Source organism: Melanotaenia boesemani, chromosome 21 (genome assembly GCF_017639745.1).
Source record: "Melanotaenia boesemani isolate fMelBoe1 chromosome 21, fMelBoe1.pri, whole genome shotgun sequence".
NCBI classification, from domain to species: Eukaryota; Metazoa; Chordata; class Actinopteri; order Atheriniformes; family Melanotaeniidae; genus Melanotaenia; species Melanotaenia boesemani.
This window is the reverse complement of record NC_055702.1, coordinates 10,098,220-10,158,992: the sequence shown is the minus strand read 5'-3', so window position 1 is coordinate 10,158,992 and position 60,773 is coordinate 10,098,220. Positions and strand designations below refer to the sequence as shown.

At 40.5% G+C, this 60,773-nt stretch overlaps 1 protein-coding gene across 17 annotated transcripts; it reads left to right on the top strand.

The window, feature by feature from the left end:
* The first annotated feature begins 1,277 nt into the window (after positions 1 to 1,277).
* nrxn1a (neurexin 1a) lies at positions 1,278 to 59,012 on the top strand. 17 transcript variants are annotated; one of them, XM_041973767.1, is made up of 26 exons: positions 1,280 to 1,570; positions 2,700 to 4,089; positions 9,038 to 9,055; positions 9,919 to 9,948; positions 10,948 to 10,959; positions 22,338 to 22,639; positions 23,780 to 23,803; positions 25,670 to 25,831; positions 27,571 to 27,642; positions 27,971 to 28,195; positions 30,101 to 30,248; positions 31,347 to 31,477; positions 32,206 to 32,458; positions 37,498 to 37,701; positions 38,740 to 38,766; positions 41,971 to 42,093; positions 42,454 to 42,835; positions 43,240 to 43,430; positions 44,125 to 44,298; positions 45,463 to 45,582; positions 46,350 to 46,531; positions 47,830 to 48,001; positions 48,921 to 49,010; positions 50,040 to 50,350; positions 55,599 to 55,677; positions 56,360 to 59,012. In XM_041973767.1, the coding sequence occupies exons 2-26, from the start codon at positions 3,357 to 3,359 to the stop codon at positions 56,659 to 56,661; spliced, it is 4,467 nt and encodes a 1,488-aa protein (XP_041829701.1). In that variant the 5' UTR covers positions 1,280 to 1,570; positions 2,700 to 3,356; the 3' UTR covers positions 56,662 to 59,012. The 17 variants fall into 17 exon arrangements, with proteins under 17 accessions (XP_041829710.1, XP_041829711.1, XP_041829712.1 ...); XM_041973776.1 differs by lacking the exon at positions 48,921 to 49,010 and having other exon boundaries at positions 1,278 to 1,570; XM_041973771.1 differs by lacking the exon at positions 38,740 to 38,766 and having other exon boundaries at positions 1,279 to 1,570.
* Positions 59,013 to 60,773: the final 1,761 nt, after the last annotated feature.

Genomic DNA, 60,773 nt, shown 5'->3' with positions numbered 1-60,773 from the left:
AAATGACTGTACTGCTGCAACACCTAAATTTCCCAACTTGGGATGAATAAAGTACTTCTATCTATCTATCTATCTATCTATCTATGTTGTGAAACCTGAAACTCCTGATGAACCCATGACACATCACTGAAGCTGCATCCATAGGGACTATCTTTAATCTTTCCCTACTGTAAATCTAAGACATAAATAAACATAAATAAATCAGTGATGACAATGCACAAAAATTAAATTTGATTTCAAAATCTTAAATGTGCTTTTAAATTTTCTGTTTTCTTTGTGCTTTCTGAAATTTAAATTTTTCTGAAATGTTGAAATTGTCTTTTAGTGAAGTATTTATTGTTGTTGTCTCTGAATTTCATGTCTCTGTTGCTGGTTGTTGTATTGTTATTCATAAAATGAAATACAATTTGTTTTGTTATTTTGTTTTTGTAAAATATGATTCAGTTTGTTTTCTTATTGTGTGTTTTCTGTTTTGTATTGTTTCCCGAAGTTATTATTTTTTTCTGAAATGCTATTGAAGCATATTAATCAAATGTTATAGTTTCACAATTAAATGTTTTAGAGTTAGAGTTTTCTGTTTGTTTTAAACTTTATGTAATTTTCAGTTTTCTGTTTCTTGTGTTTTCTACAATGTCAAGTGTGGATAACTGAAAGGATGTTATGTTTTGAGTTCCTACTTCCTTAAAATGTTGTCATTTATGTGCCATTGCTTTGTTTTCTGAAGTTGTATTTTTGTTTTCTTGTATGTTTGGTTTAGCTTTTCAAAGCTTGTTGATTTTTGGAACTGCTTTGTGTGTTGCTAATTTCATTTAAATACTCTTGCTGTTATTCTCAGGGATGTCTCAGGGAAAATGTTGGGTTGGGGGTCCACACAGGAGCTGTAGTCTGTTTTGTTGTTTTCTTAAGAGCAATAATTGGGTTAATTGATATGTTTACTACTCGGAACCTCCTTTATTCAGCCCAAAGCGCTCTAAATCACTGGCTTCCTAACAAATAGAGCGCGAGAACCAACGGCAGCAATCATTGTACCACGGGTATTCTTGCTTTAATTTGAGAAATGGTTCTGTTTCCTGCCTGCCGTGAGTGAGCGCTGTCCAAGGTGCTGCAGTAGCGCGCGGCCCCGCCCATCCTTCGGAGTTCACCCTCTCCGTCTCTCTCTCTCTCTCTCTCTCACACACACACACACACACACACTTTCTCTCTCGCAACCACGTGACTCCTGCCGAGTCTGCCGCGAGAGCTTCAGACTGCACCTTTTCCTCCTCAGGAGAACGGGGGAGAGAGAGAGAGGGAGGACAGAGAGACATTGAGCAAGACAGACACAGTCAGCGCGAGAGGGGGAATCAGAGCTAGGGAGAGCGTGCTCGCAGGCAGAGAGCAATAGCACCTTGTCGCCTCGAGGCGAGTCTGTGATAGTTGTGTCCCTGTCCGGTGGACCGACTTTATCTGCCACCAGGCGCGCGGCTGATCTGTCGTCTCTCACGGATTCAAGATTCTCTTCAAATGGGAAGGGAAATCGATGTGTCGCGCGCGGCACTGTCGCCACGGAACCACAGAGGATGTGCGTGAGGTAGGTCGGTTTTTCCGGCTTACCATGTGTTTGCTTGGAGGGACGGTGGGGTTGTTATATGGTGGGGCAGGCTGTCATATTATCTTTACAGGTGTAGACTAATGTCAATTTGAATAACTGACTGTGCGCTGAAAAGTAGGGCTGAGTTGTAGTTAACGGTGCAGGTGATGAGACCGAACCCCGCTGCTTCTCCAAGTAGCGGATGCCAGGGAGAGAAAAAAATGCAGAGGAGGCATGGCCGCAAATCGAGAATCGATAATTCAACCGCATCCATTCACCCTGTCTATCAATAACCGTGTTGTAGCCGCTCTTCAAATACTCGAAAAAGAGACTATGTGCACTATGTCCACGGTGCGTGTACTACATTGTCAGTCAGTGTCGGCGGCGCTGTGTGTCAGTGTGTTCCGCTGTTAAAATGGGCTCTGTAGCCGTTAATTCGATAGAAGCAAGGCGGTTTGAGTCATCCGCCGCAGCGCGCGGTGCTGCTCCAGTTCTTTGTGATGTAGCTAACAGAAACCTTGACGGTGGCGCGAGGTACTCTAATCAGTTCATTAGCATATACATACATACACACACACACACACACACACACATATATATATAGATATATATATATCTATATATATATATATATATATATAGATATATATATATACTCCTTGAATAAACTATTTCGCGAAGTACACGGTGAGCGTCAGAGAGATTAAGAATATACTTCATAACATGCGGGCAATAGCACATATGCCACCTAAAATTCTCCTGCGGCATTATGGGAGCTCTACTGAGGAGGTGCTGTTTGTGTAGCCGTTTGCGATTGTGTGCGCGCGTGCCTACATTGTGTGTTTGGCTTTAGTCATCACTGTTGTGTGGGATGTGTGGAAGTTAAAAATCTCCGTTTTATTACGTATGTTCAGTCTGTGTTTAACTATAGATTATGTTGGCTTGTTAATTGTGTATTGTGTCAATGAGATGTCTGTGTGTGTGTGTGAGTGTGTGTGTGTGTGTGTGCACAAAATGCTTAATAAAGAGTTTGAGAACAACAGCAGGTTCGACTTGTGTGTTTGTGTGTGTGTTTATGTGTGATGTGTGTTGACCCTGGTTGATGGTGCCGTCTCTGTTCTCTCTGTAGGTCGCTGGAGAGAGTGATGACGCGGCAGTGAGAGACGCACATACCTCACCCGTGTGCACACACATATTTGCCCACACACACTTTTAGGTCTTGCTCTACTAAGAAAGGGAGGAGGGGGAGAAAATACTGCTATGACGGTGTCATTTCTCTCCATTAGCCGTATGTGAGCTGCACACACAAAAACACACACACACATATACTCAAGCTCTGTGGGGAGTTGCCTTCATGGGGGATACGGCCCTATCTAGGGCACAAAGATGGAGTTCATATTCTATTTGTCCCATATCTAACACAGACACGCACACAAATACAATCATCTGGAAGCTCATGTCTTAAGTGAAGAAAAATAGACTGAATGGAGAGGAGTTACTAAACATCTTAGACACCAATCCAAGACGAAAGGAGATGTGCAAAGTGTGGTGAGAGGACAGAGGGAGCTGCTGTCTGAACCCCTCGCTCACTGGAGCTCAAACATATTGGAGGCCCCCCTTTTAAAAGACACTAACTAGACAGTAGGGTGCACTCGAGACACCTAAAAAGTGTTCCACTAAGTGCCCTACAGTTGTCACCATGAGCCATAGGCTGGAGGGAATACTCCAGCTCTAGCCTCTATCTCCTCCCGTGTGTGTGTGTGTGTGAGTGTGAGAGTGAGTGTGTATGAGTGTAATGGCGGTTTGTGTTTGGGCAGCAGCCCCTCTGCTCTTCCTGGGGCTATGCCTTTGCAGTGTAGGGGGCCAGGCCCAAGGGGAGGTCCTGGAGTTTGGGGGCGTATCCAGTCAGTGGGGACGGTTTCCAGTGTGGAATGCCTGCTGTGAGAGTGTGCTGAGTTTCAGCCTGCGGACTCACAGCCAGGAGGGCCTGCTGCTCTACCTGGATGATGAGGGGTTTTGTGACTTCCTGGAGCTACTGCTTCTCCATGGCCACCTTCGCCTGCGCTTCTCCATCTTCTGCGCTGAGCCTGCCGAGTTGCAGTCAGGTGTGGCTGTAAGTGATGGACGATGGCACGCAGTGCGTGTCAAGCGGAACTGGAGGAACACCTCATTGGAAGTGGATGGGCGACTTGAGGGATGGGCGGAAGTGAAGAGTAAGAGAAGAGACATGACAGTGTTTAGTCACACATACATGGGCGGGGTGACACCAGACCTCCACTCCTCGCCCCTGCGCCTCACCTCTCCTACAGTGCGGGAACACTCCACCTTCCGTGGCTGGATCACGGCAGTGAGCATCAATGGCTCCCTTGTGACGCTGGAAGGCTCAGAGGGCGTCACAGTAACAGCTGGCTGTGGGCCAGATCACCAGTGCCAGAATGGAGGGGTGTGCAGTTTGGTTAACGACCAGGCCGTCTGCGACTGCTCTGACACCGGTTACCAAGGCAATGACTGCAGCGAAGGTAAGGCCTGAAACCACGCTGACCCATCATATGCATCCCATCCTTTACATATACATACACCATTTATACTGGCAGGCAAAGATACGTATTTCTCTTGATGCATATCACCAAATTTATCTCTTTGAATCTTAACACCAGCTTCTTTAACAGAGACATTTTCATTCACACCTCTACAACTGCCTTTAGTTGGCGAGTATGGACCTGCAGCCTTCACAAACAGTGCAAGACATGCATACTGATTATGTCTGATATTGATTTTTTTGCCTGCAAATGACTACCACTCCACTATGTTCTCCCAGAACCTAGAAATAAGCCCCCACCGAAGAAGTGCAGTTAGTTTAGCAAAGCTGAAGCTGAGATCTTGAGAACAGCCGATCAGTGTTGCATTCGGGCTATAAAGCTTGAGATTCTGCAGATCTGGAACAAATTCCTGGAACTCATTGAAAGGCCTGAACTGGTTGACAAGCAGTGAAGGGCTCATTTGGTGTATTTGGCAAAAGACAGCAAACATATAGATCTGCTGTGGATGTGGTTGTTACCTTGTGTTGAGAAACTAATTGGAAGTGGGTTAAAAGGCTGGAAATCAGTGGTTGTTACATGGCTGACACCTGGATGTCTGTTAATGGATTTGCATTGATTCTAGGTGGCCTTCAAAGCTACTATACATAGGGTGCTGAAATGATGTGTGTAGAATCACTTTTAACAGCTTGCAGCTTGTTAAGATGCTCTGTTTGTGTCTTTGTGATTCCGTTTAGTATGAATTATTGTTTCAGTGCTTTTATGCATTTTAAAAAAATACTGTGCTTTCAGTAACTGTTTATAAATATAACAAAGTGTGACTGCAAACAGTTTTCAAAATGTTGATGCAAAGTTTAAAAATATGTTTTAATATTGAAACTCCATAATAACACCATTCTTTAATACTTGCCAAACAAGCTTTTGGTCAATGTAAGTGCCAATACACAGGGCAGTGTAATGACAGCCATTACAAAAGCAAAACAGCTGCTTAATGAACTGAGCTACCTTGTTATGGCCAACACTGCAAATGCTTTCTTTTCCCCAGCTAGCTTGTGTGTGTCGTCAGTTTTGCTTGAGTACATTCAGAGCAAATCTGCATTCTTAATCAATAGCTCTCTAAACTGCTGCACACAAAAGACGCCTTTCAGCTTTGCCTTAGGGATTGATTTTTATAATGACACAAATGCATCTTCCAAAACAGCAGAGTGGCCTTGCTGCAGCCACTGTTCGGCACCAATTTGACCTTATACCCCACCCCCCCAGAACCACTGTCAGCATTGCACATCCCTTTAGCCACCCACCGTATCACACCCTAGCATTTACTGGACAGTGGGATGGCCTGGGTTGCCATGGAGACAAGGCTAATAGGGAGACCTCATGCTAGGAGCGTCTCTTCATCCTCATTCTCCAATCCAACCCCCACCTCAGCGCCAGCCTCTTACTTTTCTTGTTACCTGCAGCTCTTCCTCAGTGCTTGGTGACTTCAGAAGTCACGTCTGCCTCACAGAGCCACTGTTTTTCACACCTGTGGTGGTGGGTGTGATTGTAGTGTGCATGTTTAATATAAAATGTATCAAGCTTTACCAAGCAGTTTGGAAAGGTGTGCTTTCTGGTGCATTCACATGGGCTGAGATAATTAATCCAGTGAGAGATAATTAATAATTCAAGCTGCAACAATTTGTCAATTAGTTTTTTTTTTTGTTTTTTTTTTACAGAAAATAAGTCTGCAACAAGCTTAAATATGAACAGTGCTTTTTACATGAAAAAAAGCTAATTAAATACCACTAGCAGCATTTTCAAATATAAAAATCTGATGTATTTCAACCATATATGACAGAACAATGAGTATACTTCTGTTTTGGGTGACAACTGATCATATAACAAGCTATCCAAAGATCCCACCAGGGGTCCTATTTCACTTCTTAAAATATTGAAATTGTGTCTTTTAAACACAAATCTGCAAATCATCTGCAAATTAATGGTTTATGTAAATTATTGTTTAAGCAAGTTGTAAAGCAAAAATGTCAAACATTTGCTTCTTTCAGCTTCTGAAATTTAAGGGTTTGTTATGCTTTAATACATTTTTTCTTTCATTATTTGTGACAATTTATGAGCAGTAAAATAGATGATAGATAGATCTATTTTAAACTTATTGTCACTGTCTGCAGTCACAGCAGTTGCTGCTGCATGTTGGGCAGAAACACTAGTTAAGTTCTTTGTGGAGACTTAGCGCTGCTCTGAGAATTACTGTACGTGTGATTCAAGCCTGACCAATACAGTGTGCTGTGTTGCTGCTGTTAAGAGCACAGTGGGAGACACAAACCACAGTGACACACAAACATATGTAACACAAAAGTAGAAACACTTTCATGAGGTGAATGGACTCTAGCACCACCACTAGTCACCACCGCTTAGGTACCAGACAGCAGTGTGGCCCTACAGGCTAAATGGATGATGCGTTTCAACTGGGAGTTTTGTGGAAAATGTGATTCAGATAGTTTTACCTCTTGGCAATGGTGTCTCATAAAATGGGTACTGCTAAGTCTTCCTGGAAGGATGTGCACAGGATGAACGAAACTTTATTTGGAAGTGTGGAAATTCCTATAGCTTTACTAGGATAAAATGATGCTTGGTGTGATATTTTCTTCTTTAAAACGACAGTCTTGATTCAGTACAACAGTACTTTTTGTTGGTTGAGTAACAGCATTAAGACAGGCTCCCTTTTTAAATGTTGTTTAAGTATGTCAGACTAGTATTCCTTAGTATCATTTCATTATCTCACATTCAAATTTCTGGGTTTAGCCCCAAAAGAAAACAGACATTTGCTTTCTGGTTGCAAAACTGCATCCAGTCATGAGCATTAGCTCAGGAAACAGAATTAGTGTGCTTTTCTGCTGAACCAGCAGTTTTTTACAGCCATTTAACAAAAAGATAAACCTTACACAAAGGAGTACAACATCTTCAGAGTATTTCCAGTTCTTCTGTCAGACCTCTCTAATTCATGTAACTCATTTTCTTTAAATAGAGATACGGAGAGCTCTGAGAGGAGAACTAAGTAGATTATGTATTTTTTGTGGATGGCTTTTAATTGTTTGGAGAGCTGTTCTCTGGTCTGATACTTTTTCCCAACTTTATTTATTTATTTGATTATTTAAATCTGGCTTTGTGTACTGTTTTTTTTAGATGTGGGATACCTTTAACAGGATGCTTTAACAATAGGATCCAAGGCTGATTTAATAACCATAGCTCTACCAGCAAGTAGCAATAACTGACTCACAGTATGCCAAAAGAATTCCTCAAAGGTTATATTTGAGTGAGATAAAGTAGCTAGCAAGGAAAGGGAAGATTAAACACTTTGGGTGAAGTACAATATTATGTTAACAGTATTTAGTGTACGCTTATGTAAAGTTTTAATTGTGTTGTGTTGTAAGACCATGACTGGCTATTTGGAAATCAGAATAGTCATCATTTGCAAGCATATGAATCCAGGCTGTCAGTCGGATTTGAGGGTTTATTTCTCTCTTGCTACCTTGAAATTACTGTTATTTTGAGCCCAGCATCCTTAGTGAAGCTACACAATAAAGCTGTGAGATCAAATTATAACCCTCTAAAAAACAGGGGGGGAAAATCAGTTATAAATCTTTAATCCTGAATGAATTTGCTCTGCTAGAGGAAAAAAAGAACAGCTCCTAAAGTCCAGATTTGAGACCAGAAATAAGCATTTTCTCTATGGCAGTTCTTGTTTCCACACACGTTTACAATTGCATAATATCTTCAAGGCTCTGTAATGATCCACTTTTATTTGTGGTCATATTTTTGCTGATTTGTGACCTTTTTGAAGCAACATAATGCTGTTATTTACAGCTTTTACCCCAGAAATAATGCAGTATATTACAGATTTTCTACCTAATGTGCGAACAGAGCTGTTTATGAGGTTGTTGTTCCAAAGTACATCAATATGTCAGTTTTGGATAAAGCTAATAATTTAGGATATTTAAAATGTAGTTCTAGTAAGTGTAGCTAGTCCAAGCAGGTTTGTGCATAATTATAATTACTGTTTGAGGCATTTTGCCCTGCAGTGAGGGCAGAGTGAACCTGGCTTGTTAGGCCTGGCCTGGCTTGCATTGTCCTTGAGGGCAAATCACTGTTAGCATGCTAATGACTCCACCTGTTTCTGCCATGCCACTAGCACAAGGGCAGAGGCAATGAAACACTCAGATGTGCACACAGATCAAAATACATACACTACCACACACACTTCTCTAAGTACACGAACATACACAAACACATTCAGACTCAGTACTGAATCATGCATGTCCCTCGTCCTCCTGCACTGCTAATCCATCCCTACATGTTTACCCTGCTATTTCACATCATTATTACTGCCATCAATGTTACCGTGTGTGTGGAAGGCAGAGAGAGTGTGTGAGAGATTGTGAGAGGGAATGTGTATTTGTGTGTGTGTGTGTGTGTGTGTGTGTTTTGCATGCTATCTGTCGGGGTGCTCTGGGGAGAAGAAGCAGCTACAAGGTAAGTTCTGGGGTAAACGGCTCTTGAATCCAAATCTACAGGTAGGAATGTATATCAACGGCAACAACCCTCCCCCTTCCCTTCCTTCCACCTTCTGTACCTACGAGTGTGGATGTTTGTGCGCTTAGATATGTGTATTGTACTCACGTGGAGTAGAGAGAGATTGTGCAACTCTTTAATGCGGCTGTGTGCATATACGTCTAGACAAACCTCAGTTTTGGCTACCAGACCAGCATGGTATCCATTGTGACGTTTGTGTTGACTTGCATGTACGCTACCACGGTAACCCGGATGGGTGTGCATGTACAGTAAGTAGCCATGGTGACCCTTGAGGGCTGAGCATGCATGTTAATGAATGTCTGTCTCTCTCTCTCTTCGCCCGGCTGCAACACCTTTCCAGAGCACAGCTACACTCCAGGTAGGTTGTACTATCTATCTATCTATCTATCTATCTATCTATCTATCTATCTATCTATCTATCTATCTATCTATCTATCTATCTATCTATCTATCTATCTATCTATCTATCTATCTATCTATCTATCTATCTATCCGTCTATCTATCTATCTATCTATCTATCTATCTATCTATCTATCTATCTATCTATCTATCTATCTATCTATGTCCATCTGTATTTGACTTTCTCCTCATCTTCTATGGTGAAACAAGACTTTCTTCATCTTGCTTCCCTTCTTCCTGTCATTCTTGAAGGCATTTCAGATTCGAAATACTTTTTTGATTTCCCTTTTCCATCTTTCCATGTCAGTCGTGTCCTGCATACTCCTCTCTCTGGTCTTTAACACTCATTACATATTCTTCTATGAGAATACAGTAGCAATAAATAACCAGGGTGCAAGTTAGCCAGGTTAAGTATATGTTGGTCTGTGTGGGTATATAAAGGTTGTTTGCTGACATCTGGTAAGTACCACATCCTTTGTGCAGTCATCTGAAGTGGCTCTTGCCTCAAGGTTACATAGATATAGACACGTAAATACTCTACTATATGACCTACTTCATGACTGTGTGCAAAGTTCTGTGTGCATACCTGTTTGTGCGTAGGATCGATGCTTGGCTAAGTAAGTGCCTTTAAAGAGAGTTTTGTATAATTTAGATGACTCACATACACACAGAGAATCCCTCGCCAACACAGAGGACTTTAGCCTTCACCAGCATGTCACTAACAAACTCCTGCATCACAGAAATGCATTGGCGCACAGACACACACACTTCACACCCCATGATACTTTGCTGTGCTGACTGTGCTCTTGTCTTCCTTTAAGGTCTGGCACACCTGATGATTGGCGACCAAGGTATGGCCTCTTCTTACCTCACTTCCTGTTGTCCTCTGCTATACCATCATTCCTTACCTCCTCTTCACACCCCCACACTCAAAACTCCTTGTATCCCTACCCCACCTCATCAACACCTGGTGCGGAAGGAAGTTGTCTCTCTAGGCACAGAACTAAGGTCAGTTTTTTTTATTTCTGAAAATAAAATGTTAAAAAGTCTCTTTGGTGGAATTAAAATTAAAGTCAAGATTTAAATGACCAAATTTGAGATGAAACATGTCTATAAAGGCCATTTTAAGTTTGATTTTAGAAGACAGTGATTAACCTGAGAGCAACTTCTGCTGGGGTAGCTGTCATGGCTACTGATGTAGGAGGGTTGAATAGGGCGGGTGTTGATGGCTGCTGCTTGCCGCCTGCTTGACTGGAATCGACTCGGTGGGGTTCCAGGTCATGGTAATGGAAGTAAGGGCCCATGTGATCAGCTGACTATTAAATGGTTTGGTTTGGTTTTTATTCTTTCACTCCATTCCATTGTTCTCTCATCTGTATGTTAGAGTTGATTATGGAAATGTGGGTATTGAGTGCGAGTGTGTCTGAGTGTATTGTGTAGAAACATTTGCATGTTTGCTTTTACATCAGGGTTGAATCAACGCAGTCTTCACTGCAGCACTCATCCCCACACCTCCACAGGCTTTTCATCAGCTTCAAGCATGTCTTTCGTTACTGGTGCTCACATGGGCTGCTGATCATACGTTGGCGAGCGCATGTGACTCTGAATAAGTGTTCCTGCAGCGTATGAAAAGAATGCTGATATACCCCCAAGTAGTCCACAGTTTTTTTTTTTGTTTTTTTTTAAGCCCAAAAACCAAGTGGTGCCACTGGCCTGCTTTTGTAAAGAATTATTTGATAACCAAACCTCACAGTACCACCTCTCTCCTCTTGCCCTCTTTCCACCCTTTCCCCTCTCTGTCCCCGTCCCCTCTTTCTTATTGTTTTGGACACCACCCTCTGTGATTTTAGGAAAGCTCAGAGGTACCCACCTTGATTTACTTATGTGTTTGGCTTTTGGGCTGTTCTGGTAATAAGTTGAATGAGTTGACAGGCAAGTGTTTTTATAGTCATGTTGACCTGTAGAACTGTTCAATATCAAATTCTTATTTGCAAAGAATTGGAAAAAAAAAATTGGTAAGGTAAGGTGTTGCTGCATGTGTGTGCAAGTGTGTGAGTGTGAGTGCCTGCATGCATGCAAGTGAATGGAAGCTCGAGCCTGACGTACTTTTGAAAGTCTGAAGGTAGGTGCTGCCTGATTGGTCAGCTCTGCATGACGGTGATGAATACACTGATTGGCGCACAGGAATACAGGCTTGACTGTGAGGGGCCATTGTGCTCTTTGATTGGGTGATGGAAGACATGATGACGGCCATTTCCCGTTGGGACCAAGCTGCCATGTATTTGGTAAAATGTGCTGTTTAATTGAATGTACAAATAAGCTGATGGATGGAAATATCTTGCAGTGATATTTCTGCTTTTAAAATGTTTGCCATGATTCATCCAGGTGGCATTATTACACATAGCATTCAGTGTATTTGTGTGTGTGTAATGCCCTTACTAAAGGATGTTTGGAAAGTGATAGGCTAAAAGAATAACTGCTTTGTTTTTGTTTTTTTTTGTTTTTTTTTGAAGCCTCTTTCAGTAACTGTACACATGAAAAAGCTGTGTGTGTTTTCTGTGAGTGTGTTTTTGCTCTGCATACTGAGATGTAAAGACTGTCAAATGGTACAGATGAAGCCTAGCTTAGGTTAGCTCAGCATAAAGAGGCTTTTTGAGGAGCCCGCAAAGCTGAAATGAGTTTCTTTGAGGGGGTGGATTGGGTGTGGGGAGGGGTGTCTTGCAAAGATATATAGTGTGTGTGTGTGTGTGTGTGTGTGTGTGTGTGTGTGTGTGTGTGTGTGTGTGTGTGTGTGGGCTGGAAAAAATTGAGAAAAAGAGACAGTGGCTGTGAGAGAAAAGCTAAAGAAATGAATGATACAGGGTGGAGTGAGGGAAAGAGGAAGCGAGGGAGAGATAAAGAGAGTCGTCTTCTCTCCTGTGATGTAGAGCAACTGCTTGTATCTGCAAAGCGACAGCAGTGCTCCTGTCTGCCCTCCCAGTCCAGTCTTTCTCCAAGGGACATCAGCCCTGATGGGGTGCTGTGGACCTTTCCCCTCCTCCATAAAGCATAGTTATCATTCTCCCTGGAAATGATACCCACAGATCACTAATCACTTTGAGTGGGTGAAAATGCAAGAATTGTGGAAGGAAGAAAGAAAAGAGGGAGCCAAATTGGATTTTCATAAGTATCGAGCAGCAAAAGGAAGAGGGGGAAATGGATTTTTTTTTTTCTTTTTGAGAAAGTATTGAGCTGCAATAATCTGGATGGAAAATGTGCTTAAAGCCAAGTAGCAGATTTTGCCCTTTTCTTTTCTCTCTACTTGGCCAAGAAAATGCCGTGAAGGGTTCTGAGTGAATGAGTGATTGCAGATTCTGAATGGGCTTGAGCAACGGTTTTTGGTATTGGTAGCCATGCTTGTTTATGATATTTATAGGTTCTTTCAGCTTTGAGGGAAGATTTCCACTTGCAGTAAGGCTAAAAGGGTCCAAAGTAATTGTTTGTCTGCATGTCAAAGTGTTCTTTCTATCAATCCAACAATCTATGCACAACTTGGACAAGTGGTCAGTCTCGGTTGAAGTGACCTTTAAAGACTTGTGTACGTGAACGGACGGACAAACAGACAAACACACTCACACACAATAACCTTTAGAAAGTGCCCGCTGAGTAGGTGAGTTAGTGTGTGTTCCATGTAAATATGCATGAGTAAGGCTGCCTGCACATATTCTTCACGGTCAGTGGATGAAGGCAGGAGAGGGAGCGAGGTGCCTGCACGTTGGTGTGTGCATTTCGTGTGCAAGTGCACGAGTGTGTGTTCAGGGGAGGTGGATTGTGAGTCATCATTTGTGACTCATAAAGAGTCGGCAATCAAAAGCGGCTCACTTTAACACATTGTCTTATGGCAAAAACACACAAAGTGGACACACACTCCACTCAGTAACACGCTACCAACACACACACACATGTTCAGGGTCTCAGTCTTTAGATTTCTCTTGGAATTCTCGTTTTAAGTTTTTGTCCCTCCACCTCCCATTGCTCTCTGCTGGACATATGTATGATGGCGGTTTTCTCACAAAGACACAAAAGAGCACACACAAACACAGCAGACGAGCTCCATGCTGACTCCACCATATGTGGGGATGGGAGTGGTAGCAGATGCCAAGACAAGAGGAACCAGTCAGTACCAGCAAAGTACAGCATGTCTTCTACCTCCTTCTTACCACCATGTAACAGTCCTAATAATACATTGTAAAGGGGCTGATTGCAAAAGTGATTAACTTACTTTTGTCATTTTAATTATACTTTTAGGATTTTATCCACCACCAGCCACCACAACCACAACCACATCAGTCTGTATGTTCACTCAACTGTTGCTCATCAGAAAATCAACCAGGAACTGGAGCTGAATGGTTAATAAACATGCAAGTTAATGTGATCATAAGTCAACAGTCCAAAATGTTCCGTTTACGGTCTCGTATGGCAAAGAAAAGCATTAAGTCTTTATATTTGGAAAGCTTGAACTTGCAAAAGCTTTTAATGTTAAATTAATGTTATTTTCTGCCTTGATAGTGCGATAAATGTCAGAGTGAGGTTATCATGTCACTTTCTCACTTATATTATTATATTATATATTATAATATAATATATATTATAAGATACATTCTTTTTACCACACAGCCATCATATTTATGGCTGCCGTTTTCCGAATTCACCACCACTCAAGGCCAGGAAAAGGTAAAGAAAGCAAGGAGTTGCATCAAATTACATTTTGATTTCACTCATGGAATAAAAAAATACTTTGTTAATCCCAGATAGAAATTGCAAAGCTGTGCCTTTGCAAATGAAATGGCAAATACTTATACTGTGTATTGGATGTTTAAACCTTTCTATAACAACAGAAGCTAAGAAGGCTGCTTCCCTCCCCCCTCCAAAAAAACAGCTCTGGCTGGTTAGCTCTAATGGACCACCATTTCATATCAGCTCTGATAAAACAAAGTCTTAAATTGTATAGAAACAAGAAAAAATTCCTAGGAAATGAAAACTTTTGGATACTATTAATGGTAACTAAAGAAAACTGCATTCCCTTCCCTTGTGTCAAATTGAGTTTTTAGGTAAGTGTTTGAGTACCATATTATGCATATTATATTTAATCATCTAAAACCACATACAAAATTTCTTATTTATATGCATTTATAAATCAATCTACTAATCATTGCAGCAAGTTCTATCTGTGTAAATACAGCATATTAGGGTTTGGTTCTGTTTGTCTAGTACTGATAACTTGATAAGATGCTGTGAACATTTTTAATAAAATAATTAAGCACTTAATTAAAACCAATATGTGCATATTGTCCTGGTGTGGCCTGAATTTTGTGTTAGTATTTAAATCCAAACTGTCACTGGGCCGTTTCCGAGAGAAATAAAGCATTATAGAAACATTAACTATATATTACACCTGCATAAAGTCTTCATTGCACATGTTTCTGTGCCTAGGAGTAAAATCCGCTAAGTCATATTGAAGTTAATAGTATTATATATTGTCTAATTGTCAGTGGAAAATATCTATCAAATCTTAGCAGCTGTTGTTGTAATGCTTGCATAATTTCACAAGACGGGCAAATGAGCAATGGCTAACTTGAGAAAAGAGAAACGCTTGGTGTGAAGAGGCAAGTGTCCAGTGATTGGCTGCCTGCCTCACTGACTGGCATGAATTTGGTTCCTGATGGCCACATCTTGAGCTGCTGAAAAGAAAGTGCCCCCTTTAGCCATCAGCAGTTAAAAAGCAATTGCAGCAAAGTTTTTACTGCAAAATGTACAATTTTCCTGCATATACTCACAGATCCAATGGGACTAATTCTGCCTCCTCTCTCCTCTACTAACACCCATTACAGTACAACACTCATTAATGCTTAACACCCATGCAGTTCTTGTAATGAAAGTCACAACGCCACATACAGATCTCTACACCCACATTATCGGTGAGATGCACAGCAACTGAATTCAATATGGGAGATGTATTGCATTCCAACTAGTAAATGTATACTTTTACTGGTAATTGTATGCAATTACCATCCTGTTAGCAAGTGTAGACATTAATTCTTTTAACGATCGCGGCAGTGCTAATAGGGAACATGCAAAGCTGATGCACTTGGTAATCGCCTAAAAATAAAGACATCAAAAAGACTCCCCATTTTCAGAGGATGAAGGAAAAAGATAGAGCAGAGACTAGCTGTGAGTGTGCGAGAAAGGGAAGGTGGGAGGGGGATAGGGTACACAAGAGTAGGAAAGTGATGGTGAGAAAAGATAGGAACGCATTTAGAAAGTGGGAAAAGAGAGGTGGAAAGAGAAGGTCGGAGATGCACAGGGAGACAGGGAGGAAGATAAGACTGCAGTGTTTCTCAGCAGGAGCGCAGCATGTCTCCTTGGGCTCCCCTACGCAACACAGTCTCGCCTCAGCCAGGACTGTATTCATCAGTGTTGCAAATGCCTCATCCAACACCAGCACATGCACACGTGTACACGCAAGCACACTTGCACTGCTTTTTTGGAACGAATAAGGAAGTCTGGTTGGTGCTCCAATTGTCTCTTACCTGCTCTAGCAATTTCCATTGTGTCTGGGCGGGTGCTGAGTGAAGCGGCCCAATTGGCGATTCACTTCAGTACCCCATCTGGCATTTGAGATTCATTTCTTTGCTGTTTGCCAAAACAAGAACAAACACATGAGCAAGGAGACACACACTCACAGGAATTACACACACTCATTTACTTGGGATTGTTGTTTGGCATTTCTAACTGAAATAGCCACTGCACTCATTATAGACCCATTACTCTACCTTTATGAAAAGAGATTTTTATGTTCTTGTTATTTGTTAACAAGCCGCTGTTTGAGGGCTTTATTAGTTGTGTGCATGTGTGTGTGTGTGACGTCATTGCATGCCTGTGGGTCTATCTGTATTTGTCTGTGAGGGCATAAATAACTTGCCCAAATGTATTTATTTCCTGTGTGCATACTTTTTCTTCCTCAATGATCTTTGCTGTGTTTTTGTGACATTATATATGCACATTTATTTGTGTTTTCATCTGTGTGTGTCTAAAAGGGATGAAACTGACTCTGATCTTATCCAGCTTAAGACAAATACACTGTTCCGCCTGAAGACATTGTCATGGAAACAAGCTAGTTTCCCTGGGTACCAGAGAGGAGGCCAAATTTAAGCTATGCAGACACAGACAAGAGGGAAAGAAAGAGATGAGCATGGATAAAAGGACTAAAAAGGGACAAGAAATAAAAGATTTAACATAGTAGAACGAAGTGTGTTTCTCAATGTTTTTTTTTTTTTTTTTTTTTTTTGGTTCATTTTGTTTTTTCTTATTAAAACGAAAATTCAAAGGCAATGATAATATCCGGTTTTATAAAGTTACACTCTGCTCATGTCTCAAGAAAACTCACTTGAAAGATCATTCTTTCTTGATTAATCTTAACCTTAATACGACTTATTTATCCAGCATAAATCATGATTTAGTTGGCATTTTTTTAAAAAACACATGATAGAACTGGTATTAGCCATTTTTTTCTTCTATTTGTATCACCTTAAAAGATAAATCATTCTTTGACTACAAGGCTACAAATAATGATTCTGTTCAGCACTGATTAATGCATTTATAATTTTTCAGATAGTTGATTAAAGCTGATTGTTGCGGTTGTTTTTCAACAGAAAAACAAACCAACCTTGGAGTCAAAAGAACTGATTTCCTTTTTTACATTTTATAGAAAATCAATCATGAAAATAATTGTTAGTTCCAGCCAATTTGTCAATAAATCACCTGAGCTATTCTCTAATATAGTATAAGATAGTGTCATCAACTCCTCCAAGAGTCCAATCCTGATTATGTATTTACACCAACAAAAAACTAAGGAGTATTGATGCTCCAATAAATGGTTGAAAGAAGTAAACAAGCATCAAGAGTACTTGTGTTTCTAATAAATCTCTATTTATGCACAGCCTCTAGGTCAGTATCCCTGAACTGGTATTTCTAAACCTTCTATCTCACATTGGCATATGAATTTCTTCATTTTAACAACAACAAAAAAAAAAAAAACAAGAGATCAACATTTCAGGCAGCCAATCTGTCACGAGTGTCCTGACAGTAATATCCTCCTCTACAGTATTGCTCCCCTGGCTGTGATGTGATTACCCCATGGGTTCGAAAGCCAGACGCTGTATATCTCTGAATAGAGATGGAAACGTCAGTCGTTTAGTAAACTTGACTTTTAGTAAATGAATTTTCTCCCTTGAACATAATATAGAAGCTATGCATATGTTGGAATACATTTACATACATTTCCGACTCTAGTCATCTACATCTGTATACTGTACGAGTGTTTAGTTAATCCACCTGTCTGTTATTAAGAAGGGATGCCTTCACGATGGATATTTGCTGTGTGTGTGTATTTGTGCACGGCCTGAGAGGAGCTGATAGCAGAACTGCATGGTGGGCTAAAAATGAGGTGCAGGGGAATTGCAGTGTGCTATCTCCAGAATGACAGGGCTGCTATGATTGAGGCTTGCTACACTAGGATTTAGATACACCAGCATTTTTCTCTTTTTCATTCTCTCCAGCCATCCATCCCAACTTCTCTACCACTCCTTTTCCTTGTCTCGTCTTTCTGCCCCTCTATTTCGTTTCTCTTCCTTTTTGTGCTCCACATCTCAATGAGTATCTCCATCTTTTTTTTTTTATTTCTTCTCCTTTCAGATTCTCTGTGTGTTTTCTCCCTTCCCTCTATCCTGCTTCTGTCCACCATTCTCCCACTATCAGGTGCTGTATAATGAAGGCTCCCCTGATGTGCTCCCAGCCTCCATCCGCCATTTTGATTCAGTACAGCTGTCCATGATAATGTACTGTTCACTCAATCACTCTTTCTCTTGCCCTCCTTTTCCGTCTCTCTTCCTGTCTCTCCCCCTGAAAGACACATGCACACATTTGCACTTGTTGGAGCCCCTGTAACACAGCGTTGCCATGGAAATGACAAATTAGCATGTGAAATGTTGAGGAGACCCACGATATGAGACAAAGCCATAAATGATAGACACACAAACATCATATGAGCACAGACACCAAAAAATCCGTGTGACATGTATTTGATCATTGGAGGGGTGTCACAGTTGTAGCTGGTCCCTAAAGTAGCACATCAGTTATTCTGTCTCTCCCTCCTGCCTCTCTACAGATTGCTTTATTTATTAGAGGTCTAATGCTAATCATCTTTATCTTCATCTCTTCCCATTTCTACTCCTCTTAAGGAGGAGTTATCTTCCTACCGTCCTCTCATCTCCAACTTATTTTTTGTTTCCTTTCTTGTCTCTCTCTTTAAAACTGCCCCCCTTTAAAAATTACACCATAATTCCTTTGTGCAAGCTGTTACTATGACCTGAAGTTACGATTTAAAGATTGGCAACCTCTTAAAGCAAAACTGCAGCTGGACCCATCGCTCAGGAAACCAAAAAAGTGAAGGTTTTACAATTCTGTAACAGCCATAACCTTTTCTTAATTTAAACTAAATATTAGTGACCCTTTATCAAAGCAACATTAGGGAACTTTGTTATGCCACTGCTGTTTATTTTAACTCATTCCCTCTGACCAAAATGGGAATGGAGACACTAATATCACTTAGTGTTGCAACATCAGACAGTAGAATCAGTGGGGAGTGTGCAGCTATCTCATACACCAACTGCGAAGGCTATGCAGGGTCAAAAGTGCACCGAGCTCTCACTCCATCTCCATACTTTCAAAACAGAACAGCAAGATGCATCAAAGGCACTTCTGGTGCCTAAACCTAAACTAGCAGATTAAAATGAAAGAGCAGAGATAATAGAAACCAAATAAATGGGTCTTGAACTTAAAATTTCTTTAAAAGACTTGCATGGTTTGCACCTGATTATGGTAACCTGTAACCTATATGGCCATTTAGTATGGAGGCCATGAATATTCCATGAGAAGAAAATAAATCAAAAATCAACAAGCGTATCAGAGACAACTACAATCAAAGAAACATTTGGTACTCCTGGATGCTGTCTTACTTGCTTCTGAAATCTAATATTCACTGTCCCAGTCTATCCAGTTGTTATCAGAGATATTTTATACCAGATGGAGGTTAAACATGAATTAATCTCATATAGGCTGAAACACTTTTTAAGATTCAAGAGTCCTCCTTCGTGTAATAAGAAACTGGGGACAAAAGAAAGAATACATTTTGGTTAAACACAACTGCAATGGAAACTAGTTAATTTGTAATTTAATTATTCTTTCTAGTACTTACTTATTCACTTAGTCTGTAAAGTGCCAAATTAAACATTAAAAATATCCCAGTTCAAATTAGCAAGAAGCCGAAAACATCTTCGGATTGCTTGCTTTGTTTCTAACATGTTCAATTCCAGCTGGCTTGAAAGAAAAAAGAGGGGAAACTCTTAATTCTGGAAGCTTAAACCAACTGTTGACATATTTGGGATGAATTATTCAAACAGAGAGATTATTTGAGTTGGTGTCAGTAAAATCAGCTGATCAAGCAATGACTAATGAAATAAAACTGCTTTACCTCCTAGAGATACAATAACCCAGTTTGAAGGACTGCTTTCTCCTTTCCTTTATTAGTTTAACTTAATCTAATCAAGTGGTATTGTTAAGATCAATGTCTGCTTTCTAGGAGACAGCACAAAGAAATTTTTTTTGCAGTCGGACCTTAGATCCAAACACACACCACTAGAAACCATAAATGCAAATTCTGTTTTTATTTCATTCAGTAGTTTCTCTCTCTTTTCCGCACTATTCCTTCGTTCTCCTTTGATCGACAGCGTTTTCCACAGGATGAAGTGTGACATGTGGTGTGTATGTCATTGTCTGCCTCAGTGTTTACTCTGAGCTAATACTGACTCACTCCATTAATCTGAGCTACAACAGATCCACTCCAACCTGCCCACTCCAGACCCAACGTCTTCCTGTGTGTTTTAAGTGCGTCTCTGCCATGTGTCGAGCATGCCTGCTCCACCCTTGTCCTTCCTTGTGTATGTGTCACCCCATATGCATTTTCCTGTCTGGAATTCGTTTGTGCAGTTGTGCGAGAGTGTGTGTGATGTAATAGAACGAGGAGTGAGTGTTTGCCGGCCAGAGCGTCAAGATCGATACGGAGATGCTTTATGTGCTCCTGTCTGCTCTAATGACGTGTCTGTAAATTAGCAACAGAATGGTGGAGCACCACACTGAAACCTAATGGCACCTCTGTAAATTACCGCTTGAATACTGCTGGACGGCTGTGTGTGTTCTCATTGTGAACAGCTTGCCCCCCTTCTCCTCACCCTCCCCTCTTCTCTCCGGCATCTCATCTACATTTGTCTGCGTGTGTGTCGGTAAATATGTGTGATTGTGTTAACATTTGTGGCTGCTCTTTCTATCCGTGTGTGTGTGTGTGTGTGCTGTTGCATGCCCCTCCCTCTTCCTCGCTCTCTTGCTACTCTCAGTAAAGACTAGCCCGAGGCCGCGAGTTGGTAATAGCTTTTCTGACAGCAATACACCAATATTTACAGAGACCAGCACCCACACACGTCTCATTCACACATAAAAAAGCATACAGTTGCCTGTGCACGCATGCATTTGCAAATACTTGAATGCAGAGTTGCACACACTGTTTTCTTTTTGATGCACACACACACACACACTCTTAATTAACATGCTGGGAGGGAAGGAATCACACACTAGGGGGAACTCGCACATGCTGGCAAACAACGTGTTGTTTCTCACTCGTATATTGGCATTCACACTTTTGCTTTTTTTTATGCAACAGAAGCAAAGAAAGGCAATTTGCCACAATTGGCCTTTGAATTCTGATATATTCTCACTTTTTCCTTCTCATTATTTCTCTGTGTTATATTCACTCAAGTGCAGCCGATTCCATTTCAACACTCCTCTCTCTGCCTCTCACTACCTTAATAACCTATTACACTTCAGTCTATTCATTATGTGGCAATCTTTTCTCCCCTCTGCTCTCCAGCAGTTCCTCACCAAGTGTCTTTCTCCAGCTTCACCTATGTGTTAAACGCTCCTATGTTCTCCTCGTTAATGCGAGCTACAAGATGGTGGTTATGCCGGAGGCTCAACAGAGCAAAGAAAAAGAGGCCAGCAAGATGTGCGGAGAGGAATGGTGGCGTGAGGCCAGTGGGGAAGTGTGAGAGATGTAGGGATTGCTGTGAGGAGAACGCAACAGCGGATGTAGAGGAAGGGTGATGTTTCGGTGGGGAGGGGGTGGGTGTGAAGGAGACAGATAATGTCGCCCTTGCTTGTTTACGCCAGCGCAATAGTATGATGTTTTTTTCCATGAAGATGTGTGTAGGTGTGCATTCCTCTGCCTGTTTGCATATACGAATGGGCACTGATGTGTGAGTAGGTGTTAGAGAGCAGATAAGTAAATGTGAGCTTAAAGATGATGGATTGCAAAACCTTGGTATAGTGTCCTTGGGGGTCAAAAAGGGTGTGCAAGGTAAGTTTCTATTGGCCGACTGCCTGTTACTCTGAATTCTAATTGGCTATTCCTGCCCGCTTTGGCTGCTGTGATGCTTACAGGCTGCTGTTTTCCATCTTCATTGTCAGTTTTTGCCTTCCTTATCAAATTCCTCCTAACCCCCCACTGCTACTGCACATACTTACACCAACACACACATTCTGGCTTTAAATGAACATTGTGAAATAAGCCATGTTGTCAAACAAGACCACATCACTTTAGACTGCCAGCACAGCTGTTCTCTCAAAAGAGAGGATGGCAGGTTTCATAACAAGTTTGGAATGCAACACACTCGCGGCTGTCTCTCTCACATCCACACGGTTTAATCTCTAACCCACATGACTGATCAAAGCTTGTTTACACACCACTCTATGGTACGATTAGAGGTATATAAGGAAGTGTTTCTTCCAAGTGCTGGCATCAGTGAGGCTTTGGTTGACAATAACATTTTCAGCATCTTAAAAAAAAATGTGTTTTTGTACTGCACATCAGAATCAAATTTAACCAGGACCGGCTGAGATTTGTTTTACTCGGCTGGCTCTGATGAACACCCACCATTTTCATCTTTGAGCATTTTGTGAAGAGCAGTGTGGGAAGAAGTATTAAAGCTTGGATATTGTGTTAATCATTAAATAATGTTCAACAATGTTGTAACAGTTACACATCTCTTTGTTTTCTTCCCTCTGTTCTTCCTCCTTTCTCTTTCCTTCTCAGCTCGTGAGGAGTATGTTGCTACCTTCAAGGGCTCTGAGTTCTTCTGCTATGACTTATCGCCCAACCCCATCCAATCTAGCAGCGACGAAATCACACTCTCCTTCAAGACACTGCAGCGCAATGGTCTGATGCTACACACTGGCAAGTCAGCTGACTACGTGAATCTGGCACTAAAGAACGGTGCTGTGTCACTTGTCATTAACCTCGGCTCCGGGGCTTTCGAGGCCTTGGTGGAGCCTGTCAACGGCAAGTTCAACGACAACGCCTGGCACGACGTCAAGGTCACCCGCAACCTGAGACAGGTAACCAGACAACAGGACAAAGAGGAGTGAGCGGCCAAATAGAGAGGAGGAGAGATGATAAAAAGAAAAGCTTTAAAGTGACAGAGGGAGGTACAAAAAGACAGCAAATAGTAGATGTATGAATGGATGAAACTTTCAACTGGCATAAATTTATTGATAGTTTTAAATCATTTGAAGTGTGCTGTCAAGTTAAGAATGAATTGCCAAAAGCTTGGTTTAGTTTCTTAACCAAGATTTGTTACTTTTGTCTGTTCTTTATCAATTAAAATAAAATATTTTGCCCTTTCAATTACTAAAAATCGACATTGCAAATTATCCCCTTTGCCAGTAATGTAAAATCTTGCTGTATTTTTCCACCACGGATCTATATTTTCTTAATTTTAATGCTACTGGCTCTCTAGTTTAAAAAAGAAAAGAATAAACAGTGCTGAGGAAAGATTGACTATATGATCAAACTGAAAGATTAATTAGTTTATTTTAGAAGTGAATAAGAGTGTCAACAAATGAATATGTCTGTTAGGTGAGGCATTCATTTTGTCTAATAGTTTAAGTGTGTTTTTGACTTTGGTGAACCGCGGTCTGCTGCAGATGTTCCAGAGGCAGTGGGCAGCTGAAAAGACTGTAGTCTGCTGCAAGAAACTAATCAATGTAGAAGCTACCATCAGTGGTCTGTCGTTCAACTGCAGTGATGCTGTGGTAGTAAGAAAATACCTGAGGTTTCGGTCTTAGTTTACAGTTGGTTAACCGCCAAACCAGCTCTGCTTTCAGCTCTAGGTGAGTGCTTCTTCAGTCGACTGTGTGCATATGACTGAGTGTGTGAATGACTCAGAAAGAGAGTGAAATAGAGAACACTGAGGATCACTAGAGCTCAGGTGCTTGTAACCTACCTGTGCCCTGCCTTTACCGTTTGCCTGTCTGTACTACTAACTTGACTACTAACTTTACTAACCTGCTAGTGAAACTAACCACCATCCATGGAATGATTCATTCTACTAACCTAACCTGTGCCCTTCTCCTAGAGAATCCACTCCAACCAACCTACTAACCTCACCAGAGGCCTTCTAGCTTTCCTTTTTTTTCTTCCCGAAGTTGTTCTGTTCACAGTTTTTTTGCTTTCCTTTCTCCCCCTCTCCTACAAAGCACTCAGGCATTGGACACGCTATGGTAAACAAACTCCATTGTTCGGTAGATATCATTCTAACTGTTTCTTAGTTTGGGTTTTCCCCGTGTCTATTTCCTTTTGAACCATAGACATGAAAACTAAACCAATAAAAGGATAAATGCGGTTGGTAATCTTTTACGCTTAAAGAGTCCCCCCCCCCCCCCCCCCCCCCCCCTTCTTTGCCAACCACTTTTTTTTCTGTAAATCCTTCCCCCACTCCTTATCTCTACAGTTTTTTCACCCCATCACTCTGTGACTGATATGTAGGCGTGCACAGATTGGCTCATCCCTCACCTGCACGCAGATGACGAGCCCCACCTTCCCTGCATGGCGTGACTCAGAAAACCTTTCCCTCTCTGATTGTTCCATAAAGTGGATAGAGAGGTTCCTCCCCTTCTTTTTAATCTTCTTTTGATTTTTCGTCCTACACTCTGCCACTGCATGTTCTCCATGGTACCTCTGAGTCATCCTGTCCTTTTGTCGTGTTTTTTCTTTTTCTTTTTATCTGCTGCATCCTCTTTGCCAGTGGTTGCATGCAGAAAGAAGAACAGGCTGCATGTTTATATATTTATGTGTGTGTTTTGGAATGAGCTGTAGCCCATCTAACACCTGTGCGTGTGTTTGTGCATCAAAATCAGTATGCCTGTCTATGCAGCATCTCATTCAGACTCGCTGATCCAACAAACCCCCCAAGACCACAAACTAACTAACACCATCATCAAAACTCACCCTAACAACACAGTAACATAACATCATCACAACTACTAACAACATTGAAATCATTAACCCTAACCTCAGTAACCCAACACAGCTTGGCCTGACACAAGTGACACCATGTTGGCTGCCAGCAGTGCAACAACTAACAACTACTAACAACTTAATAGTACTAACACTATATAGCATGAAGATGCCTGTGGAAACTTACTAACATCGGCTGGGCAAGTGTGCCTGGTGATACTAAGCACTGTCAGTGAGAGGGAAACGTATTGTAGTGGGAAAGTAATCTGCTCAAAACCTTTATGGGCAGTTGAACATGGTCAGCAATGTACTGGAGAATTTTGCAGTGATAACGTACTATTAATTGCAGCATACATGTGACGTCACAGGTTCTCAGTGACAGCTAAAAGCCTCTGCACAGACCATTACACAGCAGAAAGGGCTGATTAAATTATAAGTACACCAGTGTCACTGTAGGTAAAGCATTTAGGAACATAGTTGTTTGTATACTAAGAAGTTAATCAAATAACATTTTCTACTTCAGCTATGAGGCATAGAAATAATGTGGAGAACTTAAAATGGTAAGGACCTTAATCAGGTAACAGACTATTTTTTTTTTACTGCAAGCCTGCACGAACCAGGATGTTTAATGGAGTTAGACTATGCTGTCAGAGTATGACAAAATGAAGACTCACAAGCATATTTTTATTGGTGGCCCTGAAGCCTCAGGTTTGAGCTAATCCAAATTAATATCACACAGAATCTAATTTCCATTCTGTACTATAGAATTACACTTATTTATAGACTAAAGATAGTATACTACATAGATTGGATTACTGAGTGTCTTACAAAATGCTGGGAGAATGAGTGATACTGAGTGGCATTCATCAGTGTGCAGCAACATAAAGTCAAAAACCAGCAGATACACTTCATAGTCAGCACTGATCCAACTACACCAAATCCAATTCCCAACAGCAGCACAACTATCCAATTCCCAAAAATAATCGGGCCATTTCCCAAACAGAATGCAAATACATTTGTTACCAGAGTTAACGGGGGCTAATTTGGCTGGTCAGCGCCTAGCTAGTGCTTAGCGCGCTGCCTTTTCTGTGAGTATATAGCGTGTCCTTTCCCTGTGCTTTGTTGTGTAGGTGACGATCTCTGTGGATGGCATCCTGACCACAACAGGCTACACACAGGAGGACTACACCATGCTGGGCTCTGATGACTTTTTCTACGTGGGAGGAAGTCCCAGCACGGCTGACCTGCCTGGTTCTCCTGTCAGCAATAACTTCATGGGCTGTCTAAAAGAGGTATGAGGCCTGCTTAGTAATGTGAATACGCCTGCACATGGAAAACTAACTGAGTTGGACGATATGGCAGAAAAAGCACAATGATCCAGATTCATTTTATAACCCTTTACAAAAATATCAACAAGAGAAAAGATTCTTGAGAAGATAAATGATAATATCTGATTAATGCCGAGTGTTGTTCAAACAAATACTGCACATATTTCTTTTCTCATGAATGCCAACCTTCATCTTTTTCCTCTCTCTATTGCTTTCCTCACTTCTTTTTCTTTGAGGCATAACACATTGCATTTTACACACATTTTCTTTTAATGCACTCCCATACACAGAAATGTTTCCATTTGGCAGACTCACACAAACAACCCCAGACACACACATCCTCCCCAGCATCAGACAGAATCAGTGATGAGTGTCGTTGAGGGAGTAGATACAGCACTAAGCACTAACATGCTAATTAGCTATGCCACAGAGATGCTCCATCCATCCGCTCTGCTTGAAATGGGCCACAACACTGCAGCAGCAAAAATTCACATGACACACTGGTGAGAACACACTAATACACATGCTAGCGCTTCATCTTAGCCTGTATACACGCCATGTGTGCATGTGCATTCCAAAAGCAAATTTGCACAATATTCCTGCTGAAACACAAATAAACATCCATATAAATACACAGCTCTTGAATACATAAACTATACATTCTTATATTCATCAAATACACACTCTGCCTGAGTTGTTCTTTCACTTGCAGAAATTCACACAGAGGCATAAACAAACAACCAAACAAGCTGACAGATGATGTGCCAAACAGAGAGCTGTCTGTATCAGTGGTGAATGCACTCTGTGTTGCTTCAATAAGAGTCATGGTGTTTAAACAAGGCAGCCACAGTCAAATTGAACCCTCCATTTACACATTTACATATTTAATACGATGATATGATAATCCATGTGAGCAAATTAAGATATACTCTGTGCACTGCATGCATGAGCAATCATGGTTATAACAATTTTGTGTATTTGATGTGGTGTGGGCACACTCCTCCACACATATTTGGACTCACATGCTAACACCACTTCACAGGATTTATTATTTCCGAAAGTCACCTTCCTTGCTGTACAAACAGACATGAATGCCTCTGACTTTAATAAAAAGTGAAAACAGAGGTGAAAAGCAAAATGTGAAGAACCAGTTCTGCTGCTCACAGGTCATACGAGAAGGTCTGGATTAATAAAGCCGAGACTGTGTGAGCTTGTCTCTTTCAGCATCAAAATGCTCGGCACAAGCACGCTCTTTACACTCAAGCTGCTCAGTTATAAGGCAGACTGTGTCAAGGAAAAGAGGAGCAAGACAGTAACGCAAAGAGGATAAAGAGTGTGAAAATGATCATACAGGAGACAGGGTCAACTAGGATGTTTCAAAAGATGATGTTTGAGTGCCTCGCTGCTCTTAAGGTTGCTGCTTTAGCATAAAAAGGACATGTTTCCTTGGTAGAAAGAATATTGCTTGTCTGATCTACACACCATTACTATTTTACTCCCTTTTTTGTCTTGTGTGAAGCCTCTTTCTTTTTGCTGCTTTTGTTTTCTTTTTCTGGTGAAACAGAGTTATTGTGAGCAACAATAATGGAAATTGAAGAGAGAATATCTGTTAGCAAAAAAAAAAAAAAGGAAATGGGGCCCTTTTTTATAAATTCAAAATGTAATTCAGGTTTCTTTTTCCCCCGTCATTCCCTCCCCTAAAGGTGGTGTACAAGAACAATGATGTACGGTTGGAGCTATCTAGGTTGGCAAAACAGGGAGACCCAAAAATGAAGGTATGCACTTTCAACAGCATGTAAATCTTTATTAAACAATGCAATTATACTCTTACACACAAAACACAGACATCCCCTTTTGAATTGCCACTTCCTGTCGGGTCCTGTGAGACTTAAATTGTAAGGATTCTAACTAAATGGGATTATATTTTGAGAGGTAGGCACACACTTTTGCCTTTTACTCAATTCACAACTGGAAGCTGGCTTTAGGTCAGTCTCAGACTAAAAAGGAATAATTTTGATTTTAACTTTGCCTACTGTGATTTAACAACCAAAACATTTCAGTGACAGATCCTCCTAACATTTTGTTTTCCTTCATCTGCCCCAGGTGAGTGGTGTGGTGTCCTTTAAGTGTGAGAGTGTGGAAACGCTGGACCCAGTGACCTTTGACACCCCAGAGTCCTATGTGGCACTAAGCAAGTGGACAGCAAAGAGGGCAGGATCCATCTCTTTTGACTTCAGGACCACAGAGCCGAATGGGTTGATACTTTTCAGCCATGGCAAACCTCGACAACAGCAACGCAAGGACCCACGCACCCCTCCTACTGTTAAGGTGAAAAGATTTTTTTATTAAAGCAAAGGCAAAATACAGGTTTTTATCTACAGCTGTGTACTAACAACGATTCCACCTGGGCCTGTTCATGGGAGGTTTAACAGCGAATCACTCTATTGTGCAGTAGTTAGTACAGTAATATGATTTGATGCACTGTACCAGATTATAACTAGAAGCTAATTCACATCTCTAGTCCCTTGGCAGGTCAGAGCACACAATGCAACCATACGTACAAACAAACAAACAAACACATCTCATAAAAAATAAATAATTAAAAGAAATTTAGAGAGGAAAGACAAAAGAGAGAAAGCAAACAGAACAGTGTTGTGTAAATTAACATATCCAAAAGGCATACTTGTCAAAGCAATCCATGGATGAAGCAATCCATGAGGATAATAAGTCAGTGAGTGGAAAAATGTGCACCCTCCGGCAATCTTTTTAACTTGGTTTTATAAATACTAATTAAGATACAAACCCTCACATTGACGGGTAAGCCATTCCATTGATTAGCAGCGGTTACAAAAAAACACAGATTTACCAAAAACCAGTATGAAATGCTACCGTCTCATGTAGAGGATGTTCTGCGGAATCTAACTGAGAAGAGAATCTAACACTATGGAATGGTGGAGGAGCCATTAAAATCCTATTAAGCAACCATATAAATGCATAACTAGTCTAAAATATGAGACAGAGGGTTAAGATATGTCTGCATCGCAGTAGGACATATGTAAAAGGATTATAGTGTGGATGAAGATTATGGCTGCATGCAATGAAAGATGGTGTCTGATATGCCTGATAACCATATCCAAATTGTTTCGTATATTTAAACATTTTTAACATGTTGCATGAAGTTATTTTTATGTAGTATAAGTATTTATAAAAATATTTAAAATCATCTTTATATAAGGTTTTTTTTAACCCCTGAGGTTCTGAGGTCTGTTCAGAGCTATTTCTTTCAAAAGTCCATTTATATTCCAGAAAGTTAATCTAGAAGCATCTTAAAGGTTCCGAAAACAGCCTTCTTATAAGGCTTTACATATATTGTTCCACAATATTCTTCTCCACTGTTAAGAGAGAAAAGAAAAATAAAATGAACATCATATATTGTCATAATTCAAACAGGTTCAAGAAAAAAATCCAAACGAACAACTAACAAAACAAAGAGCAGGATTTAACCCCAGCTCCAGCATTCCTTCACCACTATGGGTCTGGAGAGTCCTTGGATAAAAAAAGAGGTGCTTATGGAAACATTATTCTTACTAATAACCCTTGAGGAGCCTTTTCTTCAAAAAATGAGTTCTTCTGAAGCAAGAAGTCTTTCATAGAGCCACAATACTCCTTTATTTCTATAAATTACGTCTTATACATTTCTATATAAATGCTACTCTGAATTAAATATGAATGAAGTGTACAGTTTTATTTGAAGTCATGTTTCACATCTGGTATCTGTTTAAATTTCTTATAATTGTTCATTTTTCTTAAATATTGATAATAACAGCAGCAGCTTTATTGCCCCTGGGAAATAAATAAAGTTTTCTACCCACTTTCCTACCTGTTACCCTAAACATTGGCTTGAAACAATGGTGTGACGTAAATTAAATCAAACTATTCATTTAAATAGTTTAAAGGTACTTTTCTGTTTCCATTTTTAAGTTACTCTGTATTCCTATGTCACTACATTTCAGTGGGAAATAAAGAATATTTGCTGAATCAGTTAGGGTTGAATAACTTATTAATAACTGCAGTGATTCTGCAATATGAGTGTCTTACCTGTTTCCTGACATTTCTTTAGCCAGGTTTGTTTATGTTAATTTAAACTGAGTTCTATACCACCAACCATACTTATTTAGAGGTGTTGCCCCTGTATTTGTCAGAATACTGAGGCTATGTCTGTTGAACATACAGGTGGATTTTTTTGCCATTGAGATGCTGGACGGGCACCTGTACCTGCTGCTGGACATGGGCTCAGGAACCACCAAGACAAAGGCCATCGACAGAAAAGTCAATGATGGAGAATGGTATCACGTTGACTTCCAGAGAGATGGGCGCTCAGGTATGCTCACTGCTGTCTTTACTAAAATGGAGGATGACGAACTGGTGCATATAAATCTGATTTGAAGGTTTTCTTATTGATAATATCAATACAATTTATTTACAAGAATATTTTTTCTAATTTGTTTTTTTGCCTGATAATAATCTGTTACATTTTTATTAAACATTGTGATCACATTTGCCATAAACTCACGCCCATCAAAAATACTCCATAACATTCTTACACAATACTCCTTGTTGCAAACTGCAAAAGTATTTTCATCAGCTTGGTACAGCCTGGTGTAATTATTGTTCTAAGTCTGTGTTAATTATAGTCTAAACACCTTTAGTAGAGTCTGCCAGTGCTCTCAGTGGGGGTCTTGTTTGTTTACTGTAACTGTACTAATGTCTAAAAATAAATGTATTAATGATTTATTGGTGACAGCGCATTGGATGTAGCACTTAAACCCGCTGGAGTCGGCAGAAATCTGGAAAAGCAAGAATAAAGTGGGAGAAAGAGAGAGAAAGTAACAAACGAACAGCAGAATTTAAAAGTACAGCTTTCCACCTGCAGCTCCCCCCTTAGCTTAGCTTGGGTATTTGCACTAAAAACACCATTAGCAGGAATCAAACTATGCTTTCCCAGCTTAGGGACCCACTCTTTTACCCATGTGTTTTATGTTTTAGTCTTGTCTTTGCTACTACCTTAGCTGACCTGGTCTAAAAATGCCCCTGATTGGCCAGAATATCCTATCATGGGCTACATTATCCAAAGCCAGAAAACAGACATAAAGAGGTGAAAAAGTTGAGTTTCCTCACAGATTTTGATTATCAATATGCTGAACAATTCAAAATTTTTCCCAGTAACACCAAAGAAATTACTGCCCACCCTACTACCTGATGACTATGGCCTGTGGAGTTTTGGATTTGAATTGCTTCTGATTATGAAAATGATTTGTGGTGGTGATGATGAGGAGTACAGAAAATGGGAGAAAGGATGATGGTGATGGTGATGGTGATGATGACGGTTATTATGCTGGTGGTGGTGACATTGAGAATTGTGATGAGGATGTTCATAATGAAGGTCAAATGATTACTGAGGTTGTTTTGATGTATTCAGGAACCATCTCCGTGAATAGTGTAAGAACAGCATACACAGCCCCTGGAGACAGCGAGATCCTGGACCTGGATGATACTTTGTACCTCGGAGGACTACCTGAGGATCGCGCTGGACTTATCTTTCCTACAGAAGTATGTGTGTTGAAAAAGGGTGTCTTAAGTATGTCAAATAATGACTGACTTAGGAGCTACAACAATTAAACAATTAGTTAATCAACATAGTCAATGAAGCAATTTACTTACGTTAACACATTATAGATTCAGTGTTTTTTGTAGTATCTCAAAGTAAAATATAAAAATGTAGTACTCTGTTCAAAGTAATATCATATTTAAGTAAATATCTTCAGATCTCAGATTTTTTTCCTACGGGTTTAACCTCTACGTTGAATGAGAAAAATATTCCCTCATATATTTATTTAACTTTTTATTATGTCATATTGGTCTGTTTTGAAATATCTAACATACAAGTTGATTATAAACTAAAATAAACATTTGCAACACTGTTCAGGAACAATGCATCTCTTATGAAAGGTAGTAATACAGGAAAATAAAAAATTATTAAACTGGCTTTAGATACATAATAAAACATGCATCATAAGGTTTGAGAACATGAGCACTAGAGCTTTTCTTAATACTTAAAAACGATTAAAAAGGTTTAAAGGTGTAATGTGTAGAATACAACCACAGAAGGGTTTGCTTTTGATTAGCTGGATCTAAGAAGGGCTGCATTTTTCCATTGTTTTCATTACTTATTTAGTTAAAACCAGTGTTGTGCCTGAATGAGTTCATTGAACAATTGTTCATGAACTTGTTTATATTTTGGGTGAACGTGAACTGAACGTACTGTATTTCTGCCTCAGGTTTGGACGGCTTTGCTGAACTATGGTTACGTGGGCTGCATCAGAGACCTGTTTTTGGATGGGCAAAGCAAAGACATCCGGCGGCTAGCTGAAGCCCAGAGAGCGGTGGGGGTGAAGCCCTCGTGTTCCAGAGAGTCACCCAAACAGTGCCTATCTAACCCCTGCCAGCACAACGGCATCTGCAGAGAGGGCTGGAACCGTTACGTCTGTGACTGCTCTGGGACGGGCTACCTGGGACGGTCCTGTGAGAGAGGTGAGGATGACATGGCAGGAGACTGAAGAGGAGGAGGACAGAAATAATTGTTTCACTCGACTTGTGGCAGACTTAATTGTAATGTGCAGAGATGATAAAGACTCATTCTCACAATAGAGATGAGTAAGTTAACAGTGACAAAAAAGGAGCAATTTGTGAAAATTCACAAAATGTCATGATGTAAAATGCTGTCATTATGACAGCTTTGTCCTTCGCATTTTTGTCTTGAGAACACTGAGTAATGCCAAAGGAATGAGTGACAGGAGACAGATGATGTGGGATGGAAAGTCTGAACACTTAAAGTCAAAAATAACCCCATCAACCTAAAACATATTATGATTATCAGTTATATTGGGTAGTAAAAGTTATATTCATTATACTTCTGAATTATGCTTTTCCTCCCTAAAAAGCCCCATCCTAACAGATTACATCAGCATGGCAGTACTTGCTCTGATGCACTAAAAAGGCTTCCTCATAAAAATTGATGGTAGATAAAAATGTAACTAAAGTCTTATTCGAAAAAGAAAAAAAAAGGTGAAATTGAGTTTAGGTGGGTATACCCTACACTACACCTCTTTTGCAGATATAAGGCTGAAAATGACAGAAGGCCAGCAGGTGGGCAACAGCTTTGGATAAGTGGAGATGGAAAATGAGGGCAAGAAAAGAAAAAAATGCTCAGCAACAGAAATAATAATAGTGCCGGTTTTCTATCTTTGGGTGCATCTTTTTTTTTTTTTTTTTTAATTTAAAATTACACATTTTCTGTGTCAAAGGCAGAGAAGTAACATGCAGGTAGGGAAAAAAGAAAAAGAACAAAGATGAAAAAGAAGAGGTGGGAGTAAGCAGAGCTGCAGACAGGACTACTGGACTGCTATAGATGTAGTGACTGGGAATCGATGAGAGAGGAAATGTGCAGAAAGCAGGGAGCAGAAGCTGTGACTGAGGAGGGTGGATTCACCGAGCTGGAACCACCATATGACAGCAGGTGAGGAGAAGAGGAGAAATGGGAGATGGGAATAGAAAATCTGACAGGGAGAGAGAGAGTTATGAGAAAAGGTATGAATTCAGATAGAAAGAGAAATGGCAAGTAGAAAAGATTGGCAGAGGGACCGATACAGGCCTGTTGAAAGGAGCGAGATTTAGTCAGACAAGAAGAAGAGTAGAAATGTTGTTTGTGTCACAACTGCTGATGCGTCTCAAGTGATGATTGTACTATCATCTAACAGCAGATATATAGCGCACAGACGCTCGCCACTTTTCTGAAAGGTGTTGATATGAAAATGTTTTATTTAAGGGGACAAACATCCGCAGTGCACCCTCTTCTTCTTTTTCTTAGCTCCGTCTTCCTGTCCACATCTTTCTTCATCCCTCTCTGTGTGCATTGAGGGGTCACTAACTGGTGGTTCGGTGGATTAAAGGAAGCACAGATGGAGAAGCAGATGGAGAGAATGATTGGCCATGTTTATGCCTTCTACCTGCGGTTTCTCCTCCCTTCTTCCCTCCCTCATTCTCTCGCTCTCGCCTTTGTTCCCCCTCTCTTCTCTTTAATGAACCAATGTGGTCGTCATGCTTTGGCACTGAGATGAATTCTTATTTTGTTGCAGCACTTTTTAAGTTCCATCCTGCCTTTTTTGATATGATGATTTAAGCCATAAGTATAAGAGAAGATTACACACATGTTTTGTAGACAATACATTATGTTTTGATGCGTTGGCAAGTGTTAACACATCTAAACATAACCCTATGGCTAATGTGCCAAATCAGATAAGCTTAGGTATAATTACTGATATCTTTCTGAATAACTGCATAATATAAAGATTTACATTCAAGTGTATATGCTTCCATGTTTATAGACACACCAATCTATCAAGAAAATTTGATTTCAAACCAAACAGACGATTATAACAATGCATTAGAAGTGGATGTAGTCAACCAGAAATGACCATATTTAGAAGAAAAAGAAAAGTGAAACTTAAAACCTGTCTGTTTTTCGTCACATACAAAAAGATATGCTTTTGACCAGCCAGCCAAATATGAAATATTGAAACAATCGTAAAGTAAATCAAATTAAATCTCAAAATCTCTGCTCTCAGACGTTGGGGATGACTCCATATGGCATACCGATTGACAGATCTCATATCAGCTCAAATGAAACACATGGAGCAAACAGAGAAGAGTTCATTTGAAGTGAAGCAAACTGCTTAAGTGTGAAATTCCAGACACAAACTACTGATTTCCAAACTAAGTACCCAACATGGTTAAATTATGAAACTTGCATTCTCATGGTAGACATGTGCTAGCTAAAGGTCTAGCAGATATACATTAGCACAACATGAGCTCGCTATCAAGGGAGCAAGGGACGCAGCCTGGTGATTGCAGCATTGAATTGTTGTGTTGTTAATCCTAGTTGTAAGAAGACTATAAAAGTACCAAGTAAATAAATAATAAGGCAGGTGATGGTGGTGATCCTAAACTCTTTATCACTGCAGCTCTGCACAAAATTATTCCACGCAGCATCCACTGACCATAGTTACTCCTGAAACCTCATTGTTTCAGTCAGTGTGCTGCCCTTGGGCCCCTGCAGTGCACTGCTGGGTCTGTTGGTGTGTTGCCAGGTCTGCGGTGGTGCTGCGTTTCAGTATTGCTCTTCACAAAATAACTTAGTTTTTCTGTATTCTTGTTGGGTTTCGTTGTGTAACCTCTGGCATCCAAAGAAGCTAGACCAGTGAGAAGGCAAAACCGTTAGCTAGCTAGTTGTTAGTAAGAGGCTAATACTTCTTAGAAGGCCTTTTAACAATGTTTTAGTCTTAGGGATGTCATCACTTTTGCTAGCCTTATACACAACCTTTCTATGTCATGGATTTGTTATTATAGAGCTGTCCTCAAAATCCTAAGCAGAAAACCTACAAAAACACAACTGAATCAAGCACACTTCTTTACCTTTTAAAATGTTTCAAGCAGCTACTGTTTAACACATACATGTCACTTCCATGCAAATCTCTGAAGTTGCTTTACTTATATATATTGGACTTTGTGAGGAAGCCAGAGTTCCTTAAAAAAACGTATAAAGGCAAAATAACAAAATACAAACACAAGGCAGTAACCAGAAGACTTATATCATCATATCATCATGAAATCAACATCATTCAGTAAATATGATAAGCTCTATTTTGCGTTGACTTACGGCTGTTAAATGTATCGTTACGTATCCTTAGTTGCCAGCAATTGTTTTATATGTTTCCTGTAAGAGTAAAAGAAAGGGCCACAGTATTTACCAGAGAGCCTTTTCTATGCCTTAGGGTGCTTTTCTGAGTACCTTTATTCAGATTCTACTGTGAGGACACAAAGTGAAAGGTATACTTCATCCTGCAGTTCCACTCTGAAAGCATGTGTGAGTTTAACTCTGATTATCAACACAGATGGTAATAAGTTGTTAAAGTAAATATTGATTAGCTGAATGTTTCTGTTTGCCATACTTTGTGTGATGTAACTTTATAGATAAAATATATTCTTATGTTATTCTTGAGGTTGCTTTCAGACTAACATATTTAGGTTACTGTTAGAGCAAAATTTAGTCACCTAAAAAAGGTCCCAAGGGTTGGATCTGAGGACCAGAAGCAGAAAAAGACAGAAGGCTTCTGGATCTTGATGTTTTTGTTAACACTTAGGGAAAAACTAAAATAAAATAAATAAGTAAAAAAAAGAAAGAAAAACAGAAAAAAATTGCTGGCTTCATCCTTTACTTGTTCTGCTGGTATGATCCATCTGGTACATGCTACAGGCATCTAACAGTTTGTGACACAGTCAGTGTGTATTCTGCTGTCGTTTTCATTTTCATTTCCTGACATAAATAGGCCTGCACGCTTCCTTCTCACCAACTCGCCATCCTCTGTTTGCCTGGTAGTGCGTCAGGTGCTGTGGTGGGGAAAATTTAGTCAGCTGTCTCCCTTATCAAAAATGCGTGCATGTGTGTACGCCGGGGCAGGTGTATGTGTGGCTGTTAGTTATGTTATCTGTGATATAACAGGCCAACCACCTCCATTTTTTCCTCAAGTTAATGAGGGTTCATTTGCATTTTAGCCAAGAGCTTTGCTGCCTCTACCTCCTCCTTTCTCTTTTTTTGTGCTCTGTCCTTATTTTCTCTCCCCCAGCTCTCACTTTACTAAACCCTCCTCTGTTCACACTTAAATTCACTCACTTATTCTGACATGCACACACACACACACACAAACACACACTATCTCTCTTTTCCCTCCTTCTCTGCTCATCAGTATTCATGACGCCCTCCTCCTTTCCTGTTCTCTTGTTTTTGGGGCTTTTTTTTCCTCTGCTTCAACCGTCTCACACAGGAACAGGGTGAGAGAAAACGAAGGAAGAATTGTGTGGAGAGATATAGGAAGAAGGCAAGGAGAAACAGCAGAGAGATAGCGACACAGTGGCATAGAGAGTGTGTTTAGCTGTGTATGTAATTGGCCAATAAAAGCAGGGTTCTCAGAGGTAAACAGTTTAGTGTACGGGGATTGGCCCCAGCAGGTAGCAGGAGGAGAAGATTATGAATATGTAAATGAGTGTGCAAAAGACATTAAAGTGGGATCACCTGAGCTTGTTACATTATGACTCCGGGGTCTGGGATGTCAGCGACAGTGGCTAACACACTCACCACCATGCATTCTGATTTAACCGGATAATAGGGGCAGCCAACCAGCTGTGGCTATTTTTGCACCCTCTTCTCCGAGGTGAGGGAGTGATGATGATGATTAGGGGTGGAAAGTGATGGGATAATTTTGTAGGAGCAGGTTTTGAGTCTCAACATGTCACAGTGGGAGAACAAGAGAGTGTAACATACTTTGTCATATTTGAATCTGATTCACTCATTGTCAGAAGCTTTTGTCTTCTTCCACCCCATGAGTTTTTTCCCTGTCACTTTTCTTTCATGTTCATCTTTTCTACCCACCTCCCTTCCACCATCTTACTCCACCTGTCTGTCATATCCTCTTTTATTCCTTTCTTATCTGTCCTTCTCTGTGCTTCTTGCTCAGATGCGACCATCCTCTCTTATGACGGCAGTAAGTTTATGAAAGTGCAGCTACCTGTGGTGATGCACACCGAAGCGGAGGACGTCTCACTACGCTTTCGCTCCCAGCGGGCCTACGGTGTTCTCATGGCAACTACATCCCGTAACTCTGCAGACACCCTTCGTCTGGAGCTAGATGGGGGCCGTGTCCGACTCACTGTCAACCTAGGTACACCACAAACGCAAAACTGCAGCATTTAAACATTTTAATTACCTGTCGGGGGAATTTAGCTGATTCTGGCGTCTTGGCTATTTCTTGCCAAGTAATGTCATTAAATGTTAATTAATGTTTTTCTTTTCTTTGTAAAATTAACTTGCACTTACCTTTCAGATTATTTTGCTGTATTTAAAGTTTATTATTCAATACTGAGTTTCACTGGCTTTGACTGATACATTTTAGCATTTGTATGGTTCATATACGGCTTATCTATGAATGTGCACACACACAAACATACACAGTTGAAGGTTTTTGTGTTGAACAGAGGGTAAAGCCCTAAGCTGCATTCTCTGCTCACTCCCAGCAGACCTGTGCATCCCTAACATCTTCAAAAATAAATGCAAAACCTCAAACACACAAACATTATCCTCTTTCACGTTTTCTTTTTTTTTTTTTTCATTTTTCAGCATCACTCTTTCATAGTCCCACATGAATTCCAATACATTCACAAGCTAACACACACATCCTTACAGAGGGGTGCATGTGTTGGTCTCTGGTTGTCTGCAGCCACGTCTTCTCCGTGGTTGACGCCGCACGACACACCCAAGGCATTGTGGTTAAAAGAGGGGAGCAAATATTTTGAGCGTTCATGGAGATTTGTGCTCTGGATGGGCGACTTGTCTATTGGGATGTGTTCGGTGTCATCAGACAAACTGACTCACATGACCCATCTCAGTCTCCCGCTGCTTTTCATGGGTGACTGAAAGTGTCACTCAGGCCAGAGCTGACAGTGAGCACATGTGCTGTGAAAAACTGCTATCCTGATTCCAAATTTACTCAAAATTCAAACCCAGAAGGATTCATTTCATGCACATTGTTGTAAGAAAGCACATGGTCCTATGAGAGAGGAAAATGTGTGTTTTCTCAGCAGTGTGTGCAGATGTTTGTATAAATACACTACATGCAGGGTGTGTCGATGTGTGCGTCCCCAGGGCGTGGGAAGTATGTCTATGTGTGCAGCATTAACCCTCTGCTCTGCTCTCCCTCCAGACTGTATCAGGATAAACTGTACAGCCAGTAAGTGATCCTCCATCTCACCTAACTCCTCCCCCTCCCTCTTCCTCCTCAGTATGTGTGTGCGCTTTTAACATGTCTGACTGTGTTGCCCTACCTTTACCATGTTTGTCCATTTCATCTTAATCTGTGCGACATGTGTCTGTGTATAGATATCTTTATATGTGTGTGTTGGACAGGAGAGGTGCACATATGCCCGTTGAGAGTCTGCATGTTCGGGCACACTGCAGGAGAGGCGCAATTTTTGCTGAGGGCCAGGGTTTTCCAGGTCGGCCATTTTAGCAAAGAAAGATAGACAGAAGACAGGATGGTGGGGGTTGAAATGAGGGGAAAATTAAAGAAAGAGAAGCGGAGGATGAAGAGAGAATGTGAGTAGGAGGTGTTCAAGTGAAATTTGGTGTACAGAAGGAAGAGCTGAGGAGGCTAAGCGAGGTAGCAGGTGGAAGAATGCAAATCAGAGCTGCAGGCTAATTACTTCTTCATGCCGGAGACAAAAGAGGTGTTATCCCTCACGATGTCTCTCATTGTCTCACCTTCATCCCAGTGTCTACTGAGTTGTTTTCTTTGCTTCTTTGTTGTTCTTCTCTTAGCTGTACATGAGAGATTTTTTGGATAGCATTTCATTTTGCGCGTGTGAACAAGTGCCTGCACATTTTACATTCTTTTCATCGCCCGTCTGTGACTGTGTGTTTTCTGGGTACGCTTTGTCGTGTAATGTGTGTGTATTCTGTTCATCCTGCTGTGAGCGGAACTGAATCCCTGATGAAGTTTAATTCCCTCACGTGGAGATCCTCTCTATCACGACCACAGAGAGCGCAGGAGAGGGAGTTAGAGAGAGACGAATACTCTGTGACGGCAAGGAGGTGGTGAAATGGACGACTGCAGTTGCCATAGAAACCTTACTAGCCACACATCGCTGTTGCTATTCTGCATGTCTGCTGGCCAATTTTAGACTGGTTGTCTCAATGAACATTTCAGTAGGCAGCCACTTTTCTGGCACACTGTGCATACAATAAATTATACATATCATATTCAAAGAGGAAGAAAAAAATGTATTTAACAGCCAGGCGCCACTAAAATAGTCCACTCAGCAGCCAAATAAAAGCCTTGGCATTGCAGAAATATGAGGCTTATCCTTCAAAGAAGCCATTTGTTTTTTAGGGCTAATGAAATATGAATCTCTCTTAGTCATTTTAGTTTCATTAGCCTCCAAAAAATCCTCAGTAGTTTAAGTTACTTGATTTGATTGTATTGCCACTGCAGCAAACAGCCTCTCATTTCTCTCATTTTTATTTGGATCTCCATTAGCTGCAGCCAGCAGCTGCTGCTATTCTTCCTGGGGTCCATTTGTTAAGTACAATCAAATGTCTATGCACATTTAATTTATGCAGACAAATACATGCATACCTGCAGACAAATACCTTTACATATACGCATAAATACACATAAATACATCATATTAATGCATACAAATTCTATAAACTATTCATTTGTGCATACACACATATGCACGCATATATACTACGTGTATAGATAATGAGTATCTATACACGTAGTATATATGCGTGCATATGTGTGTCCATACACATATCTTCATACTTATATACAAACAAATACAATTTTAATATCTAGATTCTCTGCTTTAATAAATACTACTGTAGTGTTGTCAGTAAGCTTGTGTTGTCTCTCTATTTAAATACCTCTCTCCCCTGCTTTTTGGTTTAACTTGACAGAGTGCAGACAGTCGCTCAGTAGCTCACCATTAGTTCCAACTCCCAGTGCTGGATGCTTTTTTAACGCCAACCCAAAATAGGTCCTCATTTGCCTGTGTTTGTGCCTCTCCCTGCTCCCAGGTTGAGACAGATCACTGCTTCAGTCTCACATCAGTCTGCTCATTCTTTGAATATTCAGTTACATGTGCAACAACACAGACACAAACGTAAACTCGCACAAGCATACACATACTCTCTTCTTTACTCAGTGCTAGGCAGTGATCCATGGTAACAGGATGAGATGCTCATGCCCAGAGCACAGCTGAGTCTCCTCAGGGGAATTCTGTGTCCTCTCTTAATGCACTTTTAGCTTTGCAAACGCGTTGCCTACTTGTGCATTTCACGCAGCCAGATCCATTTTGATTGAGCGCTCATATTTGTTTAATTAAGCTTGTGCATCAGCATATTTCTTTACTTCTTCACCTGTGTGTTCGTGTGTGTGTGTGTATGTTTCAACTTGTGTGCCTCCATGATTGATGTAGACATGCTTGACATTTTCTGCAGCAGAATCTGTTCGGGTCAGTTTACTTCTCACCTCCTTCCTCCCTCAACCCCCCATCATTACCTCCTATAGGTCACTGTAAGCAGACTCGGTCACACTCCTCAAGCTGAAAGCGCTTTGGGGAAGGAAGTATGTGTGTGTATGTGTGTGTGTTGGAAGGTGGTGGGTGTCGTGTTCAAGGTTGGAGGGGTGCTTGTAAAGAGTAAGAGCAAGGGGACACTGTCAGTCTGTCAAATGTGTGCAGTCAAGTATGTGAAGATATGAGGTGGTAGATGGGCAGAGAGAAAGACATCATGCGAGGACGTCACAGCTACTTTCGATCTGCTGCACATCAGCACCTTGGAGAGCTCTCTGCACACACTTGTCTGTGTGTTTACTGCCACCATGAGGCTCATTTCAGTATTGCACTCTCCTAAAAAATGTCCAAGCTCTCACGTTGAAACACACAAAATTATACATATGTGGAGGTTGGAGGGTTTTTTGGGGTGCGATCAAGAGGGTGCGAATGTGAAGACTGCGTATGTGTGGGTTGTAGGTGGTCATCATGGCGGCGTGATCGGTCCACAGATGGATTGTCTCAGCGTGGGCCCGCTGTGACTCACAGTCTCCATCTTAGGCACCCAAAGCATTCATTTATGTTAATCTTTCTTTCTGTCTGTGTCACGTCATCTGTCTCCCTATCTGCAAAGAGACTTGTCTGTCTGTGTGTGTGAGTTGACATAAAGGTGTTTGTCTCCCCAAGATATGTATGATTTCTCTCTCTTCCCTTACTGGCATCCATTTTCTCAGTTTCTGTCCTTAAACATTTTTATTCAACTTGCCTGGCTCTCTGCTTCTTTTTCTTCTTCTGGTTCTCTTTTTCTGTCTCTATACAAATCTGTCTCTGTCCACATCTCTGTGCGTTATGTTAATGGTGCTCTGGGCTATGTGTAGGTAAAGGCCCAGAGACCATCTTTGCTGGGTCAAGCCTCAATGATAATGAGTGGCACACAGTGAGGGTAGTCCGGCGTGGAAAGAGCCTTAAACTCACCGTGGACGACCTGCAGCCTGTTGAAGGTAACTGCAGCAGCCTACCTTGTAATTTTTCCCCCTAAGATAATGTACATAACCAGGTCTTAATTTTGCTTGTTGTGTGAAATTTGCTTGTATAATGTGTAAAAATTATTTATGTTTAATTTCTTTTACATAAATGGATCAAACATAAGGTTTTTATTTCTTTTTTAGACAACATCTATACCTGTGAAAGTGAGAATAATTATTCTTTAATCATGATAAGAAGCTACTGCATATGTACGGGCATTAATGTTTCTAAGGCTAAACAAGTATTAGCATTAGTATTCATTTTAGTATGTACCACTTTTACTTGAAACCCACCTGTCCGTAGCCCTCACATCTGAAGTTTATCCCCACTACCAGGTCAGATGGCGGGCGACCACACCCAGCTGGAGTTCCACAATGTGGAGACGGGCATCGTGACAGAGAAGCGATTCATGCCTGCCGTGCCCTCCAATTTCATTGGCCACCTTCAGGGCCTAACTCTAAACGGCATGCCCTACATTGACCTGTGCAAGAACGGCGACATCGACTATTGCGAGCTTAATGCCGTGATTGGTTATAAGACCATTGTGGCTGACCCCATCACCTTCCGCTCCCGCTCCAGTTTCGTCACGCTGCCCACGCTGCAGGCCTACTACTCTATGCATCTCTTCATGCAGTTCAAGACGACGTCCCCTGACGGTCTCATTCTCTTCAACAGAGGAGATGGCAATGATTTCATTGTCATAGAGTTGGTGAAAGGGTGAGCTGGATAGTGAATTAATTCCCTAATGTCTGTGCAGCCTCCTCAAATGATGAAATTATATACAAAATATGATCAATTAAAGAAGGAATATGGAAATTTATCCAGTAGAAATTTATATACAAGTTCAATTTTCCCTTTTATTAGGATTTCTCTTGAGTTTGTCCTTGATAAATAAAAAAAAGAAAGGAAAATTTTGACAGGAAGGTGAAAATGGGGTGATAAATGCATAATAAGAAAAATGCAGGAGCCAAGCAGCTCTCTTTAATTAAGCTTGTACAAGACAGATAATAATGCCCTGAAGTGGGTGACCCTGTGTTCTTCATCACAAGTACGGTTAATTTGCCTTCTCCTTTCTCACTTGTTTAACCCTGTTCTCTATTCTCTTCTTCTTTCCCCCCCAGCTACCTTCATTACATTTCTGATTTGGGCAACGGAGCACACCTGATCAAGGGCAACTCAAACAGTCCTCTTAATGACAACCACTGGCATAATGTGCACATTTCCCGGGACACTAACAATCTCCACACAGTCAAGATTGACACCAAAGTTACCACACAGACAACGATGGGCGCCAAGAACCTTGACTTAAAGGGTACGAAATAATACAAGAAAAATATGTTAATCTGAAGGTATACAGCAATATTTGTATTCATAAAATTCTGTTAATACACTTGTGCTTCATAGGAGCCTTTTATGGACAATAAATGAACAAATGCTCATTAGTACTGAAATGATTAGGTTAAAAAAAAGTCTGGCCTTTGGGAATAGACAAAACAAGAACAAACCAGCCACTCAAACTCATTAAGTAATCTTGTTTTTTCAATCAGTACAAAAACAAAGCCTAAAACAATTTTACTGCTTTATAAGGGTGGTTTGTGCCAGACTATTTCCTGACCAATAAGCTTCCTGCATCTTCCTTTGTACTAAAATAAGTAACTGTCTTCCAGCAGTAGCTGTATATTACCATACAGACATGAGAGTGCTATCTAGTTTATAGTGTAACTCTCATTAAAAAAGCAATTAAAAATATTTCCTGCTAGAAAATTAATAGATAACAGCATGCATAATCAAATAAATTGCTTCTAATTTATCCAGCTATTAACTCCTAAATAGTCACTGGTACCGTATTAGTACTAACTGAATAGATTTGGGTTTCGAGCTGCTTGTGAGATAAACAATTTGAAAGCCATGGGCTCAGATGTAAAAATGTACAATTTTAACTATTTGTTAAAAATGCACCAATCGTTGGTTCATAAACTGCCTCCCATTGTGTTGCTATTCGACAGGTGATCTGTACATCGGGGGTGTTTCCAAAGAGATGTACAGAGAACTACCTAAGCTGGTCCACTCCCGTGAGGGATTTCAGGGTTGCCTGGCAACAGTTGATCTAAATGGCCGGCTTCCGGACCTTTTGGCCGATTCCTTGGCAACCACGGGACAAGTGGATAGAGGCTGCGAAGGTGAGGCACAAACAAACCAGTAGATCTCCTCTGGCCCCGTGTCTTTACTGCTTTTTCTTTCAGTTTTTATTTAAGTCACGCTTTCTGTTAGGATAACCCACTAACCCAGCTCTCAACCTGTCAGATGTAATTTTTACTCTCCTTCTTTTCATCTTGTCCTCGTTCTTTCTACACATTGTGTTTTCTCTCTCTGTTCCACTCTTTCAACAGTTCACAGGCATCTGTGTGCATTAACTAACCATCTAACTTAATTTGCTTGTTTGCTTTTTTGTTGGGCTGACAAAAGTTACATTGATGAAAGCTGACTTGCAAGGTATATCACTTTGTGTGAGCATGTGAGACACGTGTGCGAGAGTGTGGAAATGTATGTGTGCGAGTGTTGAAACTACCCAGTGGTGTCCAGTGTTGTGTGGATCCCAGTGATCCAGATTCAAAGGTCAGAGTTGATTTATCCTCTCCGAGCCACCACAGTGATGCCATCACATTGGAGACATTCCTGCTGCTTGATATGAGTTGACCACTGCTCCACTGCCCAGGTTGCCTAGCTGCATGCTCTCTAATCCTTCCAAGTTACTCCCAACCTTAACTTCAATACTCCATTGGTGATTAATTTCACACCTTTTCTTCTGTGCTTCATGTTAGAACTGAAACAAAGGAGAACTAAGTTTAGAGCTTTGACATTCTCCTCTTGTACTGTTTTAGCATGAGGCAGAGAGAGAGGTGGCACACTGCCGATGACAGAGTATCGAGATGATGGCCTTTAAACATAACTCTACTTCTTATGTTTGGCTCCTCCTTTTGTCCTTCCCCCCGTCATCTAGCCTCACCACCTGCATGCTCTTCACATTTGGCCCTTTTACCTAGAATTACTCGGTTTAGTTTAACATTGGTGGATAAAATAGCATTTTCTTTTAGTGTAAAGCTTAAGAATAGGGGCCTATCCACAACAGTCTCACTAACACTACTAATCTTAATATCACAGCACAACAGTTTCCAACGTTTAAACTGCAATTGTTTTAAGGAAATGTGGTCTAAGAATAACCACACTTTCCTGCCAGAATGTTGTTAGCTCACTGGGCTGCAGACAAAATCCCAGAAAAGTGTGTTTTTGTTCTCTTTTCCTAACTCCTGCATCCTTCCACCCCATTACGTCTGTCACTGCAGGTCCCAGCACGACGTGTCAGGAAGACTCCTGCTCAAATCAGGGAGTTTGCTTGCAGCAGTGGGAGGGCTTTACCTGTGACTGCAGCATGACATCTTATGCAGGGCCTCTGTGCAATGACGGTGAGTCTTTTTAGCATTTTTTAGATGCTATGAATATGAGAGTTGGGATTCTTTTTTATTTGATTTAACCCTTTTCTTTTAGAACTAAAACAACATTTAAGTGTGCCTGTGCCTCTTCAGAAACCTCAGGTCTTGCAGGATTTATTTTATTTTATTTTTAATGCTTGACCCTAAAGGTCTCTACACTTCATAAAAAGCTAATCAAAACCTAATACTGCTATGAAACTTCAAATATAAAACTGTTGCATTTTATTTGAAATTCCAAAATCAACATAGTTATTTGTGTTTTTATCAGAGTCACCATGAGAGGGCACTGTTAACTGTTTCTACAATGGTAGAAAAAATACTATCCTATCAGTTGGCTTTTAAAATCTACTCCGTCCCAACCATTAAATAAAATTATCTCTGTATTCTCTTCTTGAAAGCTAAATTACACTCGGCAGGTTAAGTTAGAATTGAGAAGCATAATGGGTGTTTTGTCTCTCTATGAGTCAAACTGTTTTATGAGTTGTTATTTGTATGAGTCACCTCTGCCTCCTGCAGTAGAGTTAACTAATTTGGGATACAGATCTTTTTTCAAGCTTGTGGGAGGAACAGTGAGAAACATGGAAGGCCAATCAAAAGTCACATTTTAAAGTTTTAAATCATAAATTTATGCCCTTATGCTCATTCTTTATTAAATGTTATCTAAAAAATAGACATAGGTTGAGCCACACTGACATATTGGGCATATTTGCAAATACATTTATTTATCTGTATGGCCACAGCTGGAACCACTTATATCTTTGGTCGTGATGGAGGCCGTGTGATTTATACCTGGCCCCCAAATGAACGTCCCAGCACCAGGGCAGATCGACTTGCGCTTGGCTTCAGCACCCAGCAGAAACATGCAATCCTACTTCGCGTGGACAGTGCGTCTGGTCTGGGAGACTACCTTCAGCTGCAGATAGTAAGTCCTCACAACCACTGTTACACAGTAATTTTAAAAACTTACACATGTTTCTTTTTTGTGTAGTTTTGCAAGTTGCTCCCCTTTTAAAAACAATGTATTAGACATCTCTGCACACTCATCCTGATTCCACAGTGAGCAGTGTCTCATAATTCAATACAATCAGTCCAATTGTTGAATTCAATAAGAGTTTCATTAGTCACAATTGATATGACAAAACCAGTAGAGAAGGTTATTACTTAGTCAATAAATATGTGTTTAGCCAAAGCATCACACAGATATATTCCATTCTAAAAGCTACAAAGCAGAAACATTAAAAATAATCTCATTATGTCTTATTTGTGTACAGTCGCCCTACATACTTACATATCTGGATTTAATTGGTTCATTAATTGCTTTGCTCCTTTCAGCCCCTGATTGTAACTGTAATAGTTTATCCTTCTTATTTGCTCATTATGTGGAATTGGGAACAAACAAAGCAACTGAGCCTCATTCAGTCATGTATCTGTCTGAGTGATTTGATGGCCTCATTAATCAACCATGTCCCAGATAGCTCTGATAAACTATCACGTGTTTGCAGTCATAACATACGCATAAGCATTATTGGTAATTTGTAGAAATGTTACTCAACTATGAACCAGTTACTTGTCACTTTTACATCTGTAATAACTGATCGATTATGTTATTTTTTTCCATTTTATATTTTTTCATCATTATTAAATAGAAAACATGCAAATGTTGGTGTAAGTTATGTTGGTGTAAATTCTTTATTCCAGATAAATTTGCTGTAACTTTTAAAAGGTAGAAGATTCCTTTTATTATTATTTTCAAGATGCATACAGCAGATATGGTTGATTTTACTACAAATCAACTATATCTGTCATTACATCACCAGTTCGTCATCAGTTTGGATCAAGACACTTGAACAAATGCTTACATAACAGATTGTTGCATCAGCTTCAAGAGAAAAAGAGACCTGATTTACTAAATAAGGGCACACAATAGATTTCTATTTTTAACAGTGCCTAAAATTAATTTAATCACAAAGAGAGTCAGTTTTATGTTTTATATTTAACTCGCAAAATAATGGAATAATGATTGTTTAAACCCATCAACCTTTTTGCAAGGAAAGACTTTGGTTTATGTGAGTATGTTTGAATGTGATCTATGATTGGATCATCCACCTTGACTCGTTGGAGTTGAATGGTCTAACTCCACCTTCCTGCTCTTCAGTCATCACTTTGCCTTTTTAACATAACCCTGTATCTGATGAAGATGTCTATATCCCTCTTCACCAGGACAAGGGCAACATTAGGGTGGTGTTTAATGTTGGCACTGATGATATCAACATCGAGGAGAGCTCCAAGTTTGTCAACGATGGGAAGTACCACATAATTCGGTTCACCCGCAGTGGTGGCAATGCAACCCTCCAGCTGGACGACCTGCCAGTCATAGAGCGTTACCCCTCAGGTAGGCCCTGCCCCGCCCACATAAGCCCAGCCTACTGACTCATCACAGCACTACCTGAGGCAGAGCTAACTACACCCCAGTCCAAATCAACCCACCTCCTCCTGATTGATGAACCACATCAGTGTTCCTTTCTATGTTTATTTTCAAACACTGAGGTTGAGAAATATAACTGCAGCTTTGTTTTATGTTATTGTGTTTGAAATATGTGTGATCTGACATGAAACTTGACTTTTTAAACCATAAAATGAGATAGTTTTTACAATAGCATGTATACTAGCCAGTTATGTTATGTTAGGCCTGTTAAATAGTGTTAAAGGTAATTTCTGAAAATAGTCAATTCAGGTGTCAGTGGTTTTTCTCACCATAAAAGAAAATAATAACAGTTGGTGCATTTTTTGGATAAATAATAATTTAAAACTTGTCATATTTTGAGATAAATGTTTAACTAGAGAGGAAAAAAATAAGAAAAAGAAAAAAGTGTATTTTGTTGAATATAGTCTTTGGTTTTATATTTGTTTGTTTTTATATTTAAAGTGGTAATCTTAACACAATGAGACTCCAGGTAGCTAAAATGCTAAATGCTAGTTGTTGTGAGGTGTGTGTGAGGGTTCTTCCTGTATGTAACTCTAAACTCAGTCATATACAGTATGTGGCAGCTGTAACATTATTTCCCTGTGCTCTTGCAGATGTTAACCCCTGAAATGTTTCTTTAAATTAAACCCAATGAACAGAGAGTAAGAGTCCGCTCACTGGAAACGTAGTAAATGCAGCTCCTCTAATGAAGCTTACCTTAACACAGTGACATGCGAACAATGAGCAGACCATTACTTTCTTTTCATTGCTGTTCTGTTTGTATCCAGCTCCTGTATCACGTATGGATGTGCGTAATTACTACTGTGTTTTCATCTCTAAATTAAAGGCAACAATGATAACGAGCGCCTGGCCATCGCCAGACAGCGAATCCCCTATCGGCTCGGTCGAGTAGTTGACGAATGGCTACTCGACAAAGGTAAAAACCCTGATTAAAATTCCTTAAAACTTTGAGCTTAAAAAAATACAATTTCAAGACAGTTGATTATACTATATTGTGCACCATCAACTAACATCTAAAAATCTAAATCCATAACTAAGTATTTAAAAGTTGGACAGCTGTAGTGTGTAATACTGTGTAAACTGTAGTGCCTGTGAACGTATCTTGTTAGTGTGTATCTGATAATATCAGGTTAAAGGGACGATGGAGAGATTTAAATGTGAATAAATCAGAAAATAGAAAAAGAAGTACTGATAAAACATGCTTTATTAAGACTGGTAAATAATTTTTATTATCAAATTGTAAAAATAAAGCATTTACTAAAGATTATATGTTGGAAAAAAAATTTGTAATCAAATTAAAGTACATGCAAAGTACGGTGACATGTAAGAATTATGTAAATTTGAAATGAATAAAATGTAAAAGTCTTCCTCCTAAACTTCAGCAGAGCTACATAAATTAGCCTCTAGTCCCTTTAACAGTGAGCAGTGCTAGAGCTTATAAACTGTGCATGCTTTATAGGGCTGTGACAACAGTTCTCTAGATCTCTGTCTCTCTGTCTGCCTGTCTGTTGCTCCTTCAAATACAATGTTGTGCTGCACAGCCATCACCATAGCAACCATCTGTCAGCCCTGTCTTCTCAGGGCCCTCTGACTCCTCTTATCCGCTGCCTTTTTCTCCTCCTTCTGTTCTTTGCCTCTTCATCCTCCTCCTCAACTTCTCAGTCTCTACACCCCCCTCCTCTTCTCTGTTTTCTGTCTTCACTCTTTATCTACCTCAGTCTGCTCCACGGTTTTCCACGGCTTCGATTTGCTCTGCCATGCTTAATCTATCCCATCCTCTCACCATGCCTTGGGGGTGGTGGATTGTGTAACACTCAAGCACTCTTGTGTGTGTATGTATGCCTGTATGTGACCACTGGTATGTGTGTGTGTGTGTCTGTGTGTGTACGACTGTATCTGGGTGTGCTTGTCCATTTTTCTTCTTGGTGCGTGTATGCTTGCATAGGTCGCCAGCTGACCATCTTCAATAGCCAGACGACGGTGAGCGTCGGCGGAGGCAAGCAAGGCACGGCCATGTTCCAGGGACAGCTCTCAGGCCTTTATTACAACGGTCTCCGCATCCTCAACATGGCCGCAGAGGGACACCCACACATCAGAGTGGAGGGCAGTGCGCGGCTGGTCGGCGACATGCCGTCCTCCTCCATCACCCCACAATCCAGTGCTGCAGCTGGAGGCAACCGCTCCGACTCCGCTCCCTCCATTAGTGACATCACAACCACCACAGCTACTAACAGGAAGCAGGGCGCAACACCTCAGGTCAGAGCACATTCCCAGTCTCAAGCTTCATTTCTGTATGGAAAAACCATTAAACGCATGCCACGCGTGGTCACATCTGCTACTCAGATATAATTCTAATATTTTGAAAGTGAAACGCTTATCTCCAACTGCAACCACCCTTTTGTGTGACAATAGGTAATTAAGAAGTAGTAATTTGCTCAGATAAGTTTCACTTCAAACTCAGTAAGAGGATTAAGATGCACAGAGCCAACTAATCAAGGGCTAGAGAATGGCGAGATATGTCAGGAGGAATGGGATTGTTCTATACTCTGCTCAAGGCAAGGCAGGCTGATTCATTTGTCTCACATTTCATATGCTGGAGCAAATTAAAATACATTACTCATGTTAACTACGATTGGACCAGAAAAAACACATTATGGATAAAATAACAATGAATAAAGACTAGAAAATGGATGAAAATTCCAGTCAAATGCAGATGAGTATTGAAAGGTTGTTCATCTTTTTTCCAGCATTATAGTCACAAGTATATTAAACATGCATTATGCAATTACGTTGTCAGCCTCTTAGACTTACAGGCCACAACATCATCATTTTTACCTAAATTTAAATGTAGTCAAATGATGTGTTCATATAGTTTTGTTTCTTAACAATTTTCATTTATTTAGATCCAAAATATGATTAGTTCAGGGCTTAACTTAAATAAAAATTTGTAAGATGTTAAGACCACGGTAGCACAAAGAGAACTTGACTGTATCAGTAGTAAACTGTAACCTTGGCCTGCTTTTTTGAAACTACAATAAGGCAAAGATGGACTACAAAATTGAGTCTTTATAACTGATTTTACAAAAACAAATTGAAATGAGGGAAATAGTGACAAAAGGGATGATTGTCACATTGAGAATACTTGCTAATGCTAATCATCATAATTATGTACAACATAATAACATAATATAAATGTATTGAAATAATTGGACACTAAAGGATCATTGTATCTTGAGCAAAAAGAAACACTGAAGCAAAAAAATAATAATAATAATAATGACTGATAACCAAATATCTTACAGAGACTGTGAAATTATTTCTGTATTTTTGTGACTGCAATGCATGTAGTTTTATTCTGAAGAAGTAATGCATGCTTTGTGTGTGTGTGTGTGTGTGTGTTTTATTTGCTTTGTAGCAAGTCTGCGTTAGACTTGTGTCATTTATCTGTTACACCACATTCAGCCATATGGATTAGCATATTCCCAAATAAGTGGTCTCTCCCTACTAGATTACAGGAGGATAAATGTTTGTGCTAATGGAAGATGTATTAGCTTTTAGTAAATTGATGCAAACAGAACAAAAAGGGGGGGGGGGGGGGGGGACATCATTGTTACTGGGACCTATTTATAGAGGCTCCAACTGCAGAGTTGATGCTAATATCAGAGGAAATATTCTCAGCAGGATTTTTCGCTCTAATGTTCAGATCACTAAGGAGATTATATCAGGCTCTTTGTGGGCATCTCTGTGTGTGCTGCAGTTCTTTGTCTCTTATAAAACTGAGCGTCTGCCGCACTGAAAAAGATTTTTTTTTCCCTCTGTGATACAAGTTGCCATGGAAATAGTGAACCCCGTTATCTGCAGCTTACTTTCTCTCTCCCATCCAGGCTCCCACAGAGACTTGTTCCTCTGTGTATAAACCACCAGCTGTTTCAGACATAAATAATAGAACACTGATAGCTGTGAGCTAAGCCTCAGGCATCAATAATGGATATGTGAGCTGGATGAATCCCACTGCAGAGTGACACCTGTGTCACAGGGGCTTCTTTTCATACTTCGCCACTCAGTTCCCTGCGTATGGGTATGTAAGCTAAATGACCTGCTCAGGATCTGGTTGTGTACTAATGCCAGTGCTAAATCTGACATGTAGAGCTGTGCAGTGGAGTTGGTACCACTACATGAGAAATAGGTCAGACACACTATGCTCAATATACTGCAGAGTGTAAAAATCAAGTTACTACTAATGAATCCCAAACTATGAGTGTATGTGTGTGTTTTGTTTAAGAAGAATCTACAGCTTCTCAATTGAGACTGATTTCTGTTGCCTGGCAACGAACCTGGCTTTAACCAGCACACACATAAAGTATAGAGACAAACACAGATTTCACAGACACACAAACACTCAGGTGGATGGAGAACAATGGGCTTGGATTGCAGCATGTTGCATCACAGGAGGGGCAGTGGGTGATGTCTCCTCAGGTGCTGCAAATAATCGACATTTAATGCACACACCTTAACTTTGGGTGTGTGTGTGAAAGTAGATCTACCGAAGTCTCCCTGCGGGTTTATTCCTAGCATGAGTGCTTTGTACAGAATGTTTTCAGTGCCATGTCCTGAAAGTCCACAGTGAGTTGATTTTTATTTATTTATTTATTTATTTTTTGCGTTGAAAAGTGGAAGGGATTAATAATGCATGACAGTTGAGCACCAGATAGGAAAAGAGAGGGAGAGATTTTGTGAGTGTTTATGCTAGAGGCGCGCTCTGAGTCACAGAACTTGAGTTTGGGTTTGATGTTCGGTGTCTGTGTTTGTGTGCGCATCCATTTATGTGCATGTGTGTACTTGGGTTTGACGCAAAGACTGATAGAAGAAACCTGAGGCTCGGAGAGTGTGCAATTGGCTATCAAGAATCAGCTGACCCAGACACTTCCACAAGCTCTTTGAATATATTTTTTGCTTCCCTCTTCTCTAAGCCCCCCCTTCTCTCTCTCTCTTTCCTACTTGCTCCATATCTTTGTCTCCATCTTCTCTTCTGGAGCTACTCTCTCACCCTCTACCCTGCTCACTTTTCTTCTTTCCTTTCTTCTCACTTTCCCTTCTCTCTGCCTCCATATCTTTCCATATTTACTCGTTACCCCCCCTCCTCTTCTCCTCTCCTGTCCTCCCTCCCTCCCTCCCTCTCTGTCTGTGGTTGAGCTCCAGTGATAGGCTGTTAATGCAGGCGTTGTATGAGTCTATCTCACCATCTGCAGTAGTGGAGCTAGCTTCTCTCCTCTCGTCAGGATCTCTTCATCAGCCTTCCAACTTCAGCCTGATATAGTGTATGCCCATGTGTGTGTGTCTGTGTGTGTGCAGATGTGTTTCTAACAGAAATAGACCAATGAAGCATGCCAGGCTACTAGAGTTTGTGTGTTCATGTGTGCGTGATTTCCAGTTGTGAAAGTAGCAGAGAAGCTGTTGAATCTTCTGCAAGAGTGTTTGAGGACATAGAGTAGCTGCTATGTGTGAATTAGGCAGTCAGGGAGGCATGGACGGCCGTTGGCACTGTTCAGCTGCTCAGGTAGAGATTTTGCTCTTTCAGCATGCAGATATTGTTGTCTTGTATCCGTTTCAGACATAATGTTGCTCATCTGCGTCCATCATTGTGTCAGCATGTTCTGTTGCCAGACTACGATAAGATGGGGACAAAGAGAGAGGGACAGGTGGGGGGTAAGATGGAGGGGTGGAAGTTCCCTAGGTTTACATTTGTTGGGCACAGCTTTAAACTTCTGTGGGTTATTGATGAGGTTTTAATCGATTTCAGCATGTCTCTAGTTTTCTTCGTGTTCATTGTGTCCTATTTTATAGCAAAATCAATATACTAATTTGCACCGTCCCGTTTGAACGGAGAGGTCAGCTGATGAAGGTGATGTCACAAATAGAGGAGGGACCTTGTAGAAATTTATTCGCTTCCTTTGTTTAAATCAAAATCTGAATTCAAAACAGACGCTTCTGAAGGTGCACATAGGTGCCTTTGGATCAATAATCAAGCATGGTGGCTTGTCATTGATCAGTGACAGATGTCACGGGTAATGTGTTTCCCACTGGCTGATTGGTTCATGTGCTATTTGGATCCTGGCAGTGGCACAGAGGTTTATTGACTGGCTGGATTCCAGAGGCTAAGCTCACCCTAGCAGCATTTGACAGCCCAGTGGGCAGAACTGATTGGAAGGGCAGTGGAGGGAGGAGACTGAGTCAAGCATCAATGACCTAATGTATGTTTCAGGCCAACCTAAACCACTGTAGACTTGTCAGGACCAGCACCACACCTTACAAGGCTAGTGCAGGCTTTTACAGATGAATAAACTAATGGGCCACTTTTCCACTGCTCATACAACCTGTGCTTCTACAAAGGAAACATGGTGAGAAAGCAGAAAAAATGTGTTTATTGGCTTTCTAGTTCTGTAAATTTCCTCTTTAGCTCTTTGATTGAGCTGCAATTCTCCTTCAGTTTGGTGTAATCTGCCTCTCGAGTGCTTCTCTTTTGCCACTCTCTCTCATTCTGTGGGTTACAAACATCCACTGCAATGCATCACAATCCAATTTTAATTTAGTACTGGCACTGGGAGCCCAGTGTGGCTAAAACGCACGCGCACTGACATATATGTGCACACGTTAAAATGTCCCATGCCAAAGCATCAAGGCAGGTTTAACAGTAGTTCATGAATATGCGGAGCACATTAGCACCGTGTTAAGTAAAGACTGCAGCACTTTGAAGTCCTCCTCCTATCCTCTTATTTTCTCTCTCTTTCTCCCCAACCACTTCCTTGCTAAATTCCTTTTATCCATCCATCTATCTTTCAACAGCTCCCTCTTTTTAATCCTTTCCTCACACTCTGGCTGGAGCAGCAAATCAATGCACAGGTCCCCGTTGAGGGTGCACACTCCCTGTTTTTTTATTCTCCATCATTTTTAACAGCCTGAACTTAGAGTTGCCATGGCAACAGGGGGAGCAGGAATGGAGAGGAAAAGGGGTGCCTTTTCCATTGAAAGAGAGCGACGCACAGAGATAGAGCTGTTGTTTAGATATTACTTAGTCAATGTTTTTTTTTTTGTTGTTTTTTTCTTTTTTTCTCTCTTGCTCTTTTTATGATATGATTTAATTTAAACATTGAGTGCTGAACTGGACTCTTTAGTGAAAGACAGGGGAGCAGGGAGCTAGAAAAGGAAAAAAAGAGGGAGGGTTAATAGAATAGAAGAAAACTGGTTGTCCTCTGTGGATAAACAGTCATTGTTTCATCCCTTCCTCCTCCTCTCTTCTACTCTTATTAATATTGGCTGCCTGCCATTGCTGGGGGTTGGAGCAGGCAAAAGTGTTTATGGCTAACTAGATAACGGGTGGGCGATGAATTGATGATGTGTGCTCACACATGTAGAAAATAAAGAGAAGGTACATGGAGCACAATCTTCTTTTTTCTCAGTATGTTCATTTAAATTCCTTATTAATCTCGTTTCTGTCTCTCTGCAGTCAGCAGACGACCTGCTGGTGGCGTCAGCCGAGTGTCCAAGTGATGACGAAGACATTGACCCTTGTGACCCCAGCTCAGGTGAGAACCATCCACAAATACATGTCCGCTTGCATTTCCGAACTTGTTTTTCATGTTTTTTTCCTGTCCACTGTCACTCAGTTTTTCTTTTCTTACTGTTGGCCACTCACTGCTATTAAATTTTCATTTCCACTTTGGCTTCTGCTTCCAAGCACAACTTCTCAATTTTTCCCTTTTTTTTCCTTCCCCTCTCACATCTTCTCCCATCCTTTCTCTTTAACTCTTATCAGCTTTTACTATTTCTTTCCTTTCTGAGCCTTTTATACCATTGATTGCCACAGTTGTCTTAATTTGATCTAAAAAAATGTTTAAAAAGGCCCAAAAAATTAATGTGTAAATTTAGCCAACCTCACATTGCAGCCTACAGATCTGATTGTTGATGCCATGAATGTCAGAAATATAATATAATATGTATCTGTGCCCTTTCCCTCGTCTTAGGACTGTGCCATACAATCTGTTTGCATATTATGAGATAATATGTAAACAACTTTAGATCTAAGCTGCAGCTTTCTCTTGCCAGCATGTGCCATTATGCAAAATGCATGTCAAATAATTCATCATGATGATGCATTTTGTCTTCTTGTACTTCCACCCACTACCTTCACATGTAATTCAAATTAATAATGTATGAAATGATCTGTACTCGGGGCATTACATGCCCCCATCTTTCCTGCTCCCACAGCCCGCCCTCCTCTGCCAGATCCTAAGGGTTTCCCGGGTCCATCTGAGGTGGTGCGGGAGAGCAGCAGTACCACGGGCATGGTGGTGGGCATTGTGGCAGCCGCCGCCCTCTGCATCCTCATTCTCCTTTATGCCATGTACAAGTATCGCAACCGCGATGAAGGCTCCTACCATGTGGACGAGAGCCGCAACTACATCAGCAACTCAGCCACACAGCCTAATGGCAGCGCCAAGGACAAGCCTCTGGGAATTGCCAAGATCTCTAAGAACAAGAAGAACAAAGACAAAGAGTACTATGTCTGAGACAGAAGACTTCCGAGACACAGACATATACGCATACACCTTTATATATAATGGTATATGTACATAAATAGATATATTCTCCAAAAAAAGAAAAAAAATACATTCATACACACGGACAAAGACATTCTGATGTTAATGTTTACTCTCAAATAATCACACCTGCACACATGCTGGCAAGCACAAACATACAAACAAACAAGCTCACATGCGTACATTTAAGCACAAACATAAACAAAGACTGGCCTGAGGGCATTAGCCCTTACTGTACAGTATTTACCAATGAACAGAGCCTCCAAGAGAGGCTTGTTTTATGAGCATAAATACCATTACAAATGATTTAGAAAGCACCGGTTCAGCTCTCAGACACTCCTCTGCCACAGTAGGACCTCGACATTTGGACTGACAGAGGTCAAGAAAGACATTAAGTTTTACCCATGGCAGACTGAGTGTGTTGAGTAAGAGGCAGCACACCAGAACAAAGATGATGTAAAAGCACTAAGACAAGCACTAAGTGTCTCTTCCATGCTTCTTGGCCTTCCTCCTTGTTAGCAGATGGGACTTGATGAAACACAGTGGATGCTGAGGAAACAAGCACTCCAATGGTTCAAGTCTATCCCCCGACCATAGGAGAGGAATTTTTTGTGTAGCCATAGAGACAGTGAGTTACAGGCAGAAGCAGAGCTGTTGCCTATTAATATGGGCTGTGGTTGTTATGCTGCAGAGCTGATGTTTTTTATGGCACCCTGTAAATCACAAAGGTGGAATCAGTGGAAACCGAGAGAAATTATCCTGGACAGGATACTTGAGACTTCAGATGCTACCTATGGATACCAGTCGTGCATGACTGCAGTGTGACACATGCATACATCCAATACACATGCACACACACAAAGATAAAACAGTCTGTACGTGCAGACAAACATTTTCCTGCTAAAGACACACGATATCTTCATTACTGACTCTGAAGACCACATGAGAAGACAAAGGTGAAAATGATCATAATGATAATTGTTATGGCAATGATAATGATGAATATGAAGAACTTTTGGGCAGTATAGACTCTTGGGAAGGGAGGGGGGGATCTTATTGCACGTGAATTATCTTACTCCGTGTGATTTATACCGCGTTGAAACTAAAGAGGTTACACCATGATACAACACCATCATAAAAATGACCACCTTGGCTTGAAGTATTCCTAAAAACACTCTTCAAACGTTTCCAGTGATGGTTTTCAACAATTATTTCAATCTCTGAATCACCTCTCAGTTCAAATCTTTATTAACAAAATTGTGACCATCTCGAGTGTGCTGCATGCTTGAGTCTCTGAGCTGTCCTGTGGAGTGCTGGTGTGTCCCACTGAGTCCAGAGGTGGTGAGTTTTGTTTTTCTGTTGGAGAAGGAGGAGGGTGCTGCAGGTTGTGATGAAACACCCGGAAGTGTGCACCAAACAACAGGCTATGTCCTGTTTTTTTGCCTGATGTCTTGTAGGCCACACCCACTTATACCTTCTCCAACCTACCACCTTTTTTTTAATTAGCAAAAACCAGCAGAAGAAAATAATCAAAAACAGAACATAGTAAATGTTACCATGTGTTGCCAATAGATAGAAAAGTCCACTTCTTGATGCCACCAGCTCTAAGACAACTTCAGTTGCTTTAATTTTATTGGCTCTCCCCTTTCTCTTTCTCTTTGCATCCATGCTATCCATGTTGTTGGTTAACTGATAAATAAATCAATACTCCTGACATGACCAATACAGAGCAGTGAAATGGGTTTCCTGTGGGATGATGCGTAATTATTTCTTTATAGACTTTTCCAGTGTGTGAACTCTGCAGCTCATGAATTGTAGCCCCATAAAATAACATTACAAATAGTGCCATGAAACGAGCAAGCCCCTCCAGTTCTTCCAACAACATAACTAATCAGGTGGATGCATGCAACATGGACCAGGGCGAGGAGCAGCAGGAAATGGACTGTGAGATGCGTGAGATTTCAGTATATCGTCAAAATTAACATTTTCCCTTAGTCTGTCCGTCCTAAACCGGCCTTTTTGACTCCCCTCCCCTTGTTTTCTTGTTCAACATGTTCTCCTGTCTCTGTTCCTCCATGTCTACCACTTTCTTTCCCCTCTATCTCTGTTGTGTTGCCATCTGAAACAAAAGGAGGTGTCTCAACCAATGGGATTCTACATCTTGGTGTTCATTAACCATGTTTATTTTCTATATGTACAATTTTTCTACAGTATTTACTTTTATTTTTATTGTTACAGTTCTTTGATGAACATAAAGTGGAAATTTATTATGAAAAATAGTTTTGAAGATTAATGAGTAAATAAAATATTACCCAAGTGAGGCTGGAGTGCATTTGTGTTACATTTTTTTTTTTTGCCCCATTTTCCTACCAGCAGTTGTCTGTTCTGTGTCTGTTATCACATTACACTCAGCCATGAGATTACATAACTGTTCACAACTTTAAGCATAAGATGACTTATGCGTAATAACAGTTTTACTTAGTACAATAGCAATCAGTGGACTGTCATTTGATAGGTGCAATAGTTGGGTAATTATCCCTTTGAGCCCTGTGTCTATTTTAATCCTCTGCTTGAAAATTGCATACCCATAATGAAATGAGTATATCACTGCAACCACAAGGTCTATTTGAATACCTTTGGAATCATAGTAAAGGGAGATTTGTTCAGATATGCAATTATTATATGTAATAATGATGAAGAATCATTTTAGCAAAAATGGAAACATGAATATTCATTTGAAATGATGTAGCTTTAACTCTAAACCTCTTAAAAAAATTACCTTTTTGGCACAGTTCAGCCATCTGTTCTGCAACTGCAATGTTTATTTTAAAACATACTTTAAAAACAACTAAGTTGACCAAAGTGCTCATACTTGCGTGTGCCAGTTAAAAAATGTGCAGCTGCATTTTGTACCAGCTGCAGTTAAATAGAGAACTGATAGAGAACAATTCAGCAAGGTAACAAAAACATGGATTACTGTTTCAAAGTGCTGTCATCCTAGAAAGTGCTTAACTTTGGCCTTAATTTTGGATGTTTAAAATTAAAGATGTTTAAATGTGCCAAATTTTTTTTTTATAGAAATAGAAATTAATATTTTGGTTTAGGCTTTTCACATTTAATTTAGCTTTATTTGCTTAGCTCACATAGCTCTATAGGCATTTATAGACATGATCAATTCAAGCCATTTCATTGTAAGCCAACTGAACAAGTCCACATTAGTCCAATTCAAAAAGTATTGATTTTTGTTTTTTTATGATGACTTTATATGATGTCAAACTGAATAAATTCAGCAAAGCCACTTTGTTGTTTTGCAAGACTTTAGGTACTTGTAATGAAAAAGTACCAGATATAAAGAAAACGTCAATCAGATTTGTTAGTAAAGAAAGTAATGCTCTAAGCTGCAGCCATACAGACCAAGGCAAATCAGTTTTTTCTGTTCACAACTGGTTGTCAGTGGGTTTTATGCAGCAAACAAAAACATTTCTTAAATTAAACTTGGCACAAAATGTAATATATGTAACCAATTGGTGTATCATTGGAAAATCTGATTAGTCACCTTCACAATGACGTATAACTTGTAATGATTGTACTTCTAGAAAAAGCAGTACAGCTAAATGTGTGGGTAGTGTTCCCCAAAAATTATATACAAAATCTCCTGTTGGGGGAAGTCCCTTGTTCTTCTGTTTAAAGTTTTTATGATGGGTTGGATGATTGCATTCTCCCACAGCAATGAGGAAAAACAACATATATTGGCCATTTTTACACTTTATTCATTTTACACTTTCAGGGACCTCAGTAACATGTAGAAGATCCACACACAGCCACAACAGCTTGGCACCTCCTCCTCATGCTGGTTACCAGCCTGCTTACAATTTACTGTAGGATGGCATCCCATTCCTCAACCAGACATTATTGTGGGTAAACCAGTGTGATTGTGTTGGTCATTTTAGTACATATGAGTAACATTATGATCCCACAAATGTTCAAGTTTTTTGTGGTCTGGACTTGGCATGTCATTCTGTCAGCTTCACTCCAAAATTGTTGAGGTACTCTGTCTGGTTTTCCAGTGATGTATAATGCAA

Coding starts and splice junctions, on each gene's coding strand:
- nrxn1a (XM_041973767.1), top strand. CDS start 3,357: ATGAGTGTAATGGCGGTTTGTGTTTGGGCAGCAGCCCCTCTGCTCTTC. Junction 31,478..32,205: donor GACTTATCTTTCCTACAGAA/GTATGTGTGTTG, acceptor TTTCTGCCTCAG/GTTTGGACGGCTTTGCTGAA. Junction 55,678..56,359: donor CCCTTGTGACCCCAGCTCAG/GTGAGAACCATC, acceptor CTGCTCCCACAG/CCCGCCCTCCTCTGCCAGAT.